General features: G+C 46.7%; 2 protein-coding genes and 1 pseudogene across 2 annotated transcripts; 1 reads left to right on the top strand and 2 right to left on the bottom strand.

Annotated features, from left to right (window-relative positions):
• Positions 1–3,141: 3,141 nt before the first annotated feature.
• On the bottom strand, positions 3,142–6,345 carry LOC121837823 (uncharacterized protein K02A2.6-like). Its single transcript, XM_042293649.1, has 2 exons — positions 5,914–6,345; positions 3,142–4,458 (listed from the first exon to the last, which is right to left on the bottom strand). Exons 1-2 carry the CDS (start codon positions 6,343–6,345, stop codon positions 3,142–3,144), a joined length of 1,749 nt encoding a protein of 582 aa, XP_042149583.1.
• A 26,164-nt stretch (positions 6,346–32,509) lies between these two features.
• LOC115322582 lies at positions 32,510–40,690 on the top strand (annotated as a pseudogene).
• An 8,821-nt stretch (positions 40,691–49,511) lies between these two features.
• Positions 49,512–51,319, bottom strand: LOC120849996 (protein ALP1-like). Its single transcript, XM_040505306.2, has 4 exons — positions 51,068–51,319; positions 50,844–50,980; positions 50,404–50,581; positions 49,512–50,349 (listed from the first exon to the last, which is right to left on the bottom strand). Exons 1-4 carry the CDS (start codon positions 51,284–51,286, stop codon positions 49,675–49,677), a joined length of 1,209 nt encoding a protein of 402 aa, XP_040361240.1. The 5' UTR covers positions 51,287–51,319; the 3' UTR covers positions 49,512–49,674.
• Between the last annotated feature and the right edge of the window lie 20,770 nt (positions 51,320–72,089).

The raw sequence follows: 72,089 nt of genomic DNA, 5'->3' as shown, positions 1-72,089 counted from the left end.
TAGGAAGCTTTGAAGTAGAAGAAAAAGGCACAGCATAAGACGCCTCAAACGCAGCTAAATCGGCTATTTTTTTTTCGCTCCTTATATACCCCAGAATGACCTCTTAGAAATGTCCACGGTCATTCTCGATACAATCATCATTTCATGACCAACTTGCCTCCAAGACACATGCTTTGCTCAAAACAATGCGATTGACCTTTGAAACACAATCATTAAAACCCTTCGTTCACACTGCACAAAAAAAAAAAAATTAAACACGCATTTAATTTTTTATGCCTCCAAAAATGTGTTTTTCTCTGGTCACACTTTTCTCTTGTCACACGATTCTCTTTGATATCATAGGCTCTTTGTGTAAAACTTTCGTCTTTGGCCAACATGCCGTGCAACTGTTACTTTCCCCCATATGTTATGCTATTTCTGACTTTTACGCGCTTATTTTTAGAGTTCTTTACTGTTTTAGTAACCAATCATTTACAGATCTTGACGTCTGCCACACGTACTTAAAACCACAAGCCAGCGGTATCTTATGGACGACCCTTTCTTGGCACGGAACTGACCGTTCCCGATATGTCTTCTGACATACTTTTTGACCTGACTAAAACGGAGTCAGACAATTTCGTTTATAGTCTGACCTAAAAACAACATCAATTTCAAACTTTTTGGCGCAGGCCTTTAAATTGTCAGAGGTTTCATGGAAAAACGGGTCCACTGCTACCTTTTTCTTACTGCTTTATCTACTTTACGTTCATCTGTAAAAAAAGGTTATAGTTGTCTTTTTAGGAAATTTTCTTCATACCCAGCACTCTTCAGTTTCTTCCATTGTCATTTTACAGAGTGATTCATCCAATGAGTGCACGAATTCCGCATGGCTTTCGTCAATAAAGACTTGATAACTCCAGCTTTAAGAGAGTTTGCGTTTCGCATTTTTTCCCCCGTATTCTCAACAAAGACCTTTTTTCGACATGCACACGTAAATCTAGAAACTGTAGGATCCCATCCTTTGGTTATTCTACGGTGAACCTTAGTTCTGGAGCGGCTGTTCTTACCAATTTTTCCAAAGCGTGAAATTTACTATCCCGAAATTAACAAATCAAAATTACTTATACATATCGCCTAAGCAACCATTGGAGGCAATTTCGTCTAGGCTGTTAGTTATTGTACTGATAAATTTATGCCAGCAGAGGTACCAGCTTGGTTTATTATTAGCCAAATTCGGCTACTTTGTAAAGTATTTGGCATCGAAATGTGGCGGTGTAAGCGGCTATTTTTGAGCTATTTTGAGACCTAATGCGGCGATTTTTTTTTATTGTTTTGCTTGGTTTAGAGCAGAGAGGAAAAAAAGACACTCCATCATGGGCACGAAGCTGCAGCCCACCCTTTTCGGATTTCCGCTTTCAGGAAGCTTCTGTCTGAAGATGCGTGGGCGTGGCGCCAGATCCTATTAGCTCTAGTGAGCTGCCGTCCTAGATTCAACCCCAAAGACATCGCTTTCGTATTCACTGTGGCTTATCTTATGCTCCCAAGTTCTTTCTCATTCCTACTGGCGTCTCCTATTTCCAGGAGTTTTCCGCCATCCTCCTACAGGAGGCACCTTTTCCGAGGAAAAAAGACACTAAAGGCAACTAAAGGCATCCAGCAAAATTTGACGCCGTAACGGGCATTTGGTGTCTCAGCTGTAGATGCGAAATTTAGCCAATGCAGTACAACCGCTAGCCTGGGGTCTTTAACATGCATCACGCAGTAGTGATACACGACCGCACTCCGGTACGATGCTCATCCAGATCGAAACGGGCAGGAGTGAGGAAAAGACCCAGGATCCCCGGGTTTTTTCAGCGCGAGCTTTCGCTTGTTTAAAATGAGCGAATTAAGGCTGATTAAGGCTCATTCACACTGCCCTATTTTCTTACGTTAAGTTACGTTACGAAATGTTACGTTGAAGTCACCGGGAAGCATGACACGCGACATTCGAGACACGAATGTTTCGGTGACTTATACGTAACGTAACTTAACGTAAGAAAATGGGGCAGTGTGATTGAGTCTTTAGCGTATTTTACTGGGCTCTTTTAAGTGTGTTGACATGACCCATGTGCACGCAAGTTTTTTTTTTTAGCGCTTGCGTTGCATTCAGGGGACAGAAAACAAGCTGTACCAAACCTAAAACCGAATTTGCGAAAAGGTCAAACATTATGAACTGTGAAAACTTAATTCAGTTATCGCAAATAACAATAAAAATAGCTTTCCCCTGGAGCATTTTGTTCCTAAGTAAATACCAGAGTTTATTAGCTGCCTTTTTTGTGTGTGTCAGTTATCGCAATAACAATAAAAATAGCTTTCCCCTGGAGCATTCCGTTCCTAAGTAAATACCGGTTTATTAAGCTTCCTATTTGTGTGTGTGTACACACACACACAAAAGTAAATACCAGAGTTTATTAAGCTGCCTTTTGTTTGTGTGTGTACACACACACACAAAAAAGGCAGCTTAATAAACTCTGGTATTTACTTAGGAACGAAATGCTCCAGGGGAAAGCTATTTTTATTGTTATTTGCGATAACTGAATTAAGTTTTCACCGTTTATAATGCTTGATCTTCTTTTCGCAAATTCGGTGTTAGCTTTGATACAGCTTGTTTTCTGTGCTCACATGTTGATTCCATTTAAGATAGCTCGGAATAATCACACCCAGGTACTTACACGGCTAGAGATTGAGAAAGAGAGGCGGGGAGGAGGAGATGAGAGGGGGCGCCAGAACGCTGAGCTCTGACTGGAATGATTCGTGAGTAGACGCAACGCTAGCAGCTTTTGTCTCCACTCACTCTTCAGGCGCCTAACGCCAGCGTTCGTGTTCAAACGGGTTCGTATAGTGAGTAGAGACAAGGGCCTTTGCGCCTGTTTCACCTTATCATGTACCGCAGAAAAGCCTGTAAGCGCGAGCTCCTTGCTCTGGGGCACATCTCGGCGGCACAAGCTCTCGTGACTTATGTTGTGTATTTAATCTTTACATAATATATACATTACAGCATACAGCGGGCACAACCGACCGGGTTGGGGCCAGAGCAGCCGAACGTCTCGTGCCTGCGCGCGTGCACCAGTTCACCGGCATCCCTGGATATCCTCGGTTGCCAACACACAACATCCCTCCCCCCTAGGTCACATAGTCCTTTAGGTAGTCGGGACGTCGCCGTTGTCGCTGGGGACGATTTGACTGTTCTTGCGCAGGCGCTGAAGTTGGCAACACTGTTTGGTGCCTCGGTTCATCGGGTGAAGCAGGTGAACGTTGTGGGGAAGCTGGAGGTGTTGCCACTGGGGTTGACTCCTCAGGGAAGTCCGCTTGACTCGTAGATGGTGGGCACTCTTCCACCGATTCATTCCTAAGCGATGGCTCGCTTGGTAAGGAGAGCTGCTGAGGTGACAGCTCTGTCGTAGGCTCCTCCTCGTCTAGGTATGTGCTCCACTCCCGTCTCCGGATTTGGTCCACGTGCCGCTTCCAGAAACGACCGTCGATGGTGCGAACCTTGTAAGACACCGGACCGGTGATCTCAGTGATGATACCGGGAAGCCACTTGGGGCCTGCTAAATAATTGCGGATGAAGACTGGTGCTCGCGGCTCGAATTCGCGTACACCTTGTCTTCCCCGCAGCGCTTGTTCCTCTTGCTTGTCCACCATCTCTGCTTGTAGGCCTGGGTGAAGCCGGTCCAGTGCAGTACGGAGTCTCCGACCCATCAACAATTCCGCCGGACTCTTTCCGGTCGTTGAGTGCGGGAGAATATGCTGACTCAAAAGAAATCGGGCCAACTTGGTGGCCATGTCTCCTCCTTCCATGCGCCTGAGGACTTGTTTAGTTTCTTGGACCATGCGCTCCACTTGGCCATTTGACGATGGATGATATGGCGCCACCTTAACGTGCCGGATCTGGTTTCTCTGCAAAAATTCTTCAAATTCTTGTGAGACGAACGCTGTCCCATTGTCCGAGACTATAGTGTCGGGAACACCGTATGTTGCGAACAGCACTCGCAGCCTTTGACACACTGCTGCTGACGACATGGATGCTATCTGGATGACTTCCAGCCATTTCGAATGCGCATCCACCACCAGAAGAAAAACCTTTCCTTGGAAGGGTCCTGCAAAATCGATGTGGATTCGGGACCATGGGTTTCTGGCAAATTCCCACGGATGCAGTCTTGCACGTGCAGGTTGCGGCCTTGTCTCCTGGCAGGGCAGGCAGGTTCGGACCTTCCTTTCGATATCTTGGTCGATACCCGGCCACCAAACTGTGCTTCTGGCAAGCGCCTTCATGCGGACGATCCCGGGATGCGTGGTGTGCAGCAGCTTCAATACCTGGTCTCTCGCTTGCTCTGGAATGATGACTCTACATCCCCACAGCAGGCATCCCCGATACTCCGACAACTCGTGCTGCCGTCGAACAAATGGCTTGAACTCGTCCGGCAGCCTGCCTTGAGGCCATCCAACCCCCGTCCAATGTTGAACTCTGGACAAGGTTGGGTCGTTCCGGGTGCATCGGGCAATCTTCTGGGCATCCCACGGAATCTCCGGCGCAGTCTCCAGCATCCGGACTTCAAAAAGTTTCTCGTCAGTTGAGCTGTCTTCCACAGTTAGAGGCAGTCGACTCAGTGCATCCGCGTTCCTGAGCTGATGAGCAGGCCTGTACTCCAGCTCGTAGTCGTAAGCCGACAACATCAACGACCATCGCAACATCCTCGGCGACAGCACTTGAGGCATCGGTTTTGCGTGATGCAAGAGTCCCAGTAGAGGTTTGTGATCGGTCACGATCCGAAAATGCCGACCGTAGATGAACTTGTGGAACTTTCGTATTCCAAAACCTATCGCCAGAGCTTCCCGGTCTGTCTGTGCGTAGCTCCTTTCGGCAGCTGTCATAGTTCGAGAGCCATAGGCTACCGGTACCTCCCGGCCTTCGCTATCAACGTGGCTGAGTACCACCCCAAGTCCGTACGGAGAGGCATCACATGCCATGACTAGTGGCTGGTGGACACTGTAATGGGCAAGGACGTCCGAAGACTGCAGTAGCTGCTTGGCCTGCAGAAAAGCCTTTGCTTCCTGCGTAGTCCATCTCCACTTATGGCCGTTGTCGAGCAGCCTGTACAAGGGCTCCAAAGTGTGTGCCGCTCCCCGTAGGAACCTGTTGTAGAAGTTGAGTGCCCCTAGGAACGCTTGCAACTCCTTCTTGCATTTTGGCTCGGGTGCCCCATGGATAGCCTTGACCTTGTCGTCTGTCGGCTGTATTCCTGCCTTGCTGACCTTGTATCCTAGGAATACAACTTCATCCACTCCAAAAACCCACTTGTCCCTTTTTAGCCGGACACCGTCGTCTTGAATTCTTTGAAGCACAGCTTGCAGACGGGTGTTGTGCTCGGCTTCATCTTTACCGCCTACCAGGATGTCATCGAGAAAAACTTGCACCCCTTCCAGCCCTTGCAGCAGCTCTTCCATGTACCTCTGAAAAATAGCGACTGCAACAGCTACTCCGAACTGTAGGCGCGTGACACGAAAAAGTCCACGGTGTGTGGTGAAGGTGAGAAGGTCAGCTGTCTCACTGTCAACTGTCAGCTGCAGGTACGCTTGGTCTAAATCAAGCTTGGAAAACCTTGCACAGCCTGCCAGCTTCGCGAAAAGTTCCTCAGGTGTGGGTAGGGGGTAGCTTTCCCAACGGACCACAGGGTTTACCGTACTCTTGTAGTCGCCACAGATTCGCACTGTGCCATCCTTTTTTACCACAGGTACTATTGGAGTCGCCCAACTGGAATGTCGGACCGGTTCCAAAATGCCTTGCCTGATGAGCTTGTCCAAGGCTTCATCCACTTTTGGTAGTAAGGCAAAGGGAACTGGACGCGGTTTGAAAAACTTGGGCTGGGCAGTCGGTTCCACTTCGACTCGAACTGGTGGTCCCTTGCTCTTGCCTAGACCTGGTTGGAAAACGTCGGCGTGACGACTCAGCACTGCTGCGCTGGACGGGCTCTGATTGTTCGTTGCTTCTTCCAGCTGATTGACTCTCAGCTCAAGCCCAAGAGCCTTGAACCAGTCTCGGCCAAGCAAGCCTACGCCTGCTCCCTTGATCACGACGAGCCGCAGTCGTTTTTGACGCCCTTTATAGGTGACTTGGAGCATCACGGAGCCTAGCACCTTCAATTCCTGCTGGTTGTACGTGCGAAGACGTAGTTCACACGGTCGCAGCTTGTGCTTGGACAACCGCAGCTGACGCATAGTTCTCTCGTTGATCACGGAGCACACCGCTCCTGAGTCGACTTCCATCTCGAGAGGGTTCCCGTTCACTTCTACGACCACGCGGATAGCAGGTTCCTCGGCAGTCATTTTGAAGATGCCGAAAACATCCGCTGTTTCACTGTCGCGCCGCCGGCCGTTCTGGCGGCTGCCACCTGTAGGCCTAGGCGTCGGTGAGAACTGTTTCGCTTTTCGTCGACAAACTTTCACGATATGGCTCCGCTGCTTGCAAAAGTGGCACTGTGCGTGTCGAAAACGACACTCGTCTGGTGCGTGTGACCCTCCACAGCGAAAACACTTGCCAGCGTCTTGCTGTGACTTCGACGCAGTCCTTCCTCTTGCTGCCTCGGCATTAGGCTTAGCTCTCGGAGCCATTTGCTTACCAACACGACACACATCGCTGCTCTCTGCGGACGCCCCCCTGATCTTTTCTGTCTGGTGGTGGGCGTACTCTGCTGCTATCGCCTTCTCTTTGGCCACCGCGAAGGTTAGTTCCGGCTCGGAGAGAAGCCGTCGCTGAAGGGACTCTTCCCGGAGGCCGCAGACTAACCTGTCTCGGAGCATGTCGTCCAACGTTGGCCCGAAAGCGCAGTGCTCCGACAGGCGACGAAGCTCGGCGATGTAGTCGGCGATACTTTCTCCTTGACGCTGGTCGCACTTCCCGAACTGGAAACGCTGAACAATGGCGGACGGCCTCGGGTTGAAGTGGGCCGCCAGTCGCGAGACGATGTCGTCGTAGCTCGTCTCGGAAGGTAGAGCCGGTGAGCAGAGTGAACGAATGATGGCGTACGTTGCCGCCCCGCAGACCGTGCACAGGATTGCACGCTTCTTCTCGGCTGACTTGATCTCATTTGCGATAAAGTAGAACTCAAGTCTTTCGTGGTACAGTGGCCATGTTGCACCGGTGCTCGGTGCGAACTCTTCGATGCCGCCGAATGCCGGCGCCGCTGATGCCCTTGCTTCTGCCATGGCGCCGTGAACGGCGCTCTAGAAGGTCTTCCGCCGCAGGTTGACTCCACTTCGTCGCCAATGTTGTGTATTTAATCTTTACATAATATATACATTACAGCATACAGCGGGCACAACCGACCGGGTTGGGGCCAGAGCAGTCGAACGTCTCGTGCCTGCGCGCGTGCACCAGTTCACCGGCATCCCTGGATATCCTCGGTTGCCAACACACAACAACTTAAGAGCGTCTGCCAACGCTATGAGCTCGCGCTTCTAGCCTTGTTTGCGGTACAGCATAAGATAAAACGTAGTATTGGTGACGTGCGCGATCGAAAGCGTTGCTGTGGTCGGCCTTCCACGATTGGCCGAATGCTGACTATGACGTCAGGAAAGGATTTATCATCGACGGAAATAAGAGGATTGTAAAAACTTTAATCTTGACGGTGTTGGAAGTGTTGCTTTGAGAGCGCAATGATTTCAATCTTTCACCATGCTATTTACAAACACCATTGAACTTGTTGTTCGCAAGGTAATGACGTCACGAGAGGGAACCATAGGAGGGCGCCACCAAAACATCTCGCCGCTAATAGCACTATTAGCACTATGTATTTCCTTCGGGAATCCGAGGGGAGCCGCGCAAGCTTGGCGGTTAGTTGGCGCCTTGGCAGCTGCGAAGGTCCCTTGTCACCCAATTGCAGCACTCGCCATCAGGAACGACAAAACCATGACTGAAACGGCAGAACTGCTAGCTGATGAATTTGCGTGCCCCCTTCCTCCACCAGCCGTGGCTTTACCCCAAGAGCTGATAGGCCCTTCCATTTCTGAAGCATCCACAGCAGATGACGACTTCACCATCTTTGAACTGCAATATGTGCTCCGACACTGCAAACGCCGAAGTGCACCCGGGCCAGATGGAATCACGTATCAAGCATTGAAAAACATAGACCAAGCTTATCATCCACACCTTTTAGAGACACTCAACTCGATATGGAGAACAGGCATTCTGCCTATGACCTGGCTAGAATCAATCGTAATTCCGGTATTGAAATGCGGTAAGACGAGCCACTCCTCCTCATCCTATAGACCTGTGTCCCTGACAAGCTGCCTGGGAAAGATACTTGAGCGCCTGGTCTTGAGACGCCTGACATGGCACCTAGAGCAATCACATGCGCTGCCACACCAGCTGTCAGGATTTCGTGCGAAGAGGTGTACAGCAGACGCAATGGGCGACTTGGCATCTGCACTCGAAGAGGCAAAAGCACGCCGCAACATGCTTCACTGTGTGTTCTTAGACATAAAGCGGGCATTTGATACACTTCCGCATATTGTTATCCTCCAGCGCCTCAGACATCTCGGAGTAAAAGGGAAAATGCTTGAATATATTAAGGCATTTCTCTCTAATAGAACGATTCGGGTCAGGGTCCCGGGAGCGCTTAGCAGTCCACGTACTGTGACTCAGGGCGTTCCACAGGGAAGTGTCCTTAGTCCTTTACTTTTCAATGTGGCCATGGCAACGCTACCAAGCTCACTTCGCCAGCAGGGACCGTTCCTTGTACAGATATCCATCTATGCGGATGATGTGGCTCTTTGGTGCGCTGGCCCAACTCGAAGGGCAAGGAAGATTCGTTGTCAACTCCAAGAAGCACTCGATACAATCTGCATTGCCATCGAAAAACTCGGACTGACACTTTCCCCTGAGAAAACAGCAGCGCTGCTTTACCGTCCGAGAGGACGCCCCCCCGAACGAGCGCTGCAGCTCAAGATGGCTGGGATGCCAGTCAAGAGAGTGAGGACACATAGATATCTTGGATTGTTGTTGGATGATCGGGTAACCTGGAGACCGGAAGTCCGCAAAGTTCTCTCCAAGTGCCGCAGCCTTCTCGGAGTTCTACGGTGCCTCCGCGGCCATGCCTGGGGAACACCACAACACGCCCTCCTTCAGTTATATAAAGGTTTAATCCTTTCCCGCCTACATTATACTTTGCCACTTCTCAACATCGGACCAGCACAACAACGTGATGTTGAAACATTTCACCGTGTGGCACTAAGGATGTGCGTCGGACTGCCGCGATACGCGGGAAACGTTGCCACACTCGTTGCTGCCGAGGAATGGCCTGTTTTTCTCCGGGCTGATGAGCGCGCCTGCCGTCACCTTGCGAGAATTCATGGTGTGTCCTCTGGGAGTTCACTACTCTCACACATCCTTGACCGCCCCAACTCCCGCTTTGGCTATTTGGCTAGACAGTTCGAAGATCTTATAGGACCGCCCGGACATATCCCTCCACCCCCGCAGCCCCATCTAGAAGTGCCACTGACGATAAGTGAAACTCTCCCTTACATGCATAGCAAGGCGAGTGTTTCTGGGACAATTTCTCGCCTTTTGACCCAGGAACTACTTTACACAGAGTATATTGGATGGCTGCAAGTATACACCGACGGCTCCACTAGTCCGGCGACAGGAACTACCACGACAGCAGTCTTCATCCCAACTCACAACGTCTGCATTGCAGACAGACTAAACTTCGCCACAACCTCTACTACTGCGGAGCTGGTGGCTATTTGGCGGGCTTTGGAGCTCCTAGTGCGAAGTGGAACGCCAGGGAGAGCAGTCATCCTCACAGATTCGAAATCTGCTCTTCATCTTCTCCGGAACCCCGAGACAGGCACTCCATTAACTGCAACAACTGTAGCATCTGCCAGGTCGGCTGAAAGAAAGGGTTGGCAACTTGCTTTTCAGTGGTGTCCTGCGCACACTGGAATTGCGGGAAATGAGAAGGCGGATGCCCTCGCTACTGAGGCCCATGGACTTGAGACCCCAACCATTTCCCTTCGCCGGTACAACGAAGCATGGCGATTTATACGAAATTTCTACCAGAAGCGCCACCCACACCGAGAGACGGCTGAAGGACGGCCCCCTCCAGCAATCCCCCGCAAGCTGTCAAGAGAACAAGCGTCAATGTTACATCGGCTGAGGGCAAACTGCGCAAACACAAGGTCAACTCTGCACAAACTTAAACGAGTCAATAGTCCTGATTGCCTACACTGTGGAGCCCTAGAGGACATTGAACACGTGCTACTAGTATGCACAGAATACGAAGAAGAGCGTAAAACCTTGTTTCAACGCTACACTTTCAATGGACTTCCTTCCTCCAACACTCGGGAACTCCTCATCCCAGAAGCCCCACGTCGGCTTGTCCAGAGGGCTTACAAAGACCTCTTGGATTTTTTGAGTGAGACTGGTTTGGCAGACCGTCTTTGATCAAATACCAGACACCGCAAACAGCAAGGTTGTTAAATTGAAACCCACACTTGTGCCAAACCCCCATCACATTATTGGACTGGTTTCCAAATTTCCACACTATCTCTTTTAGCCACCTACGGCTCCTCCCCCTTCCCCAAGCCGGGTAGCGACTCGCCCCGTACAGGAGGCCAACATCTCTCCCGGCTTTCCCTTTCCTTCTCTGGACCTCACAACAAGAAGAAGAAGAAGAAGAAGATAGCCTCCGCTATTAGCGGCGAGATATTACGGTGGCGCCCTCTCTTGGTTTCCTCTCGTGACGTCATGACTTAGTGAACAACGAGTTCGATGGTGTTTGTAATGATCATGTTGGAAGCTTAAAATCATAGCGCTCTGAAACCAACTTTGCCAACACCGTCAAAATTGAAGTTCATACATTCCTCTTATTTCCGTCGATCAGAAAATCTTTGCTGACGTCATAGTCAGCATTCGGCCAACCATGGCATGCCGACCACAGCGACGCTTTCGATCGCGCACGTCGCAAATACTCACCAAGCACTCAGTTCGACGACGGAGCCATAGAGTGCCCGGTCGCCGATTTGGAGCAGCGCGAGGATCTGGTAGCACAGAGCACCAAAGAACCATTTCTCGGGGAACCCAGAACCGTTTATTGAGAGAGTTTGGACATACATTGGTTTGAATAGGCGAGCATCTCGGGGCCAACCACAGGCCGCGAAACAGCCCCTAGCGGTGGTCGTGTGCTCTAAATATGTGACACGACTAATTTGAGCCGTTTTAGCGTTGCTAGAGTGAAAAAGTTTAGCTTTCGGTGACTGAAAACTTTGTGCATGTGCAATTTTAGTCACGCCAATATTCAAGTGTAGAATAAACAAGCGTACGCTCGAAACCAGGGCCGACTTTCTAGAAACAGCGTCTCAGCTACGGTGTTCTAGAGAGTTGTAGTGGTAAGAGCGGCGGCCACCGCGTGAAGATTTTGCGCATAGACGACACCGTAGCGCTGCTGTTCTGAGCCCTAGGAACTGTGGCAAGAAGCATGAATAAAGAAGAGCGAAGCGCCGGTGACACACGCGCTTCATGTCTAGGGTCCAGCGGACATGGCCTCGTCTCGTCTTTCCTAGATATTAGGAACGTGCCCCCGTCAGCCTCGTCGTCGGCGCTGCTCGGCGTGTACGACTGTGGTTCGACTGGAGCTTTTAGCGACGCAGAACAAGTGCTAATGTGAAAAATTATAGGTTTTTCTTTGCACTAATGCCTCTAGAGTGTGTGCTATCCTCTACTTTTATTATTTGCGTGTTTTTGATGGAAATAATTTGGTTAATATCGACCCCCCCCCCCCCCCCCTTCCCAATACTGACAGGTCGTTCAGCAACGCGATCACTTGGGCTGCACTTAATAGCTGCGAAAGAAACCACGCGATACTGATATAACAAGGAAAAATAGACGAATAAATCTCAATAAGTTTCTCACTTTTTTAATGGTGAGAGGAACAATAAACTGGTGTATTCTTTTTTTGTCATCGTGTTGCCGATGCAGGGACCAGCGTTGTGTAAGGTGCAAGGCGGAGCGCGTTTGGGAACGGCCAAGGTGCCACAGCAACTGGCGAACATATAGCAAATTGTCTTTTGTGGGCAGTTTATGATGAAAAAATACCTCGATTGGGAGTATTAAAAATGAGCATTAAAATACGATATGAACACAAAATTCAACAACCCCTAATATGAAAAAGAAAACAATTTATTCTCAACTCACTGCTTTATGGATTCTCAAAAGTGGTAATACACTTACTTCATCGACACACACAGCAAGCACATGACAGATATCCATCAACGTACGCAAAAATACTACAAAATAGTCACAATATATTGCGACATAGAATCCTAACCTCTTCGCCACTGACGATGTGCACATAGTCCCGAAGGATAAGGCGCGGTTCAAAATGTCTCTCGCACACTGCTGATGTCTCGGCGAGGCGTTTATCTTCTCGATTAAGATCCCCCCCCCCCCCCCCCCCCCCCCCCCTGTAGTCTGCGCGACTCCTCCTTCGGCGCACGAAACAGCGACGGCTTACGATCGCTGGTGGCTGCCCTTGTTGACCGGATAGCCCGACTTGCATCCCGACGCGAAGCAGTGTGTACGTCCGTCTTTTCCCTTGCATTTATGACCGAGACGGCAACGGAACGAGGAAGACTCTTCACCACTACACCGCAAAGAAAAGTGCTACGGTGCTACGTTTGGGAGAAGCGTACCGCCTCAGCTTCGTCGTCTTCTTCACTCATCGCACATCTGCCATCTGCCACAAATTCTCCTATAGGGCACTAGGGTGCCTAGATGTCTGTCTGTCTCAGGGTGAAGACATCCATTGTTGCACTGAATGTGCCAGCGCGTGACACTCTCGCGCACTCGGTGCGTGACTTGGGCGATAAAATGGCGACTATGCATTAGCCAAAGCTGCGCGCTCGAGCTGAGGAACACCATATTGCGCGCACTTTAATATGCATAAAAAAACGATTGGGCGTGAAAATGGCTGAGATGTCACCACTCAAGCAAAAGCGCGCGTGTGTATGAAGGCACTCTATAGGGCACGGAACTCCAGCGCCACTCGCGGCATCTACGTTGACCGTCTTCACGTGGCCCATTGAAAGCGGGCGCCGCTCGTGCCACTACACCCTCTAGAAGACGCTCGCGCGTCCCTCCCTTTGCACTGTTTTCTTTCAGCCAGTCTCGGGAGGCTGTTCTAGCAAGCCAACATCAGCAGTGCAGACAAAGGCATGGGCACGAGCGCGTGACTTTGGAAAGTGCCTCCTATGCACGAGTTCTTGTACAAACAAAAGCGTTTTGCTGAGCTAGGCTCACGCGCCTGCGCCTTTGTCTTTACTGCAGACATTTGTGAGATGGAGCAGAGAGGCCGAGATTGAACGCTTCTATTTCACACTTTAAATGTCGTTTGCAATATTGTGACGTCGCGGTCTCCTGATTGGTCGACGCTGTGTCACAAATTTAGTTTACGCTCTAAGGCGGGGAGAATATTCGGCGCTGGCGGCGGCCTTTGCTCCGCCTATTCGCCGAACTCTCCCAATACACGGCTCTGGAGGAACCTGGACGTCAGCGCGCAGCTTTCGCAGCGGCGAGGACCCGAAACACACTTCCTCGGAAAAAGTGTGTTTCGGCCTCTCGCCGCAGCGGGGCGGCAGTCACGTGGCTCTCCTCTCATCCGTTGTCTGCCGCTCTGTTGTAATAAAAGCGGTCACCCGAGAAAATAAAGAAGAGCAGTGCCTGCGTCGGCCTGCGGAAAAACGAGGGGTCTCTCATGCCGAAGTGGTGACCGGCGAGCCAGGGCGCGGGAGCCCCGGAAGGAAGGAGACGCACTCTAAGAAAAAATGGGTGAAAAAGTTAGCAACGGCACGTCTGCCCTTCTACTGACGGGCCCCCAAGCGGACACGAGAAGAAGGGAGGAACGAGACGTTTTCCTCCTTCTCCAGGCAGACGGGAAAAAGCTTTCGCCCTCTCGACTCATCTTCTTTCGGTTTCGTTTTTCGAGCACGTTGCGCACGTTGTTAAATAAATGTTGTTGAGTCGATTGAGCTTCAGTGGCAGCGAAGGCCGCCTGTAATTCCGTCTTCTAGTCGAAACGTGGAGAACATTTTGGTTGCATTGACGTTTTTAGCACTAATTTTATCAAACAAGCACACGAAGCCGCTAGAGACAGCGAAGTTCCGGAGCAGTGCCAGGAGCGCTACGTACACTCAGGGGCGGATGCAGGAATTTCCTGAGGAGGGGGGGGGGGGGGGGTCAACTGTTGGTCAGCGTGCCATATGTTTAGGAACCCTCTCCCCCTCTTTCTCGTTTTACGCCCTAATTTTTACACATGCAGAAATCAAGACGGGGGTCAGGACATCCGGACCCCCCCTCTAAATCCGCCCCTGCGTACACTGGGTAAGACGGCCGTCTCTTGATTGCGGGGCCCACGCGGAACTACAGTAGCGGAACCACGCGGAACTGTTTCGATGTTTTTGACGTTATGGAAATCGCAGGAACTGCGTCCAAGGCAGGCAGGTTTTCCTTCCGGCTGCCTGGGTGCCTTCCGTGCTGAGTTCGGTTCTGTTTTCCCGTGCCGAGAGCCAACCGGCGTTCAACGTGGTTCTGTATTTCTGCGTGTCAGCAACATAGCAGCAACATCGTGATGGCAGTGTTGTGCGTAGTGAACAGTAGAGCACTATATAGCTCCTTCGGAGCAGAGTACCGCAATCTAGAACGCCGTCTCTCGGCGACTAGCGGCGAACGCTCGGGGGTTCCAACTCCGGCCACAAATGCATGGGGAACGGGAGTAAATCGCTGCTTCCTGATTATTTTGGCGATCTATGGAACGACAATAGTTTTTGATACAATAAGGGAATAGTTTACAATAATTTGCGCTAAGTTGTGCGCCATGAAATAACTTAATTTTTTTTTTAAACATTGCCTGAACAGCATCATGCAGCAGACGACGCGGCGACGTCACACCGTTCACGTGACCCGCTCCGGCCAATCCATAAAGTCCATCTCCGCTGCGTCAAACAATCGTCTGCTTCAAACGCCATTGCTTGGAAATTGCCTTCGCAAAATTTTCACACGCATCCAATAATATTACAACTTTGATAAAGTGTTTATTGTTTTACCAACTTCACGACAGACTAGTTTTGAAAAGTGTGAACTTGGCGTTTATTTTTTAATCAGCCGTGTTGAGTCGATCTACATGTGTTCTCCCATAGGGCGGGCCGCCTCCTGGAACCCTGAGTACCACGTGACTCGCGCCGAGCTGCTCTGTCGGTCATGTTGTCGGCGAAACACGCGGATTAAAGGATTGCGCTACTCTGCTTTGTAGGAGCTATATAGTGCTCGAGTGAACAGAAGACTGGAATTATCGCCGATGTGACCGTGTGTTCGCGTATCAGTGGTGATACAAGGTACCTTGGGTGATACGCGAACACATCAGATGAGATGACGTAAACTGTCGGGCATTGATGCCGCTGGTCGGGCCGTGATCGGAGGGGGCGGGGTGTCGCAGGTTGATATTCCGCTTCACATTAAAGAGTTCAAGACCGCTTGAGGAATTAAGTGCAGTCGATCGAGGTGCGAATAGTCATGTTGCAACGTTGGTCTGAACGGTAAGCTCCTATCGTACAGCGGCCAGTGTGACTGTCGGTCCCCGAGAGCGATTGCGCTTTGGGGGAAAGACCTAGCAGTTCGAGATTATGACGGAAAGTACGTATATTTACAGTAAAATTTTACCACACAAAAAAAAAAAAAAAGACGGGTAAAATCGAAAAAAAAGAAACTATCCTTTATTTTGCTGTTTAAATATACTACGGTTTCTGGAGAAACTGCCCTCTAAGTGGTGCGCTGGGATGAGCGCAAGAAGTTTTCGAGCTCGCCACGGCGTAGCTCCGTACGCTTAACACCTGCCGCAAATCGTGGCTTTGACTGCATTCAAGTTGATCGAAAAGCGATTTCTCTGCCTGTGAAGCATCACTTCCAGCTGAGTGAATATCCGTTATACATAGATTAATTCAAGACGGCAATTGCAGCCGTGCGCGAACAACACAAATAGAAAAACAAACACTACAATATAAATACTGGCCGTGAAGGGTCGTGCGGGGAAACAAACTCATGGCTTGGAATCGCATTGGAGCGGCTCGATTTATTGGCTTTAAAATAATTACGGTATGATCGAGCGTTTTGTTTTTAATAAGAGATTCATCCCCTGAGCCATTATAAATAATCTCAGATGTATGACATTGCTGGAATAAAATCAACATGTTGGGAATATTTTTTATTGCTTAGGGAGTCACCGAGAAATTCCGTACGTTCAAACGACCAGTATAAAAGACGGAAACGCCGAGTTCGGGAGTAGTGATCGGGTTAGTGTGCTGTTGTATTGATGTTTGTATGTGCGATGCATGTGCACGCTCAATTTATGCTCAGCTGATGCTTGTAGTATGCGTAATGTGTCTACATGTGTGTATAATAGAACGAGGTAGGGGGCTTAGAGCGATAAACCGAGGGTCCGGTCTGCACTCGAAAGTGACCCCCATAAGGCAGCTGCCATCGTACGCAAATTTGACCACTCGTCACATGACCAAACCAAATACGTGACGTCACAGGAAAGATGGCAGCGCCCATGCAGGGGCTGGCCCCAGCTGGGCCGGGGCTTGTTGGATGCTTTGTTGGTTGTCGTTTGTCTCGGCGAGTTGATTTCAAAACGCGGAAACCGTCATATGAGGCCGGTCGAAAGCGACTTCAGAGTTCAGCGTGGTGTCTGTCGTAGGTATAAGGTGAAAATACGGAGGAACGGTGTGCATTTCGCTGGTGACCGACGCGGATATGGCCACGGAAGAGACAATCTGCCCTACGTTGCTCGGACCTCGGATTGATTCGGATACCGGTAGGATAAAATTTAAGGCTACGTTTCTGTGCTCTCGTTGACCATCGGAATATTCGAGGTCTGCAGTGAAGCGTGTGCAATATAAACAGCGACGGAAATTGCGTGAGTCGAGCTTGGCAGTGTGCAATCGTGGTGCAGCTTCGTTCAAATGACCGAAGGCTCACTTTGGTTTTGCGGCGCACCTTAAAGCTGGTAGTTCCCGTGCCGTGTTAAATGATGCTGTGCTGCTTCCAAAATTTTTCCGGCGTAGACGAGCACTTTCACGGAGCACAGGTGTTGCAGTTCGTATTGATTCCGCTGGTCTTGCGCACGCTTCGTCGACACAAAGGTTTCATCATCACTCGTTACGCGAATTGCAAGCCGTATGGACATTTCATTGCGCGTGTTACTTACCCAAGTCAACCGTTCACGTTACTTTGCGACGACAGTCCGTAGCGGCTCGTGACCAGAAAAGTGGTCCCACATCCATTTCAGTTCAGCTCGTCCACGGCAGTCGCCGAACCCCGAAGGAGAGGATTTATTCGGACAGAAGGCCACTAAAAGCTTCTTTAGTGGTCAGGGTAGTCTCTCTTCTGTCAGTTTTGTTATATTGTCACGGATGCTTGTTCCAGTCCTGTCTTTTCTTATTATTTATTATTCTCGAAAGTTCCAGGCCATGCTCAGCTGTCATTGTATGTTCTGGTGGAGGTGCTGGGTACTTTACCCATAGCCCTTCACTCAGTGTGCACCATGCATATAAGTCCGGTAAATGGAAATATGAATTGTTGCAACTAAGACTAGCATAAAAATCTTAGCGTGGAGGGGTTCTTGCACTTTGGCCAAAACGAGATATTGTTTATATATTCTCATGGACCGCTCTTGTTGGCCGTGAGAAGCGAGGGATCGCTGCACCTCTCTTTCCTAGTTCGCCATTCCAGACTCATCAGAGTCCTGCTGTTTTTGTATGCTTAGGTTCTGAGAAAGCGCTTGGCTACGGAACAATGCATCACTGTCGTCAACATTATAAGCGCGGGGAGTTATATTTCTTATGCACAAAAGCTCTTAATGACTAATGTCTACCGAATAAAGTGTGAAAATCATCAGGGAAGTTTCTCAAGTTCACAATATTTTACCAGTATTAAGCGCACCATGCAAGAGACACACTATCTATAAGTCGAGATATAGTGTTGGCGAAACCGATTGCTATTGATAATCTTGGGTATATCGCAGTTCGCGTTTTTCCATGGTTGCCTAAGAAATGTCCGAAACACATTACCGTCTCGTGACTACATAAAATTATCAAAGCATTTGCTTTTAGGTCTTTGTTCTTTCCATTCAACTTGAGGATATCCTTTAAGTAGTATATTTTTCTCGAAAAAAAAATAAAAATAAAACAACAACAACAACAACAGCTACGCATCCTTTAATGGGCGAATAAAACACAGCAATCTAATTTCCCTGCTAAATTTAGCGTGGAAATACGCGGACGGACGGGAGAAGTCTGAGGTTATGGGGTTCCGTAAGAAACAGTTAATGACTTTTAAATACCAATGTTATTTTTCCCAGACGCCATGCAGGCACTTTTGTATTAGCTGATTATTGCTTTTGTTCGCAACGGAGAGTAATGAACGTGGAGGAAAACATTGGCATTTGCAAATTTTTATCCTTCATAATTAGTGTACATTGAGTGACGGTTTATAGATGCCAATTTTTAAAATTTTTTTTATTTTTTTTTTAAGATGGGAATTGTTTTATGGCCATATTTCACACTAAAAGCGTTAAGCGCCGCCGTTCACACTCTTGTGACCGAGTAACACTGAAAGAGACCGGACCGGTTTTTAAGCCTTTTGCGACTTCTAAGGACCGGATGCGATGCAGCGGAGCTAGTCCTAAAAGATCGCAAGAGGCTTAAAAACCGGTCTTGTTTCTCTAGGTCGTACTCGGTTGCAAGAGTGTGAATGGGCCTTTACGCTTCAGGGTAAAGGCCTGTTCACACTCCTGCAACCGAGTACGACCGAAAGAGACCAGACCGGTTTTTAAGCCTTTTGCGCCCTCTTAGGACCAGCTCCGCTGCTGTGCATCCGGTCCTAAGAGGTCGCAAGAGGCTTGAAAACCGGTCTGGTCTCTGTCGGTCGTACTCGGTTGCAAGAGTGTGAACGGGCCTTGACAAAAAGCCGTGACACAATGTCCCGGACAACATAGTTCAAACATGTCCCGACACAGGGAAGGCGAAAGCATACAGAGCGTTTAAAATCATACACACACCCATAATAGGGCCTATATGGCACTATGCTTTTTTTTAAAAGATGGACGCCGAGCAAGATTTACCAAGTAGCACAGCAAGTATCAAAACCCAGATCATTCGGTCAGCAATCTTATACCTTTGCTCGGCGCCACAAGTGAAAGTCGAACGTCAAAAAAAAAATAATAAAAGCATGCGGACTATTTATGACTCAAGGTATCTGAGGTAGTAGGAGACTTCAGCCGCAAGCAACTGGATTCCGCATGACTATGCGTAGCTCCTCTCATGAGCCCGCGAAGTCACAAGTCCTAAAACAGTTACGTAGACTTAAACGTTGTGACAACCAAAGGCAGAAGATGAGTGTGACGCACGTGCAACTTATCTGAAACCAATCAAAATATTCCGTAACCAATCATAAAAGTTCATAACGCGCGCTCAACACGTGTGCAACAGAGTTTGTGTTCTCCGGGTTTATCAGAATGATCGGGACAAGTTTGTTGTTTTACTCCAAACACTACCATAAGCATAGGTCGGCATTTTAAGCTGTCCTCACTCAAACTCACGATCACTATTTTTTCCTCAATCAGAACTCACACCCACTCACGATCACGATTTATTCAAAATAGGATCATCACCCGGACTCACCCTCACGGCTCAACGCAAAACCAAAACTCACTCGCCGTCATCATCACGGTCGTCACGCTCACAGATCATCACGGTCATCACGCTCACAGGTCATCACGAATCATCAGACTCACAGGACATCACACTCACAGTTCTTCACGGTCCTCACACTCACAGGTCATCACACTCACAGATAGGTCCTCACGGTCCTCATACTCACAGGTCATCACGGTCCTCACGGCACTCACACTCTCAGCTCCTCACGGTCCTCACTGTTACAGGTCATCATGCTCATTACACTCACAGGTCCTCACTCTCACAGCTCCTCACGGTCCTCACACAGTTCTTCACGCTCATCACACTCACAGGTCCTCACACTCACAGGTCATCACGCTTGCCGGTTGCTTTCTTTGTGCTTTTCTTTTGTTTCTCTCAAGCCTTTGGTTTGTCTTCGCGTGAGTCGTGCGGCGGGGAAACTTCTGAGCCACTAATCCAATTTGAAAGAAATGTACTATGTTAATGTTTCTGCTCCGCAAATTTCTACCAAATTTCGTAAACCTGGATGAATTACGAAAGAAACTAAATGCAAGCTGACTAAAGTGGGTGTGTTTAACTTTCGCCTGCTGACAAGGGCGGCGGGAAAACAGAAACGCGCCTTCCGACAGGTTACACAGACAATGTCGCAGTGATTAGAACATCGCCTCGCTGTGCATACCTCGCTCATTTGTACACAGATAAACAATTACTACATATATCACCTCCGTTTCTTTTTTTGTGCCACCCACAGGTACTTCTACGGAAGTTTATGCAGAATGTATATACAGTAAACATATGGGCATCGACCCATATTTTTTTTTTGTGTGTGGGAGGGGGGGGGGGGGAACGGTTATATTAGGTAGGGTGGTTGCACGTGACGACGGTTTGAAATCTCACCATAATTCCTGTTGACAGTGGTGTCTGTCAGTCGTATGCTATTCTATGAACAGAGGCCGCGGTGGCCGAGTTTTCTTCTCCAAATCTCACTTTAGTTGCTTCTGATTTTGTTGATCGACCGTGCTTGCCGGAGTAGGCTGCGATTTAAGGAGAATCATCGGCTGGCATTGTTTTTCAGTCACCTCGGCCTTTATAAAATACTGTCAGCATTCATTATCTTGATACATGCAGCCGTCCTTGAATTGATTTCGTTTGGATTGGTTTGACTTTGGCATGACTTTGCTTGGTTTGGTTTGGAGTGGTTTGGGGGTTTGCGGCCGTCCCCATGTGGCTCTTTGTCGCGCTCTCGATCATGTAGGGCGCGCCACTTTTCATGTGGCAAGCCGCGTCATTCTTGACACGCAGTTTTATAATGGGCAATCAGTTCGTCGAACAAGGTTTCATAGACAGATTGTTTCATCGACACTGCGATGTTTCATCAGCAGATCGTTTCTTCAACATTCGTTTCATCGATGTGTCATCCGAAAATCGTTTCTTCGACATTCGATGCTCGACAGAGCTTCTTACTCAGCCACCATATTACATTTCGTCGCCACTTTTTTCGTTCGTTTTGTTTTACTCGTACGTCTAACGACATTTCTCTTTCTCTCTCTTTCATCGACGCGGCGTTGGCTCCTTGACGTCATGCGTTCTTCGCGTGTTCGCAGCGCACTACGGTGTCCGCTTCGGATAGGGCGCAGGTGGCGCAAGCGCAAATGCTCCTCACTCTTTGTACGCATGCAGTGCAGTGTGCTGTGCGTGGTGTTGGCTGTGCGCTTACGTCGCTTACGTTGCTGGAGGGGTGCGTGCGGCGCGGCGGCCTTTTGCACACGTATGACCGTTTGGCCGCGTGCTCGGCCTGTCTAGCGGATATTGGTTTACGAAAAGAGCGTGCCCTATAGGGGGGGGGGGGGGGGGAAACTGAGGCTCGGAGCTCGGCAGCCAGACGGTTGGACGTAATTGTTGCTTTCTGTCGTGCTTTTGGCCGCGTCCACACTTGACGCTCGCGAGATGCTGAATCATTCCAAACTTTTTCTAAAAGGAGTTTTTCTCGACGCAGTGGTGGCTTAGTATACCGCTCATTTTTTGTAGCGTCATGTGAGGCTTATTTTGTGCCCAGTAATGCACGCGAAATTCCAAAACTGACGTTTTGCAAGTGTTCCGAAATAGGTAGTGACGTAGAGGTTAATCTGTCGGTTTCGGTAGTCTTTAAAAGTCCAATGAACGAGGTGTTTGCATTGTTATAGAGTCGGAGCATAAGGAGTTTGAGCGAATATAGGGGGCACTCCGATCGATCCAACATGGCGGAAAAGAGGGGGATAGATTTGCGGTGCCCGTAGATCGGTAGCGTATAAATTAAACAAAGCGTGCTGTTCTGTTTGTTTACGTGTGCGAGACGATCATCGCTTCAACCAAGACCTACCGTGATGCTACAAATGAAGTGTTCAAGCCAGTCGAAGGCAAGCAATCTTGCCATAGTCAAGATATGTGTGCAAGTATTCGATGTGAGCTCTCACGCTGGTGCAGCTGTCATCAAGTTGAACCGAATGTACTTGGGTCCAAAGAAAGGTGCACATCAACAATGTTGGCGCGTTGAAACTATGACGCGTACTTTATCTAAAACTAAACTTATCGGTCTGCGGCTACAAACATATTCGTTGACGTTGCTTAGATGAAGTAACCATTCAGGCCTCGCATTAAACGGTTTTGCGAACTCTTCGGTTGTTCTAGTCAATAGTGCTAAGAAGCGGTTGGATGGAAAGTATGACAGCTACAGCATACAAGGGACGACTGAGGTCTTTATCCTGCGTTTTATGTATGGAAACATCGGTATCCTTGGTGTTATATTGCGATCAGCTGGTCGCCGATCGTCCTGTTTTTATGCATAATGTAAACAAGCCCCGGAAGCGCCAATCTCATTTCGATGTGCTTGCGCACCCCTACAAGCCTCCTTTTGGCTCTTGTGGAAAGCTTTATTGTAATAGCAATAGTCTCATCGGCCGTTCGAGTTGTATGTACCACGGTGATATCTGCTGTGTGCGATCTGCAAAATAAACAAATCTGTATTAAATGCCAGAAAGAGAACAAAGGTAAAGCTTTTTTAACTTTTTTTTTCTTTTTGCAAAAGAGGGCAAAGCTTCTGAAACAAGATCAACCTAAGCTGATATTTGAGTGTGCTCAAGAATGAATGGCAAAAGGTGCTTATGCTAAGTGGTAGATGTACACAGTTAATTTTCTTTTGCCTCTGCATTGTAAATTGAAAGATATGCATCAGCAGAAGGCACGTGCCCTTTTGAAAATGTATTTTATTAGGGCAAAAATAGGTTTTCATACACAACCGAAGAGTTCGCAACACCATTTAATGCGAGGCCTGAATGGTTACATCATCTAAGCAACGTCAACGAAAATGTTTGTAGCCGCAGACCGATAAATTTAGGTTTAGATAAAGTATGCGTCATAGTTTCAGCCTCAAACGCCAAACATTGTTGATATGTACCTTTCTTGATGACAACTGCACCAACGTGAGAGAGCCCACGTCGTCGAACACTTGCACCCATATCATGACTAGGGTATGGCAAGATTTCTTGCTTGAAGTGAAGATCATCTCGCTACGACTAGTTACGACCACACACCGCAGCGATGCAGGCGTCGAAGGGGTGCATCGCAGTCAGTCGCCGTCACCCGACGCTGCTCGTTTGACATTCACGGCTTTCCGCCCAGGTGCTTCGTTTGTACTTGGAACCAAGTGTTATTTTCTGTGCTTGTGTCTGCGCTCAGTGGCTGGATATGGGCCTCAAGAGCAGTTCTTCAGGCTCAATAGCATTCGCCGAAGAACTTGCGAAGAAAATGCCACCCAGGAAAAAAAGCACGAAGACACAACGCACCAGCTTGGTGGACTATGCACTGGTCACCGAAACCAGGCCCTGCGGAGTATACACCAAATGCAACTATCTAAAAAAAATCATTTTAGGTTCAAATTGGCTTCTGCGGACTAAACGCCTCGACACTGCCTGTTATAATGCATTGTATATTCACCACTGTTTGTTGCGGCTTGAGACTGCCTTCCTGTAATGATGCAGAGGGGTCAACTGAACCTTGAAATAAACATATTTAAGCACATCTAGACACGATGTTCCTTAAAGCCAGATGGTCAGGGAAAAGGTCTGCCATTACCTAATTTGCCAACAGCACACCAATGGTCACAATCAAAACTCACCGAGTCAATGGGCAGTTTTCCACCGCATTATCGCCGTGTAACCACCCATTTGGTCCATTAAAAACCTTGAGGCTGTAGCCACCAGCACATCCATTCTAGATCTGGAAAGCTTATGCTGTAGACGAAATTCCCATATCATCACATTTTTAACAAACTGAATGGTCCCACCTGTTACACTTTTAGCTTTGGAAGTAAACCAGTTCACAATACCACCAGTGGCATACATCGTGCCAAGAATTAGTGCCGCGAGTAGCAGCAAAATGTCCTAACTAGGAAAGCAAACTTAATCGATCGTGTTGATTAAGGCACCTAGATACGGGAGAAATTATCAATCAATCAAAGGAGGATCCTCGAAAGGGAAGTTTTCTCGCCGAACGAACATTACTTTTTATTGGGCGTTCCGCAATGTAAGGCCGAAGACATTCACTCCGTGATCGGTACAGAAGCATTTGCTCAGTAGTCGGTCGTGCGTGATAAAAACAACAACAAAAACAAAGGTGGATTAGAAACGCGATAGATTCGCCTTTGCACGGAGTACTTAAACTTAATATCGTGTCAACATAAAGCGACTATGGCCCGCCATGCTAGCAGCTATCTTAAATTTTACCCGTGTATCGCCACACCCGTGCACCAAACGAAAGCGTTGCTGCAAGCCTCTCCGCCGTCAACTTTGAGTCGCTGTTGAGTCTGAAGAACTGCTCTATGAGGTCCATATCCAACCACTGAGCACATACACAAGCACAGGAAATAAAACTTGGTTCCAAGTACAAGCGAAGAATCATGGGCGGAAAGCCCTGAATGCCAAACGATCTGCGTCGGGCGACGGCGACTGACTGCGGTTGCGCTCCTTTGACGCCTGCATCGCTGCGGCGGGTGGTCGTAGCTAGTCGTAACAGATCGTGTCAGCTCTGTTGCTCGTACCGGAACACTAGAGCCGCGTAATATTCTTGCTGCTGAAGTTTATAAGCCTACGCTCGTGGCCAACGCATTTACACAAAGCCAACGCCCAGCTAACCTATCCCCCTCTTTCTCTTTCGGCGACCGGCCGCCAGGGCGGTGACATCGTCGCTGAAACTCCTCAATCGCCTACGTCGTCTTCTTTGCCATAGGGCAGCTGACCGCTTCTACGTGCGCGAGCTCTCGCTGGAAGCGTAATCCTATTTATATAGTGCTTATCCGTGTGTACTGTAGCGAATATTTCAGGCCCAACATATCAATAGTTTATTGTTATCAACCAGGAAAACGCAATACCTGTAAACACCCCCCGACAAAGAAAGAAAACGAGAGCTCGCCGTTCGCTTTGACCAACGTTGGGCTTGACCAATTGGCGACGTGCGCGACCGAAAGCGTCGCTGTGGTCGGCCTTCCACGATTGGTCCAAAAGCTGACTATGACGTCGGAAAGGGTATACCATCGACGTAAATAAGAGGAATGAAAGAACTTTAATTTCGACGGTGTTGGCAGTGTTGCTTTGAGAGCGCAATGATTTCAGGCTTCCACCATGCCATTTACAAACACCATCGAACTTGTTGTTCGCAAGGTGATGACGTCACAAGGGGGAACCATAGGAGGGCGCCACCAAAACATCTCGCCGCTAATAGACCGATCTCACCAACCGTCAAGAGCGTGCGTGACGCAGCCATAGTTGTACTTCACAGGAGGCAGCGGTAGTCCACGAGACGGCTCGTCTCGTGCACCACCGTGGCGTTTACCCTCGTGCGGAAAGATCACAGTTCCCGCAATTCATTGCGACAGAGGAGGCATTGCGAAACTGGCGATGAGGTCGGTCTATTATCCCAAGCCCGGTTCACAAATCTGCGTTTCGAGCGACAGAAACGACAAAAACAACACGAACGACATGACAAAGGGGACGATTATGTTCGTATTACAGAGCGTGGCAGATAATGCAATGAGCAGCTTTGTCAAGCAATCATGTGTCACGGTTGTCCCGGTGTCATGTCGCTCGTGTCGTTTCTGTCTTTCCTGTAGCTCGGAAGGCAGATGTGTGAACCGGCCTTTACGAGCCTACTCTGATGGTACGCTTGAACGTCACGGAAAATCGGTCTCCTCGCCTTTTCGAGGTGTCGCCACGGGTACGAATACTGGCGGGGTATTAAGTGATTTGTTCGGCACACAAGCGTCACTACAGGTTATGACTCTGTCAACATTGCCTGAATCCTATTCTAATTGTAAAATAAAATATCGAAGGTGTCTTCCCGGGCACAATGTCCGCCCCATATCAAAATCGAACTTGGCGGTTTTTTTAAATGCAATATTTAGCATTATTTCGCGCATTAAGTTCCCGGAAATTAGCAGCACATTCGGGAAATTGAAGTTGAGTGTTTTTTTTTTTCATAACTCGCGGAAATGATGACAAACGGTTTCTCCGGACATTTAGTTGCAAATTCACAAGATATATTATAATTTATGTTGCATAATTATCAAATTCGCGGCCTTTCTGTAACCATCGGTTCGAGACAGATTCTCTGTCGCTCGGTTAACAAGTGTTCATTCAACGCAGTAGCGCACTTCAACGAACCGCTGATCAATCTTGCCGTCCGCTACACCATTGTAAAAATTCATTACGGGCTTGAATCATCGCGATATGTGTCATATCCCTTCCAACGATAAGAAGTGTTTCAGAATTGAATTGTAAAAAGTTGGTTATCAGATATATTATTTTTGTTTTACAAGAAATTCTTGCCTCACTCTGAGCACCTATGCATTAGACCATAACAACGTAAAACAGAAACATGAATAAACAACGGCCAAGGGGAGCACAGCGTCACGCACGAAGCCCGAGAAGCCCGGGCAATTGGCGCCTCGGAGTCGCGTCCAGCCGGCGCGCCGGCAACCCGGCCGTGGGGCAGGCGCCGCGACGTTGCGGCCACTGCGGGCCTCCGTCAGCTAAGGCACACGGCACACGGCGAATTCTGCGAATCCCGATGAGCCAGTAGATTTATTGGAGTAAGACACATGGCAGCGTCTCACAGGCGTCCATTCTAGATGCCACCTGTCTCAATTCGACGCTCTAATTGGCCCACTGAGTCGTAGCTTCCACAGTTTGCTAAGTGTGCCCATAGGCAACCAGCAATGCAGCTTGGAAGTTGGCACGACACGTTGCGCCATCTAGCGACTGAAAAATAAAACAACTTGAATAGTCCAGGACGGCCTGGGTCGCGAGGACTGTGGGCGGGCGCATTTAGAAACCACGTGTGAACGTGGCATTTTGGATCGGCGTGAGCCTTTTTGGAACTGTTTTTTCATAAAATTAAGTCTCAACTTCACGTCTCTATGACCTTTCCGGGTTCCTGTGACATCTCCCCTAAGCCTAGAGTTTTCCCCAAAAATAAACGCCGCTACTGCTGCGTGAAAGACTGCCACGGTCGTGCAGGTGACCCAAGCGCCAGACTTTACCGCTTCCCTTTAAGATCTTGGGAAGCGACATGGCGACAAAGTGGATTACTGGAGTGCGATGCATCAAGTAAGTGAATTTTACATTAATTGTTGAAGTGAACGAAAATAGATGTGCAGGCTTGGAAAGTGGTCTGACAGACTCCTTTTGCAAAATAACGTATTTATACTAGTTTTTTTACGAGTCTCTGAGACAACCATTTAGAGAAATACAGTAGGAAAAATTGGGCCGATTGTTGCTTCGCTTTGACGTCGAGAATCAGGCGATCAGGTCTTCAAGCGAGATGCCCTTCGACCTGTTCCGGTACTCGTAGTTGTAGGCGTGCATTTGGTTGCGACCGCGCGCGCCGTTCGGCACGCGCGGTTGCAACCAAAACCTTTTAAGCATGCAAGTTTTTAAATAGTGGATTTTCGTAGAACAAATTTTTGTTTGTTTTGGCTACCAAATTTAATGCTGAGTCTGGTAACAAATGTGACGGCATGTGGAAAACAGGATGCTCACTTTTTTCTGGGAAAAGCTCATGCGAAGCGTAAATATCCTTCTCATATCCTGTCGCCAGACTTGTCCACTGTTCTCTAGCACGGAGAGTTTGGTTCTAATTACCCACATTTTATTCTAGTGTCGTGGGGGCGCCGGGAGAAGAAGAGGACGGTCGAGCGAGGCGCGAGCGGGGGCCAGCCGGCGAGGAAAGAGGAAGAGCGTTCTGCACGAGGCTGGGGCCGGGCAGGAACGATAGAGCCGTTCTGGCTGGTCCGGCCCATGTCGGTCCCAGGAGCGTTCCACCAGCGAGCTTCGGATCAGGACCGGCGGAAACGGCGAGCCTGGCCTTAACGGCCTAGTCCATGGCGGTCCAGGAGTGGTTCTCCAGCGAAACTCTAGCTGTGATAGCCCGGAACAGCTAGCGTACGCAGTGCGTGGGAAGGACGATCCGCAGGCGTGGACACGGACTCCGACTGTCAGCTATAAACGACGGGCGACAACTAGGGTCGGCGGGTCCGGGCTGCGGGCTCTCGAAGACGGGCAACCGGGAAGTACAGTGAACCTACTCGCTGCCTTCTCTTTGCGTTGTGTCACTTCCTGGGAGACGAGCGAATCACAGACCGATCGGGCGGCGATTAATAGGGAGTTTTCGTAGATCGTTTTCGCCGTCCCGCAAGGCCCTCCGCAACCCGCTACGATAGCGGGAACTCCACAGTCAAGGCTATCGGCGCGCAGGCGCAGTGGCAACTTCTTCGTTGCGGAACGCTTAGCGGAGGGGGCAACGCGGTCTACGAAAACTCCCTAATATAGAGCGACGCCGCAAGCGCACGAAGACAGTTCAAACAGGTGTCCAAATGACAGCTTCAGATTATGCTTTCAACACTTGGACCTATCAAGGCTCCCGATGGTCTTAAAAAACCGCATAAAATAAAAAGGGACATGGTGCACACGGGGACTGCTGAAATCGGGTTCGCCGCCGCTTGCCACGGCCCGACGGGCAGACTAGCCACTGGCCGACCCATTAAGAGAGACCCCTCCGCTTGTGGCGCCGAATGCAGCACTCTCGTGGCGCCGCCTGGCCATTGCCGGCTGGCTGTCCTGCACTTGCGCCATCTTGCCCCAAACAACACTTAAAAGCACGATATCGCACATTGTGAAAGACCTCACTCAAAGCTTCGATCGATCATGACACCGCCTTTGTCGTACTTCCTGAGTGATGACTCATTGCGAAAGGTACGTTGAGGTGCGCGGAGAAATGAAATTCCGGGTGCTGATGAGGATCATGCGAGTCATTTAATTTTATTGCAGCTGTGCGAACGTTATAGTTGACGCAATCATAAAATTCTGTGCCCACTGACACCAACTTGACAACAAGAACCGAAATACACACGAACCTTTCTATGCCACAGAGAGAGGAGCGCTAGCCGTTTGGAGCGCCTCCCCAACTCCGACGTTACCGCGCCGCCTCGAGGCGCCGTCAGTCCGTTGGCGTCTCGCAGTCTGCCGTGAAGCGAAGAGCGAACGCCGAGGAGAGACGAAAGCGACCCCCCCCCCCCCCCCCCCCCCCCCCCCCCCCCTTTCCTCATACCCCCTCTGCCCTCTAAAGCTGGTTGAGACATTGCGGAGGGCGCTGGCAAGGAGGAGCCTGCAAGAACAAGCACCCCCCCCCCCCCCCCCTCCTCCGCCCTCCACAGGAACCGGCGCGTTCACATGGCGAAGGAGCAGGCGAGCGACACCCAAACCAACTCTGAAGGCCCGAACCCCACACAGTACTTGCGAAGCGAGAGTCTCCTCGCCCACTAAGACGGCCCGGGAGCTCACGTGACCAACCCAGCTAAGAATATACCAGCGCTCACCGGGACTCATTTTGGCCATGGTCCTCAGGCTCACGCCATCACGCAGACTAATGCGATCACCGGACTCATATCCACCCAAAGACTCACGTCTTGATTCAGGCTCATGCTCATGAGCCTCGAAACTCACAATCACACTCAAGAGACCTCAAAACTCACACTCATGAGTACTTCACTTGGCGCTCAAGCTCACACTCACACTCAAGAGTTTTAAGAACTAACAATCACACTCACGGTCAAACTCACGTTCATGAGTTCGTAGGGCTCACACTCTCACTCACACTCATTAGTTCTCAGAACTCGCGATCACACTCGCGATCAGACTCACGCTCATCAGTTCTCAGGACTCACGCTCACACTCACACTCATAAGTTCACGTACCTCACGATCACACTCACACTCACAATCACAATTTTTCGAGACTCGCGGCCTCACTCACGATCACCCCAAATCTGATGGTGAGCGTGAGTGATCGTGAGTGATCGCACTCATGAGTGAGAATGCCGAGGTATGACCATAAGTAACGACAGATTTAGTCGCGAACATGCTGAAGATCAGAAAAAAACTTGTTTAACCTATCTGCGTACCTGGGAATATCGCGCTACTGGTCGTTTGCTCCTGCCGAAACGTTTGTTTCTATTGTTCTTTTTGTTACATACACTGAAATAAGGAAATGCGGTGACGACACCTTTCGTAAGATATGAAATTGTTGACGAATATTAAAAATAAAATTGGTGCTGTCGCTCATAGCTTAAGAACGCAGGCCAAGACCATAGAGGTATTAAAATAAACGCTAGAGGCTCAGCTGGCGCTAGTGTCTACGGGACTTCCGGTTGCAAATCGAAGCAGAGAGCTAGCAGTCTACTTTTCCAGTATTTTTCTCTTCGCCAGGGAATAATATAAATCAGCGTAGTCTCTTTAATCGTAACGGGTACTATGTAGTGTTACTCAGATTATATAAGTGTATGCTATTTAGTTAATGAGTTCTTTTTTATTAATGAGCGATGTTTAAATTAGCAATAATTGAATCCCGGGCCTGTGTTGTACAGCATGGTATGTCAATACAAGCTATCAAATGTCGATACAAGCTTTCAGTCGACCAATAAAGCTATCAATACAAGCTATGAGTGATCATTCATGCACAGTTCGTTACTAATCCTGTACGTGTTCTTCGTTCTATAAATCCATGCTTCGCTCTTGTCGTCTGTTTTGATTGTTTGATTTGGCATATAGTGGCATCCTTTTGGTGTTTTGTCAAGCTGATTCACTCTGCGTGCTTCATAGCATTGACTATACGCGTAAATGCGTGCCCTATAATAGCACCCTGCAGCGTCAACACGTATTATACATGTGCATTGAGCTATTTTAGCGCAGTGTTTGACGCCATAAATTCTAAAGAAAAACACTCTATCTGACACATTTTTTGTACATCCGATTGTAAAACGTTCCCAACTTTTTATTCTGTCGCACCACGAAGCAATATTTACACATATAATCGAGCAAGAAGAAAAAACGCATTTGCGTTTTCCCAAAGGAATGCATTACCGGGAGACAAATTTCGACTGGTTGCCAGGGCCGACCTTTGGTGTGGGCGACCTGTGCAGCCGCACAGGGCGCCATTCACAGGGGGGCGCCGAAAGGGCCGCCAGGTCATGGAGGACTCATATCTCGAGGGGATAAAAACAAAAACAAAAAACGATCGGATCGCTGAGGGTGCCCCCCCCCCCCCCCCCCCCCCCTACATGTAGAAAAAGTTGATGGCGCTCGCTCTTTGGCATTTTGGGCGCAAAACCAGCGACTTTACTTTGGTTCACCTTAGGACCGAGCGTGGCCGATGTTACGAGCCGAAGGGCCAATCTAACGGCGAAAAAGGCACACCGTTATGGCGTGCTCTCCGCAGTTGGAATCGTTGGTGTTCGCGGTCTTTCAGATCGTGCTCCTCCGCCGGCTCGTCGTATCAAGAGCGGAGAACGCCATGGCGTTGCACTTTTTGCGCAGTTTGATTGGACTTTCGGCTCATAACAACGGCCACGCTCGGACCTATAGCTAAAGCTGAAACCAAGTATGGGCCAGTGGCGTACACAGGGGGGGGGGGGGGGGGGGGGGGGGCGAAGAGGCCGCGCCCCCCCCCCCCCCCCCCCCCCCCCCCCCCCCCCCCGAAATTTCCGACTTTACAACTTCGTGGAGAAGTTGTAAAAAAAAAAAAAGGAAATAAAAAAGGAAGCTTAAGGAATGCAATATGCCATTTATGACATAGTAAAATAATAAAAAAAAGTGTGTAGTTTTAACGTCTTTTATCTAATATGACTGGAAAATAATCAATTAACGAATATCTTTCTTTACTCGTGTCCCCGTTGCGCCCGAGATGTCCACAACAACACTACTGCCCTACAGTGTGACAAGTGTGACCGTTGGGTCCATCGGAAGTGCGAGCTCCTTTCTCTGCCGGCTTACCGTCGCCTTTCCGCGTCTCTTGAGAAGTAGTATTGTGGTGCGTGTCAGCTTCCCCCCATCGACGACGAGCTATTCCTGACAGCGGCTCCGCAGTCACCCGGGACCCCGCCATGTACATGGTGACCCAGGACCGCGACCGAGGACTTACGAGAACCTCCGACTAACCCCGGCTCCTCACGAAGGAAGAACCCTGCGATTTGGTTCTCGAACGCCCGTTCGATTCGGAACAAGTTACCGGAGCTCCAGACCACCATGGCGTCAATGCCCAGCAGCATCTTCGCGCTCTGTGAGACATGGCTGGATCCGTAAATTCTTGACAGCCACATCATCCCCCTGGACCTATACACTGTGTTTCGCAGGGATCGTTCTTCGTCCCGTGGTGGGGGCGTCATGCTTGCCATACCAAGCTCGTTCCCGTGCCACCGGCTCTGTGATCTCGAATCGGACGAGCTTGAAGCTCTATTTGTGGAAATTACTTTCAACAAGAAGAAACACCTTGTGGCTTGCGTTTACTGCCCAACGGCAGTGCGTTCAGAGTCTTACGAACAGCTCTGTCGCTCTGTAGAGCGTATGGTCTCTGCGGTCGGCAAGTACCACAACATTCTTGTCCTTGGCGATTTCAATGCCCACATTGATTGGCACGACCCCCTGTCCCCTACGCCCCAAGACTTGACATCGGACTCTCTCCTCGACATCATGGATACTAACGGGTTCACCCAACTCTGTACCGAGCCGACATACACTTCCCCCGCTGGTAGCACATCTTACCTTGACCTCTGCTTCGTTTCCAACCCCACCCTTGTCCGTGGATGTGTCGTGACGCCTGGCCTTAGTTCCTCTGACCATCGAGCCATCCTTCTAGACATGTTTGCATCATTCCCAACACGTGGTCCACACAGCAGGCTGGTTCGATCTTACGCCAAACGTGACATGCAGCACCTCCAACGACTTGTGTCTCTCACTCCTTGGGACATTGTGCTTTCTGAACCCACCATCAATGATATGTATGACCTCTACACTTCCCTAATGTGTGCCCTCACCTCCGACACTGTCCCTGAGAAGCGCTCCCGCCGCCGACACCACGCTCCTTGGATTACACGTGAGCTCATAACCCTGTCCCGACAGAAAGACAAGCTATTCCGCCGAGCGAAAAGAACCTGCCACGCCGACGACCTTCTGGCTGCCAAACAACTCCAGCGCAGTCTCAAAAACAGATTCGCGTGGCTCACCGGTTGTTTGTTGAGGACATTGCCGCAAGAGCGATTAGAGAAACAAAACTGTTCTGGGGCTACATGAACTCTCAACGCAAGCAGTCGCAGTGCCCACGTTTTCTCATTGATGACACCATGGTTTCCTCACCGTCCTGCATCTCGGAAGCCTTCAACTGCCATTTTTCGTCGGTCTGGTCGACATACACAGTGTCGCCTGAGCCTATCCTGAGCCCCACTACCGCAATTCCCTCGGCTCCCAGCCTCTCCACTTTAACCATGAGTACTGAGGACGTCCTTGAGGCTGTCTCCCTCATACATCCCTCCCAAGGCCCTGGCCCCGATGGCATCCACCCACTGATTCTCAAGTGCACAATACAGAGTATGGCTCCTCTTCTGTGCCGCATGTTTCAGCGCATTATTGACACGGGCACGGCCCCCTGATGCCTGGAAGCTTGCCCACGTCACACCCGTTTACAAAGGCCATGGCGCCCAAGCGAGTCTACTGTCTTCCTACCGTCCTATTGCGTCTACATCCATTGTCTGTCGCACTGATGAGCGTATCCTTAATAAGAAGATCCGTTCCCATTTCGACGACAACAACCTTTTGTCGCCTGCTCAACACGGCTTTCGCCAAAACCGCAGCTGTGAAACTGCACTGGGTGTCTTAGTGCACACACTGAGTGCCCACCTAGATAACCGCACACCTTGTGAGCTTGTACAGCTCGACCTTTCTCGAGCCTTCGATCGTCTTCCACACCCCTCTCTCCTGGCCAGCGTTAACGCCAAGGGTATATCAGGCACTGTGCTCGCCTGGCTAGCATCTTTCCTGGATAACAGAATGCAGCGTGTTGTCTACTGTGGCGCCAAATCTGCTTCCAGTGTTGTCCGTGCTGGTGTACCCCAGGGGAGTGTGCTTGGGCCCATACTCTTTACCATGTTCATAGACAGCCTCACTGATTCTTTACACTGCACCCCCATACTCCACGCAGATGACATCTCACTCTTGCAGCCAATCTGCAATCCTTCCGACTATGCATCCCTCCAATCTGATCTCGACCAGTGCTACCAGTGGACGCAGCAGCACCAGCTGCCCATCAACACTCAAAAATCAACGACTATGACTGTAATTGGGTTGTGTCGCCCTCGACAACCTCCTCCTCGGCTCACTGTTGGCCAAGTGGAGATCCGCAGGGTGTCCTCAAGTGTCATCCTGGGTGTAGAGTTTGATGGGCGCCTGTCATTCTCTCCTCACGTCCAACGCACTCTCGCCAAGTCTCGCCGTATGCTGGGCTTCATTACCCGCACCTCGCTCAACATGCCTCCAAATGCATTCCGTAGCCTCTACACATCCCTCGTTCTCCCCATACTCGAGTACTGTTCGGAAATCTGGTTCCCCCATTCGGTACGCCTACAGTCGTGCCTCGCCAGTGTCCAGCGACGTGCAGCATACACATTTTATAGCCGCAGCACTCCTAGAGCCCGCCGCCTGCCCTATCGTCAGATTAGGACTGCTGTTCTTCTTCACCATGCGTTTTGGCAACCGCTTGCCTCCCGGATGCATGGCGCTTCCGTGCGCCTCCTTTGCAGACTTCTCAGCCCTAGCCACCAGCTGCTTATTGATGCGCCCCGCCTCTGTCACCGCACTGGCCGCCTGCAGCCGCTGCATACGCGGACTGAGCGTCACAAGTCTTCATGGCTACCACGTGCTGCTGCTTTGTGGCAACAGTTACCGCCGGACCTCACACGATTTCTCCCCCCTGAAGACGACAATATCTTGTCCCTGGTAAAGGCTGCCCAGCGCCTGCACTAGCCTTCAACTTGAACTCTATAACCTTGCGCATGTGTGCGCAGTTCCTGGGTCCTCAGGTTGGGTTGCAAGCCTCCCCGGCATGGGCAGCTATGCCCCCAGCATGCCTGGGATACCCTATCCAATCAAGGCGAATAAAGTATTATAATTATTATAAGTATTATTATTTACTTTTACTTTTATTGTTTCGCGAGTGCCCCATATGTCCCTCTCGCGGAGCCGCCAGGGCTGGTTTGTCGTCGACATGGAGCGGCCGCCGTGTCCCCTGTCTTAATTGTTCCTCGAGGACCCCGTTTCTTGGTGCGCACTAGGGATGCCGCGAACCACCCGAGGTTCGATTCGAAAGGTTTCGACATTTCCGAACCGAACTGATATTCAAATTCGAAAGGCTTCGATATTCTCGACCGTACGGAGATTCGAATTCGAAAAATTCGCAACTTTCAAAAATCGTGGAGTTTCGAAATCGAAAAGGTCGAAGCTTTCACGGTTTCTAAAAGTTGGGGTTTGATTATTTCGAATATTTTTTTACTTGAGGTTGGAGAAATTCGAAGATTTCGAACTCTCCCTAACTTGAAATTCGAGAGATTCGAATGTTTCGAATTTCTTTGGATCTGAAAATTGAAAAATTCGAACGTTTCGAATTCTTATAGACATAAAGGTCGATAAATTCGACGATTTCGAATTTCTTTCTACATAAAGTCGAAAAGTTCGAAGGTTTCGATTATCTTTTAGCGCGGGCGCTAACTCACAACTGATTTTGAGACGTTGTCCTGCCCCCTTTTCTCTTTCTTCTTACACTATTTCTCTCGAATTTCATTCCCAGTCTCGGTATTTTGCATCATGATCAACATACACCAGCTCGCCTGCACCTTGACAATTCTTTAGTTTGTGATTGCTTTGGAGGTTTATTTTCCGAGACGGAAGAAACGCCGAGCAAAAAGCACAGAAGCTGACAGAACTTGAGGTTGAGGAGCGTTCTACCATACCAATAGCGTCGGAAGAGGAAAAACGGGGGGAAGGGGGGGGGGGGGGGGGGGGGGGGGGAGGGCTCCAGCCTCTCTCTTTCTCTCTCCCCCCCTCCACCCCCAGATATTTCGGACTGTTAAAGAAAACAATGCGGGGAAAGAGGGCATGGTCGAGCTTATTTTAATCTGAAATGATTTATGCATATGTATAGCTATGTCGCTCTTCACTGAATAAAAGGTCGCATAGATGGTCATTGTTAGAAAACGCGTTGTCAGAAGGCGCCACTCGTCACATGCTCGGTGGTTCGGAAGTTCAAAGCTATGTCTTTTCGACCTAAATAACTGTGCCTTTGGTAGGAACTAATAAATAAATAAACATGACAATAAATGCAAAAAATAAAAAGCTGGAGAAAAAAACAAAAAAACTCAAGAATCTACCGGAAGTGTTGTATTCTCGCATATTCACAGGCCCAGAACCACGAAACAAGTTTCTTCTACAAAAATGTGTACAGGCTAAAAGAAACATGACCCAAAAACGTGAAATGAAAAAATAAAAAAATAATATATATATATATATTTTATGACGTGCCGAGTTTGAACAATATTAGAAATCTTTTTCCCTGAGTTAATTTATTCCTCAACATGAAAATAACAATATATACATTAATTTTTATTCTGCAGATGGTAATTATATGTACTGTCTTTGGTGTTAATTTAAATGCGATAGCTCAAACGACGTAGGCCAAAAAAATTACCAAGTTTAGGGCATAATTGCCCATAGATAAATGTTTGGATATTTCTTCGAAACTCGTCTTGAAGAATAGTAATCATATCTTAAGACTGCACTTACCTAGGCTATACATAGATCATTCTTAAAAAGTTTAACATCTTTACCATAAACATCTTCGGCTATAGCGCGCTTCAAATATGGCACAAACGACAATTGTCAAAAACCCGTCGTCCTTCCTCGCTCCTTCGGGAATCTATTTCTTTAAAGGGATACTACAACGAATGTTCGGCGCTCATTTTTTGGTCTATATGTGTTCAAAAGAGCAGTATCACATGGAACATACCAATATCTTGTTAAAAAAGTCTCGAAAAGGAATTTTAAAACGAATTAAACGATTAGCAAAGAGCACCTGGTGGATGTCGCTAACGCCTCGTTTGTAATGCTCGTTTAGGAACCTTGACAGCTAGTGACGGAGGTTGTCTCGTCTCCGGCCACGACGAGAGAAGGGGGGAAGGAGGAACTCCCCTCTTCCCGAGAATCCCTTTTGTGTGTCGCAGAAGTCGCTATTGTCCCCCTAGAAGATTATAGAAGATTAACCCGTCACTCAAAATTCATACAAAAGCAGCCGCTTGATTCGATCATCGAACTTTCGATTCGAGAAAAGTTCGCGGCATCCCTAGTGCGTACCATGCGCTGTGCCTCGCTCGAGCGCAGCGGGGCCCCTCGATGTTTTGTAGCCTTTTTTTTTTATTTTGAGAAGAAGCGTCGGTACTGCTCTTGCACCCCGACGAGGGGTTTTTAGTTGAAGCGGTGTCCGGCTGACGGTCGACAGTTAGGGCGAAGGTTTTTAGTTTTCGGGGGTCTATGCAAGTGTCCTTTCTTAATTGGATTTTGTATTGTAGGTGTTTTTTTTTTGTACCGCGTGGCTCCCTATGGTCTAAAAAGAGCGATATCTGATTGGCTCCTCGGATGGCGGGAAAAGTCTTAGAAAAGTGAATATAGGCACGAGTCCTAATCGAGTGGCCGTGATATAGACCATTCCATTTAGCGCTCTCTGGGCGGCATCATTTTGTTCGCCCGCAGCGCCCTCTCCACACATCCGGGAAGTTCAGCGGGTTCGGCGGGGTAAAACGAGAGAGAGGGCACGCGCCAGACTCCGCTAGCAGACGACAAACCGGGAGGTTGCCGTTCTCCATCTTTGGGCTGTATCGGCGGGCTCTACCCAGCATCGAACTCTCGCTCGTGGCTGCCGTTGTGAAGTGGTTCGCGTTCTTAGAATAGTTGTGGCTACTCCAAAATCAGCCTAGAGCTCTCTGTTGTTCTATTTTGCTCAATGATCAACTAGCATATCTTTTTTCCGTTACTTAAATAGCAGTTGAGTCAGCCGGCAGTACTACCCTCAACTACTGCTTGTATTGCAGCAGGAGAGCACGTTTTATTTATTATTTCAGACTTCCACTCATGATCGCTAAAGGCCTACACCAGTACGAACTTTTGTATAGTAAAAAAGGTACAGCAACCGGATTTTCTTTTCGCCAAAGAGACCGGCCAATCTGACACAGTTTTCCCTATTTTTGTTTTTTTATTTGCACGCAGGTAACAGCGAAATTGGACCCTGTGAGTCTTTTTATCTAGCATAGTATTACACAATAACTGGCATACCAAAATCTGCGCATCTGCGCTTGAAAGTTCCAAAATGACGCGATTTTAAACAGAGTTTGCACGCCAGCCGGACGCTAGCTACAGCCCACTCGGCGGAGCGGAGGGAACGCGGGGTGAGAGGGGGAGTGCATTTTTTTCTCTTTTACCCTCTCTGCTATGACCCTAATGGAACGGTCTATAGGCGCCTAAAGACGCGGGATTTGCGGTTCAAGGTTCGAGTACGGAAGTTGTCATCGGCAGTTTGAGAACCGCGCGAGATAGGGGCGCGAGTGTGCGACCTGCTGCCTCAGGACGAGAGCCAAGTGCAATATGTGAATGTGTAAACCATTTTAGATCGTCCCTTTGTTGCGTTGTGTGACTTCCTTGACTTTCTTTCGTGAGCGGACTTCGGAAACCTTAGAAATCAACACCAGCGAACAAATCACGTGAGATTTTTGTTGGTTAGATCAGGTTAACATAGGGGAGTAATTTATGGTGGAGAAGCTTTCCAGTGCTTATCGTTTATCCATCAAGATGTTCCGCGTTTCTACTTATGCATCATTGTTTTATCAGCCCCGATGACTGGAGGCTTTCTGCATTGGAGTCGTGCTTCATTAAATATTTGTTTTTATGATTCTTGTTTTCTGCTTACTCTGGTGCCTTCTTTTGACGTGGCTTGTAAATAAAAAAAGTAAAATGACAATGCCTTCCTGGTGGGGAATTTCCGGGGCATCATTTCTATGTATCATAATCATCCCAAAACCAATGTGACAACTTTATTTGAATTACTTAATAGAAGAATGCATAGTTATTAGAAAAAAATGAACATGCTTTTATTTTCTCTTGGACTTTCTTTTCTTTTTACCTTGTCGCCCTTTACTCTCGTTGGTCCGGACCCCGCGAAATGAAATCCTGCGTACGCCACTGGTACAGGCTATTGTTATAACTGGCGTCCATCGACTGACAGCCACCTGCGGATGTTTTACTATAGAGAACCTCTCCTCCGTGAGATTCGAAGCGTCATGGAATGAATCATGAACGACTAGGCAAGCGATCACCTCCGCACAGCACTCAAATTACGAGCGGAGCAAAACCTGACTCGCAAAAAGCGATGGAGTCAGCATGCCGCACTCTTAGCGATACTTACCAAGCGGTGGCGCCTAGCTACTCGGCGAGCAAATCAGTGTGTCGGAGCGAGTCACGTGACAAAATACTCAATTTCTAAGAGAGAGCTAAAAAAAAAGGAAATAAATTGTTTCTCTTTACCTGCACCACCTGACGCTATAACAAGTTTAATCCACTTTAAAATATAAAAAAATGAGGGCCGTAATTGGCCCTCATTTTCGAGGGCGAATTACGTCACGTGTCACGTGACAAAATACTATTGGAATGGATTTTTGCTCTTAGTTTTCACGTGCTCAGCTCAGAGGCTCTGATTGGCTCGCAAAAAATACAAGCTTTGCCCTTTTGCCAAGTTATTCTGAGCTGAAGCATGCCTTCGCTCAGGAGGTCTGACCGAGGATCAATGGAACCCAATTTTTCCCGGCATTCGAGCTGCGCTTTGGGTAACGCTCGCCCTGGAACCTCTAGAAGTAGGCGAAACGAACCAATGCCTCCTCGGCATCCGGTGAGCCTCTGTGCCCAGAGGCTTCAACGCGACTGAAAATAATACGTGTAGAGAACTTTGGATCCGCAGCTCTTTCTTTTTTGTGTGTGAGCGACCAGTGACGACTCCGGACTCGCAATGCCGATTAACGTTGCCAACTCAAAATTCAGAAACACGCCGCAAGAATCCCGAAAACCGCTAAATTTATAATGTTGCGCAGGAGTGGCCTAATCAGCGCAGGCATACCCTGGCGTCCGACATGAAGCTCGAACTCTTGCAGAGCAGCTCACGGACCTTACGTAGCAACCACCCAGCTGCTGAAAGCATGCAGTGATTACATCGACAATTATTGCAAAGTCGGGTACGAAACTGCACTGGCAACTGCGAACGGCCTTGCCGAGGGCATGGGTGGTGACAGAGTGATGGAATCGGCCCCTCGACTGCGGCGTAAAAAGCGCCAATTCAGTTATGAGTGCCAATACGAGGTTGATGACGTCGAGACAAAATTCAAGCGAGAGTTCTTCTACCAGATGATTGGCACCGTAAAGATATCGATTGAAGAACGCTTCACGCAGATGGAGCAGCACGTGAGCCTCTGGAGGTCCCTTTAGGACCTCACCCGACTTCCCGACAAAGCAGAACTTCTTAAACTGTGCCAAGGCTTTGACCACGCACTGAGACACCTAAGAAGTGCAGCCATCGACGGTACAGATCTCTGCGAAGAGCTGATCTACCCATGCAGCCTGTTGCCTACTGGATGCAGTGATCCCCAGGACATCCTCCTGTTCATTCTGCACAACCATCTACGTGAAAACTTCCCTTACACGTGGGTGTCATTGAGGATCCTCCTCACTTTGCCAGTGTCAGTGGCCACCTTAATTACAAAACGCTCTTGTAATTAAAATGTGTAACCAACTAGCCCAACAGTTAATTTTAATTCAGTGGCCATCGCTGAGAGCAATTTTTCAAAATTAAAGCTTATTAAGACATACCTAAGATCAACTATGGAAGATGACAGGTTATCGTCACTGGCAATTTTGTCCATTGAAAACAGGATAGCGTCTAGCCTGGATATCTCGCAAGCCGGAGCCATATGTTGAAGGCTCGGAAGGTTGCCTGCTAGGGTATTCGACATGGTTAATTTGTGCTTTTGTTTTCTCTTTCTATCAGACGATTTCTATGGGAGACCCACAGCTGAAATTTGGTTAATCTGAGAAATAAGCGTATTTTGAATCATTTGATCACGGTGCCGACAAAACTCTCAATACTTGCGAACGTCGTTTGTTTTTAGGATGTGGTTCTCGACTGACAACGAAAAAATCGCGACCCTACGCGCTGGGTCACTCTGGCATATTTACTAACAATGTGCTGTTGGGTGCGAAAATAGGAGAGGGGAGGGCGCCACGGCCGCAGTTTGCTTAGGGCGCTTGCTGCTCTATGGCCGGCCCTGCTGGTTGCTGTCTGCTTCAAAATGCAACAGCACACTAGCGCCACCTGAACCCCTACACTCTAAGAAAAAAGGGAGGAGAAAGGTAGTAAAAGCGACTGTTGCTCCTTGTTGCGGACAAGTTGCCCAGTGAAGGGAGGAACGGCAGTTCAGATGAAAGGAGGAGGTCGAGTTCCTCCTTGTTCAGTTGGCGCAGGGGTAGAACATCGCGCTACTGACCAAGCGGTCAACGGTTCGATCCCCAGGAAAGTGGGTTTTTTTTTTTTTTTTGTGAAGTTTTTTTTTTTTTTAGTTTTTGTTTACCAAAACACACATAAACAAACACAGACCGATGAAAGGAAAATTAAAGTCCTTATTATTCTCCGAGACGTTTTCCTCCTCCAGGCAGACCGGAGAAAGCTTTCGCCCTCTCGACCCATCTTCTTTCGGTATCGTTTTTCGAGCACATCGCGCACGTTGTTTAATAAATTAATGTTGAGTTGATTGAGCTTCAGCGGCAGCGAAGGCCGCCTGTAATTCCGTCTTCTAGTCCAAACGTGCAGAACATTTCGGTTGCATTGACGTTTTTACCACTAATTTTATCAAACGAACTAACGAAGCCGCTAGAAACAGCGAAGTTCCGGAGCAGTGCCAGCAGCGCTACATACACTGGGTAAGACGGCCGTCTCCAATTTGCGGGACACACGCGGAACTACAGCTGCTACAGCAGCGAAACCACGAGGAACTGTGTGGACGTTTTCGACGTTATGGAAATCGCGGGAACTGCGTCCAAGGAAGGCAGGTTTTCCTGCCGGCTGCCTGGGTGCCTTCCATGCTGAGTTCGGTTCCGTTGTCCCGTGCCGAGTGCCAACCGGCGTTCAACGTGATTCTTCTGCGTGTCAGCAACATCGTCAACGTGGTTCTGTATTTCTTCGTGTCAGCGACATCGTGATAGCAGTGTTGTGGGTTGTGAACAGAAGACTGGAATTATCGCCGATGTGACCGTGTGTTCGCGTATCAGTGGTGTAACAACAAGATGAGATGACGTAAACTGTCGGGCATTGATGCCGCTGGTCGGGCCGTTATCGGAGGGGCCGGGGTGTCGCAGGATGACATTCCGCTTTACATTAAAAGAGTTTAAAACCACTTGAGGGATTAGGTGCAGTCGATCGACGTGTGGATAGTCATGTTGGAACGCTGGTCTGAACGGTAAGCTCCTATCGTACAGTGGCCAATGTGACTGTCGGTCCCCGAGAGCGATTGCGCTCTGGGGAAAAGATAACACTACGAAAGTATGACGGAAAGTACGTATATTTATAATGGAAGTTTAGCATAAAAAAAAAAAAGACAGGCAAAATCGAAAAAAAAAACAAAAAACGCTATCCTTTATTTTACTGTTTAAATATATTACGGTTCCTGTAGAAACTGCCCTCTAGGTGGCGCGCTGGGATGAGCGCTAATAGGGTGCCTACATGTCTGTCTGTCTCAGGGTGAAGACATCCATTGTTGCCCTGAATGTGCCAGCGCGTGACGCTCTCGCGCACTTGGTGCGTGACTTGGGCGGTAAAATGGCGTCTATGCATTAGCCAAAGCTACGCGCTCGAGCTGAGCGACACCGGATTGCGCGCACTTCAACGTGCATAAAACAACGATTGGGCGGAAAAATGGCTGAGATGTCACCACTCAAGCAAAAGAGCGCGTGTGTATGAAGGCACTCTAAGCGCTAAAAGTTTTCGAGCTCGCAACGGCTAGAGCACTATATATATAGCTCCTTCGGAGCAGAGTAGCGCAATCTAGAACGCCGTCTCTCGGCGACTAGCGGCGAACGCCCGGAGGTTCCAACTGCGGTCAGAAATGCATGGAGAACGTGAGAAAATCGTTGTTTCTCCAGTATTGCAGGGATGTACGAAATGGCAATCATTTTTGACATAATAATGAAACATTTTAGAATAATATGCGATAAGTTTTGTGCCATACAAGGACGTAACTTTTTTTTTTTTTTAAATTGCCTGAGCGGCATCATGCAGCAGACGACACGGTGATGTCACTCCATTCACGTGACCCGCTCCGGCCAACCCGAAAAGCCCATCTCCGCTGCGAGCAAAAATCGTCTGCTTCAAACGCCATTGCCTTGGAAATTGCCTTCTCAAAATTTGCACACGCATCCGATATTATTAAAACTTTGATAAAGTGTTTAGCGCTTTACTAACTTCACGACAGGCTAGTTTTGAAAAATGTGAACTCGCCTTTAGTTTTTTAATCAGCCGTGTTATGTCGATCTCCATGTATTCTCCCATAGGGCGGGCCGCCTCCTGGAACCCTGAGTACCACGTGACTCGCGCCGAGCCGCTCTGTCGGCCATGTTGTCGGCAAAACACGGGGTTCAAAGGATTGCGCTACTCTGCTCCGTAGGAGCTATATAGTGCTCTAGCAACGGCGCAGCTCCGTACACTTAACAGTTGTCGGAAGTCGCGGCTTTGACTGCATTCAAGTTGATCGAAAAGCGATTTCTGTGCCCGTGAAGCATCACTTCCATCTGAGTGGATATCCGCTCTACAGAGATTAATTCAAGACGGCAATTGCAGCTTTGCGCGAACAGCACAAATAGAAAAACGAACACTACAATATAAATACTGGCTACGAAGGGCCATGCGGGAAAACAAACTCATGGCTTGGAACCACATTGGAGCGGCTCGATTTATTGGCTTTCAAATAATTATGGCATGATCGAGCGTCTTCTTTTTAATAAGAGATTCATCCCCTGAGCCATTAAAAATAGCCTCAGATGTATGACATTGCTGGAAAAGAATGAACGTGTTCGGAATATTTGTTTTTGCTTAGGGAGTCCCCGAAAAATTCCGTACGTTCAAAACGACCACTATAAAAGACGGAAACGCAGGGCTCGGTAGTAGTGATCGGGGTAGTATGCTGTTGTATTGATGTTTGTATGTGCGATGCCTGTGTATGCGTTCAATATATGTTATAGCATCTTCGATCAACTCGCACTGGAGCCGCCCCGAAACCAGCACGGTGCACAGTGCCCCTCGGTGGTGGAGCACGAAGTCGGTGCAACATCGAAGACAAACTGCACCGCGCCTGTGTCGGCGGTAGCGCCACCATGCGTCACCTGGATTTTGGCGCGCATTGCAATTGAGCAGACGCTTTTCTCTTTTTGACAGCTGTCAGCGGGCTTGGCCTTCCTTTTTGTTTGCGTGTTCTTTTTGCAGTGGTAAAAGATGAACACGGTTGAGGTTTTTGTGAATGGTGCCAGACATCGCGTGACGTTATCCAAGGCGGACCTCGACGATCTGATGGCCGGCGAGTTGTTTTTTTTCTAAAAAAAATAAGAGTTGGCGTACAGTTTTGCTTGATACATGACTTATGTCCTTTTATGCATCACTGACGAGGGATCAGATTATTTCATTTAAAGTTTTGTATCAAACAGATTCGTCGAGGTTGCAAGCCTGGGCATCCTCGTTTGCCGGCGGCGCAGGACCTCCGACGGTCGGCGACGCAGGACCTTCGACGATCGGCGGCGCAGGACCTTCGACGATCGGCGGCGCAGGACCTTCGACGATCGGCGGCGCAGGACCTTCGACGATCGGCGGCGCAGGACCTTCGACGATCGGCGGCGCAGGACCTTCGACGATCGTCGGCGCAGGACCTTCGACGATCGGCGGCGCAGGACCTTCGACGGACGGCAGTGCAGTACAACCTTCGACGGCCATCAGCGGTGCGTATTTGTCTATGACTTTTTTTTTTTTTTATGTGCATACTTCAAGTTTCCAGAGCAAGGGCATACAAACCTGCCGTCCAACTTTTCACTCAGCAACAGGAGAAGCGCCTTCTGTGTTGCTCCATGAACGGATACATCCCGTGTGAGCCAAATGCATCGCTGGCCTGAAGGGACCGCACGACTACGAGTTTGTACAGGGGGACGAAGGTGGTAAATTTTGTGTATAAAATTTCCAAAGAATGAGCTTACCAGAGTGTGAATTAGCTACCTATGGCGGCCGTCTTTAAGTGAAAGACAGGTGATACAAGAGCCAAGAGATGGCAGCAGTTTGACATATGTTGGCAAGGTGATTGGACTTCATATCTTATTTTCACACTGGTGATTTAATTAGTTATTTGAAATTTCGATGCACTAAATGCACTATTTTTGGCCACCTCTGTACAAAATATTAGCGTGATGCATTAAGAAACCAATTTATGCGGTTCCTTCAAAGGGACAAAGATTTAGTTGACTCGCACGGTAGGTTCAATTGAGATTTTCAGAGGATGTTGTAGTGTGCTATTAACAATCTCAAGAAGTTCATGGTGTGTGCTGCTGCGACGAGATGGCACCACTTGTCCGGCAGTGGCATATCTGCCCGTGTGAACGGCAGTGCTGATCCCCGTGGATCTGAATGTCTGTATGCTGGTCACGAGGAAAGAAGTCTTCATGGAAACTCCGAGCTGGCTTGACGTCTTTCCGTTCACCGGGATTCGCACATGGATCCCGGGACACCGGCATCTCGCGCCCCACAATTTAAGCCTTTCAGCATTTTTACAAGCCTTTTGAGGCACTCTTTATCGTCGCTTTTCCTGTCTCTTTCTACGCATTCATAGTGGCCATCCACGACCACTACAGATGTCATCCTCAAAAGCTCCAAACAATTTTTCAGGTCAACCTGATTTATGTGGGCAGGTGCACCTTTAGTCATATTTCGAATGGTCAACGGCTACGGTTCTTCACTGATCAAGCCGTTCACATTTTTCAACCACGAAGCAAGGACAAGTTACATTGGAAATTCGCTACACCCCAAATCCAGCAACGTACAAGTTTCCGGACGGTCAAACGTGCAATGCCTCCAAGTTAACAATGACATCCACTCTTTCAGAACAACACAATACAAATTCCTACTGGGATGACGATGGTGATCCTCTGGGAATCCTGTTCAATGTGGTCATGTGTACCTGCTTATTTCACGAGTTACCCAGTTGCAGCTGGGCACCTGCTGTGCCAAGTCCATTTCAGGTGACAGTGCTTGCCTGTGCTCCTGATCCAAACTTCTGCTGTCCGAGGGTCCCAACGTTCATGATCCTGTCCAGCCTTTTTCACCGGTGACTACGAGCGCCCTCATTGTGTCTTGTCCAGGCATGCCTTCGTCAGTGCCTCCTCTTCCAGGCAGCACAGGTGTGAGTGATGGTGATAATAATGTGCATGTCAATCAGCAACTTCTGAGCCGACCACATTGCAAGGCCGGCCAGTTCATCAAGAAAGAAACTTCCGACACCTCTCAAGAGCTATGTACTCTCCTGCCACAAGACATCACCTTTTCTTTATGAGTCTATTGATCATATTTAATTTTAGCTGAATGTTTTTGATTTCCAGTACCGGAGTGTTCAGTGTTTTCTTTTTCTTCTCCAAGCCAAATGCTTATATGACATGACATGTGCATTTCCTATATGGATATCAACTCACTCTTTCGTTAGGATGGACAAGGGTGTGTGCTTTGCCTGGTGTGGTGACATCATTCCATTTTTGTTGCAATGAATTTGTTAATTTTTTGCTCTGAAGCATGTGAAAGTGTGTTCCAGACAAGCTTTTAGTATTGACTGTGCTATGGCAGCATTTTATTCCTATCTATTTCTTTGCACTTTCCTTACGATGCAGCTGTTGGCATCAGGTACTACACAGAGTAGAATCACCCTTCGTAAAACGCATGTGAAAGCGTTCTAAGATGAACTGATGTGGCAGTGCAACTAGCACCATATCATAATCTGCACACAGTACATAGTGCATAGGATGGTGAAGAAAGCGAAACAACTCAGGCAAGCTGATGAATGACATCCATAGCAAAACCGAGACAAGCTGTGTTTAGCACTTTGTTTTTCTGTCTTTTTTTATTATTCCTGTCTCAGGTTTACTATGGAGGCCATAAAAGGGTACAGCAGTTGCTGCAGGTCCCTTGACTGCTCAACCTGTTTGGAGCCTCCTGGGCTGGGTTATATCCATAACAAACACCTACAACTTGGGTTGTGAATTTACACAGTGTATTTTTTATATGCTTACACTTTCTCTGGTGACCTGGTAGTTTTGTTTTGTTATTGAAGGGGGAAAAGTTATATTGTGTCTTGAATTGCTTCCCAAAAGGCAATTGAAAAGGATTTCAATTGCCTTTTGGGAAGCAATGACTTTGTGCTGGAGATTAAAGGAACAGTGCTGCTACTTAACCACTTGAAGTGATTTTCAAGATTTGTGTATAGTGAGATTTTAACCTGCCACATTCTTCCTTCTAGCTGTTATTGTATAAGGGAGGGACACTGTTGTATTTGTAAATAATATTTTTATTCACTAAAATCATTACTTCGATTATGCCATTTGTATGTGTATGTTTCGTGTTTGTTTCATTTCACGCTTGGCATCACAATTGAACTGGTACATATTAAACATTCTAAGGCAACCACCTTAGACCCATTGTTCATCAGCACCAGTGAGTCTTGTCTCATTCTTCACAATGGGTTCCACCTCGGAGCTGCCAAGCCTTCATCGGCATCAAGGAAGCACCGTCTCTTCTGTCGGGGCTAGTCTAGGTCCTACTCCTGCTCCAGACTATGGTCACAGCACGCTCGTTCGATTTACTTGCACCTCCTGCGCCGGTGCCGAAAGTCTAGGGTAGTGTACTTCCGGGTGTAGCTTAATACACATACCGGAAGTACACTGCCCTACACTTTTCTGTACCGGTGCAGGAGGTGCAAGTAAATTGAACGAGCCTTGTGATGACCGTCCTTCATAAGAGACAAGGGATTGTACTGCTTCGGGACGCATGATGTGTATCAGTCAACACAAGCATATACATTAGCACAGCCCTATAATTTGTAGTGCAATGTAGGTTGCCGAGAGTCCTTGTTGGGTTTTGCCAGGATGTTCTATATTCTATTTCAGCATGAGCTGAAAAAGGGAGAAAGTTTGAACCTCGTGAGCCAGTCGGGGCAACAGAGCAAAGTATGTCAAGAGCTCGGTTAACACTGTCGGTATACATTGTCATGTGCTTCCCTCAAACACTCCAATGGGCTCACTGGGACCCTACTGTTTGCCAAGTTATGCTGAAACAGCAGTCCCTAGACTCCCTACTCGCTTTTTAAAATTAAAATACACCATGGACAACTTAAATAATGCAAACGGCTTCTCTGTTGCAATAAATTTTAAACTTATTTTATATTAAACAAGATTTAGCTACTATTATTAGTTCTAAAACATTTCAGTGTGTTGATCTAAGCTTATTTTTTGCTTCCAGAGTCTGAAGAGACAACAGGTAACCGTTTTTTTCAAGGAAAGGACTGCATCCTGCCTGATGGTGCTCCAACCCAGAGTGAATGGAGTGAAGGAGAAACCAGGCTGCTTCTTGATAAATATCAGAGTTACCTGAGCCGAGTGGGGCCCATGAAAACCTTTAAAAACAAAAAAGCCATGTGGGCAGCCATCTCGGAGGACATTGCTAATGACCTTGGCTCCCACAAAACAGCAGATCAATGTCAGAACCGCTTTAAAACCATAAAGAAACGCCGGACAGAACGAAAACAACACAACGCCTCATCAGGTGCAAATCCCGTTTCTGTTCCCTACGATGAGGAATTTCAAAAAATCAAGTCCATTGACGACAGCGTAGAACCGGAGCTTCTTAGAGGACCTGGGCGAGTCGAGTTTAAGTCCTCGGCCACTCCACACAGTTTGGATAGCTCTAAGCCAGAATATGCCAAAGAAGCAGAAGGTGAACCCTGTGTGCGAAATGATGTGGAAGATACACATGCACAGAGAAGAGCAGCGGGAACGTCGCCACAAAGAGAAGCTGGAGGTTTTGCGCAGTCTTCTGGCGCCTGAAAAGGATCTTGAAGCCTAATGGTAGACGTGTAGATGTAAGGATTATCAGCCAAGACGTGCTTTTATATGGACAGACTTCCATTCCTTTTTTGTATTTATAAATATTAAATTTAATGTAGTTATTTTTCTAGTTGGTTTCTGAGGCTGTAGAAACTATGTATGCTATTGCTTTGCAGAACACAGGATCAGGTCAAATGCATAATTACTTTATTATGTTATTTCCTTACAACAGAGTGCACAAAAAAGTTGGCAGGTGCCGCACACTTTCCTACAACATAGTGGTGCACAGGAACGTTGACAAGTTACTGGACTGTGCGAAGGTAGCATGCAATTTTTTTTCTCTTTTCTTCACCCAGTTGTTTTAGTAGCTTCTCCTTCTTGGGGTTTTCTTTAGCCCAAGCGTCGCCCGGGCCTGGCTTGCGACCCTTGCTTGCATTTTTTACTTCTTCCTCATCTATATCTGTGTCTCCTGCGTCGATACACAAATTGTGCAAGACGCAACACGCAAGAATAAACTGTGTGGCCTTGTTGACACTCCAGAACTCAAGGTATAAAAGCTGCCTGAAGCGTCCCTTCAGTAGCCCAAAGGCATTTTCTATTCGGACACGTGTCTGGCTCAGCTTTAAGTTGTAGTTCAGCTCGTCCGGCACGAGTTTGCCGTAGTTCCTAAATGGAGTTAGGAGGTACTCTCTTATGGGGTACGCTGCATCTCCTAGTATATGATACTTGTCACCCTCACAGATTTGTGGCAAGTCATCCAAGACAAAGGACCGCCTGAATGCCTGTGCGTCGTGTGTTTTCCCCGTGTGCCCGAGAAAGACATCTAGGAACTTTCGATCAGAATCGCAAATTGCTTGCATGCTGTAGGACTTCTTATCGCGTCTGTTCGTATACGTGGATGGAATTTTATGTGCAGGGCATCTGGTGTCCACATAGGTGCCATCCACACAGCCCAAAACACGAGGGAAGCCTGAAATCTGAAGTTAATTTGTGATCAGTACTTTTTCAAGCAGGTGCAAAACTAACTTTACCTTTTCGAATTTCGCACTAGCCGCAACCTTAGCTTGTGCAGATATGGGAAAATGAATGACGTCGGTACTGATGCTTTCCAAGAAGCTTGCCACCCGCTCGACGATGTCATGAAGAGTGCTTTCTGCCATGCCAAATATCACTGCGACAGCTCGCTCACTTAGTTTGTTTCCAGCAAACCTGAAAAAAAAAAAAAAAGTACTTTTATTTATTTATTTGTACATACTGCTAGCCCGTAGGGCCGTGGCAGGGAGGAAAAAAAAACAACAAAAAACACACACACACAAAAAAAGAATATGACTCATACCTCCAACAGAGCTACGAACAATAAAGTGGTAACAAGATTAAATACAAAACGCGCCGAGAGCGCAAAATAGAAAACAAGAGCACTGTCATATTCAAAGCTCAGATTGAGAGTAATCTTCCGACCTAACTTACTCACCAAAGGAAGGAAAGTACATGTTCTTCAGCAGTCTTCCGGGAGTAGGGACCATGGCCACGAGGATAGAACTCCGACTTCTCATAGTCAGCTATCACTTTGTAGCACACGTCTCGGGCTACCCGGAAATGCTTTCGGAACTGAAAAAAAACAAAACAACAACAACAAAATATATCTTTCCCATTATCACTGGTTTAAGAAAGAGTACCACCAGATAATAGCCGTACCTCGGTGTTATCGAAGCGCCTCACAACGCTCTCCACGAAGTTCATGACTTTCGGGCGCTCTTTGCCACCGCAGCAATCACCGGTAATCGCGGCGATGGTAAAAAACTCGTCGTCCTCGCTGTCCGAAGAGCTAAGGAACTCATCGAGTGCCGCTGCGAGGAGTGCTCGTTTTCGTAAGGTCGCCATCTCGACAAACTGCGCGTCTGCTACTCCCGCCATCTTCTCGATTCCCGCTCCAGGCCGCAATGCCTGATGGGACTGCACCCCGGCGCACCGTCGATTTTCTTGGTGCACGTTGGGGCAACGAAAAGCCGCACCGGGAGGGTGCGCACCGTTGATCGAGGACGTCGGATGCGCACCGGTGCAGTTGGTCGAAGACGACGGGGCGCTACTCAGTGCACCGGTGCGCACCGGTGCGGATGATCGAGGATGCTATTAACCTGATGTTTGTAGTGTGCGCAACGTGTCTACATGTGTGAGAGATTCCGAAGAAAAGGAAACGTAATTGTGGCGTAAGAAAATAATATTTTTTTGTAAAACATGAATTGGGCGGTACCTAGCGCCACCTAGCCTAGCTACGTGCGATTACTCTGCTTGACCCTGCCATCTGGTGGCAAGCGATTTAACATCCTTTTACGCTACGCGGCTACGCCATAATTTCGTGTTACCGTGCTGAGGTAAGCCAAGAGGTTGCTTCGGATTTGCTTTTTTTTGAGAGCGGCTTTTGGTTTTGCGGGCGAATGATTTTCGCTCCTCCGTGATGTGCGGTTGACGCTACGGTTGACGAAGGAATTGTGGCTCGAGGAATAGCAAAGGTAGGACATAAAGTGCGCGAACTGAGTGCCGGTTGTCTCCGTTGAACATCGCAGTGCTGACGATGAGAAGACTGAGTGACTGCATGCTTTCGAAACGTAAGTTTCTTTACCTGCAGGGGTAAAGAAACTTCGGTAATAAATACAGTTCGCGGAAAGCTCGTGTTACGTTTTTATTTCCTGCTCCTCTCGCTTCGTGCAATAGACTTCGTGTTCTCGTTAAGCCTTACCGAGCTCGATTTGCTCGATTCGTGGCCGCCATAATGAGATGCAGTCGACGGAGAAACTTTTCCTCCCCTGCTTAAGGGACGAAAGTTTCTCCCTTTCTGAAGGAACATATGTGTCAAGAGCGTTCCTCCATTTAGGGAGGACTATACTGACCCTTTTTTCTAAGAGTGTAGCGTTTATTGTACTGTATGGCCAAGACGAGTCCCGAGCAATCCAGGCGGGCATAGAGCACTATGTAGCTCCTTCGGAGCAGAGTAGCGCAATCTAGAACGCCGCCTTTCGGCGACTAGCGGCGAACGCCCGGAGGTTCCAACTGCGGTCAGAAATGCATGGAGAACGTGAGAAAATCGTTGTTTCTTCAGTATTGTGGGAATATACGGAATGGCAATCATTTGTGACATAATAATGGAACATTTTTGAATAATTTGCGATAAGTTTTGTGACCCGCAAGAACCTGACTTTTTTTTAAAAAATTGCTTGAGCGGCATCATGCAGCAGACGACACGGCGACGTCACACCATTCACGTGACCCGCACCGGCCAACCCGAAAAGCCCAAATCCGCTGCGAGCAAAAAGCGTCTGCTTCAAACGCCATTGCCTTGGAAATTGCCTTCTCAAAATTTGCACAGGCATCCAATATTATTAAAACTTTGACAAAGTGTTTAGTGCTTTACTAACTTCACGGCAGACTAGTTTTGAAAAGTGTGAACTCGCCGTTCATTTTTTAATCAGCCGTGTTGTATCGATCTCCGTGTATTCTCCCATAGGGCGGGCCGCCTCCTGGAACCCTGAGTACCACGTGACTCGCGCCGAGCCGCTCTGTCGGCCATCTTGTCGGCAAAACACGAGGTTCAAAGGATTGCGCTACTCTGCTCCGTAGGAGCTATATAGTGCTCTAGGCGGGCAGAAACTGAGAAAAAGGAGGAGACAAGAGCGCGCGGGGATGTCAGAACGCGAAGCTCTGGTTGAAATGATTAGTGGCTGGACGCAGAGCTAGCAGCCTTCGCCTTCACTGCACTCATCGAACGCCTTTGAACGCGAACACCAGAAGCTGAACGCAGGCGTTCCGCGTTCTGCGTTCTAACGCTCGAACAGTATAGTGGAAGCAAAAGATGCCCTTTCCTCCGTTCGAACGCAGAAAGCAGGCGTCCGGAATTCGGCGAATGTAATGCAGACAAAGGCGTCTTTAAGCCTACCCACTAATCGTTCCAATCAGAGCTCCAAGCTTTGACGTCCCCAAGCGATCTCGTCTCCTCCTGTTCTTGGAATACATTTCAGCGCTCAAAAAACAAGGACAAAGAGACGAGAAACAGACAGCGCAGTGCGCTACTAACAACTGATTTTATTACATGGAGCGACACTTTTATACCATCCGAGTTTCTGATTTCGCTCCACCACTAGCCAACCCGATGCCAGGCCGCGTCATTGAGGAATGCACGCTCATTGTCCAATAGATCAATTGAAGCCACGCTGAAACATGCTGCACCACCCTTCTTAATCTCATCTGCCTCGACCATCTCCCTCACGGTTTTTTCCTTGTGCCGTGCCAGAATCTTGCTCTCGGAAAAAAACGGCACACAGTTGCAGCTTTGACATCCATCCGACAGATGACCGTCCCGATAATTTCATACTTTAAGTTTGTGTTCCCTCAACCTATCATTAGCACACCCACCGGTCTGACCTATATACTTGTTTCCGCATGATAAGGGGATCTGATATACTATACTCCCTCCGCACATTCAACGAAGGGATCCCTGTGTTTCACCGCGCATCCCGAAGGCGCCTTACGAAAAGGATCTGTCATCCTACATAATCTACTAAGTTTGTTTGGTGCGGAAAACACTACTTGCACGTTTGATCTATTGGCCACCTTTTTCAAGCCATGCGCCGTTTTGTGAATGCACGGTATCACCGCGACCTTTTGTTTATCTCTGAGAGCCATTGGGCGAAGGCAATCTTCACTACACACTCTTTTTAATACGATCTCTGCAACTGACACCACTACATTCTTCGGGAAGCCAGGTGCCAACAACCGCCTATACTGCGTGCCCAGGCCTTCTGACATCACATGGTGGCATGATTTTTTGAGGGCGTTCAATACGCACATATTGGCGATACTCCTTTTTACCAGTTTAGAATGAGCTGAATTGTACGGCAACAGCGGTTTCTGGGCTCTAGGGTGGTACATCCAACACACGTCTTTCAAAAAAGATTAGTCTGATATCAAGGAACTGCAACACACCATCTACCGGTAGTTCCCGGGTTAGTATGAGGGGGTGTAAGACATTTTTAAAAACAGTAAAGAGGTCATCCACTCTCGACTAGAATTCTGCAGGCCCATGGTTGAACAGAACTAAAAAAATCATCCACAAATCTAAAAACTTTGATTTCATTAAAATCGTTGCCTTCATTAAAGTGCTCAAAATAAAACTTTGTCCTGATGGGCTAAAAATATGTTACTGAGAATGGGTGCCAAAAATGAGCCAATGCATACCCCTTGTTTTTGTATATAGACCCCGTCATTCCATTCCACAAACGTCGATTTAAGATAAAACGAGAGCATTTCAATGAAACTCTCTTCTGTCATGCCGATTTGATTCTGGAAGGACCAAAGCGATCGATACAATGTTCCACGGATGTTATTAACTTGTCGTGCGGCAAAGAGTAGTATAAATTTTTAATGTCAAATGAACAGGCTTAAAATCCTTTGTCGGAGTTATCTTTTAAAAAATCTAAAATATCGTCAGAATTTCTTACCGAAAATGGATCGTTAAAGCCTAAAACTTCCAATTTGACTTGGAGAAGAAGCGCGACCGGCTTCTGCCATGAGCCCCTCTCTGATACTGTGACCCTCAGCGGACATTGTTCTTTGTGGGTCTTGGCGCTAAACATGATTTGCAAGCTTCCAATTTTGTTCTCAGAGCAGCTCAGAGCATCAGTAAGAACAAAGATGGAAGCTTGCAAATCATGTTTAGCGCCAAGACCCACAAAGAACAATGTCCCCTGAGGGTCATAGTATCAGAAAGGGGCTCAAGGCAGAATCTGGTCGAGCTTTTCTCCAGGACAAATTGAAAGTTTTAGGCTTTAACGATCCATTTTCGGTAAGAAATTCTGACGATATTTTAGATTTTTTAAAAGATAACTCCAACAAAGGATTTTCAGCCTGTTCATTTGACATTAAAGATTTATACTACTCTTTGCCGCACGACAAGTTAATAACATCCGTGGAACATTGTATCGATCGCTTTGGTACAGTGGCCTTCCAGAATCAAATCGGCATGACGGAAGAGAGTTTCATTGAAATGCTCTCGTTTTATCTTAAATCGACGTTTGTAAAATAGAATGACGGAGTCTATATACAAAAACAAGGAGTATGCATTGGCTCATGTTTGGCACCTATCCTCAGAAACACATTTTTAGCCCATCAGGACAAAGTTCTTTTTGAGCACTTTAATGGAGGCAACGATTTTAATGAAATCAAAGTTTTTAGATTTGTGGATGATTTTTTAGTTCTGTTCAACCATGGGCCTGCAGAATTCCAGTCGAGAGTGGATGACCTCTTTATTGTTTTTAAAAATGTCTTACACCCCCTCATACTAACCCGGGAACTACCGGTAGATGGTGTGTTGCAGTTCCTTGATATCAGACTAATCTTTTCTGAATGACATGTGTGTTGGATGTACCACCCTAGAGCCCAGAAACCCCTGTTGCCGTACAATTCAGCTCATTCTAAACTGGTAAAAAGGAGTATTGCCAATATGTGCGTATTGAACGCCCTCAAAAAATCATGCCACCATGTGATGCCAGAAGGCCTGGGCACGCAGTATAGGCGGTTGTTGGCACCTGACTTACCGAAGAATGTAGTGGCGTCAGTTGCAGAGATCGTATTAAAAAGAGTGTGTAGTGAAGATTGCCCTAGCCCAATGGCTCTCAGAGACAAACAAAAGGTCGCGGTGATACCGTACATTCACAAAACGGCGCATGGCTTGAAAAATGTGGCCAATAGATCAAACGTGAAAGTAGTGTTTTCCGCACCAAACAAACTTAATAGATTATGGAGGACGACAGATCCTTTTCGTAAGGCCCCTTCGGGATGCGTGGTGAAACACAGGGATCTCTTCGTTGAATGTGCGGAGGGAGTAGTATATCAGATCCCCTTATCATGCGGAAACAAGTATATAGGTCAGACCGGTAGGTGTGTTAATCATAGGCTGAGGGAACACAAACTTAAAGTAGGAAATTATCGGGACGGTCATCTGTCGGATCATTGTCAAAGCTGGAAGTGTGTGCCGTTGTTTTCCGAGAGCAAGATTCTGGCACGGCACAAGGAAAAAAAATGTGAGGGAAATAGTTGAGGCAGATGAGATTAAGAAGGGTGGTGCAGCATGTGTCAGCGTGGCCTGAATTGATCTACTGGACAAGGAGCGTGCGTTCCTCAATGACGCGGCCTGGCATCGGGTTGGCTGTTGGTGGAGCGAAGTCAAAAACTCGGATGGTATAAAAGTGTCGTTTCATGTAATAAAATCAGTTGTTAGTAGCGCACTGTGCTGTCTGTTCCTTCTCTTTGTCCTTGTTGTTTGAGCGCTATAATGTATTCTAAGGCCCAAAACTTACTAGCCCAACAATCTGATCTACTGATCGTCCTGTTCCTCAGTTTCTGCCCACAACATCGTCTCGCGGCCAATAAATGAGATGAGCTGCACTGGCCATTGAAAACGCCGGATAACGTATCCACACCAAGACGCGTAAACAAAATAATCCAGGCCATTCGTTCGTTTCATACGCTCTCAGTGAGTGCAACATGAGTACGTGTTATTTTCCAACCCGTTACTGCACGCCTGATTTGACAGCACGCAAAATGACAGCATACGCAGTGGATACTGATATCATTGCTTTCGAGTTGATTTGAGCATGCTGCAAGTTTTGAGGCGGAGGCATGTTTAAATGTGAAACACCTTTATGTATTTAAAACAATACAGGTAAAAGCACTGCAATTTGCAGTATTTCTAGTATTCGCTAATAAACAGCTTTATTCGTTGGTACATTTTAGGACAAAGTTTCCAATAGGCATTGCCGTTTTATACGTTGTTTTCTCAGGTAAACCACAGGTTTCTTTCTAGCGATTTGTTTGATACGAAATGAAACGAAAGAGAAATATCGATCTGTACCAGTGTCGCAAAAACTGTTCAGGCTTCCTCTGACGATTTCGTTTCAAATATAACATATTGCTTGAACTTCGTAAATATAAATCCAGAATGTTAATGTCACATTCAACAACGGCTTTGTAATATCTCAAAATATGGTCTTAGCTTATAATTGCGAGTTTTCACCGTCTAGTTGGCACTTAAATAATACAATGTCATCGTCTGATATGCTATCTGATCCTTTGCCTTAAAAGTTCTGCTGCGCAAGTTGCTCACTTATAAAAAATAAGTCAAGCACTGATCCTGATTCATCATGTCTTTAGTAGCGTTAACTATAACTTGTGTGAGGCTTTAAGAAAATATTACATTGAGGAGGTCACGGGATGCAGCTGTGTCACCATTGTTTTCGCGCATATTTTCCAGTCTCTTGAGCGTAAAATTTCCGTAATTAACCAAAGTTTTTCGCGTTTTGCACATGTACACAGGTAATCATTGTCATGAGCCAAATATTTCAATAATGATTGAGGCATGTGAAATATAGCACAAACTATAAGAACAAAATTGCAAATGCTTTGAATAAAACGCCTTCAATGGGAGACATCGGCTTTTTTCGGTCGCGCACCAGTCACCCATCTGTGTTTCGAGATTTGTCTTTGTCCTTTGTACCTCTTGTTCTCCTTCTCCATGGATTATTTACGTCATCGGAATGCACTCGATACCTTCTTACTGTAGTTAAAGGGGCCCTGCAAGGATTTTTTTACTGGTTTTTAATTTGCACCGAACCTAAGCGCACTGAACGTAGTAACTTAGTGAAACTTTTTTTTTCTCGAAATTCGCTTTATTTTGAAAGTTATGGGCAAATTAAAATTACAAAAACAAGCAAAAAATAACCTCCCTCATGACGTCCTTGGTTGCTTGAGTGGCCGTGAACTAGAGGGGTAGTGGGCTCATTGCGAGCGCTCACGGCTGCCGCACTCCGTGTCGATGGCGCGAGAGGGCGCCACTAAAACATGTTCTGGATAGGCTGCATGCAGCGGGCAGCCATAGTGGCTCTCATGGCATTTGCTTCGCGATTAAACACTAATTCGGCATGACACTTCATTGGCCACAAACGAAAGCAAACACGGGGTAAAGATCAGTTCAGAATGGGAGCCACTTCGCGCTGCCATACCGCGAAACGGCTAAACCGCAAGACAAAGCTTCCCGCCGAATGTACCCAAGGCCTTCGGAACGCTTGGAGCCGGTCGGATCCCCCTGTCCATACGACCACAGCGCCGCCGCGCACATCCGGGATTTTTCCGTGTCGGCGCCCGATCCCACTACTCTTTTCTAGTATGCGCCGCCTTTTCCACCGCTTGGGGGGGTGTATGTCGACGGGTCATTTCTTGTTTCCGTACTTTATAAACTGCATTCGTTTCTTTTCTGATCTAAAAAAAACGAACAAAAACTACTTTTATAGATAATTGAAACGGTTCGGCGCCACTTATATATTGTATTTCGACTAAAAAGAAGCCTTTAGCGGCTCTGACCAGTGGTAAGCCAACGACCAAAGACGTCACATTTTGCGCGCTTTCGGTACTCCGGGTCGCCCTCGTCGGTGGAGGAAGTTTCCGCGTCGTCCGGTAAAAATATGACGCACTGATATTAAGTTACTCTCTCCGTGCCCGCTGACTTGCCCGAACCCCAAGAGACGTGAAAACCCCAAAAAAGCTAGACGCTTAAATATGATTGCAGGGCCCCTTTAAGATGGGTATGGTGGGAATATCAATGTCGCCTTTCCCCGTGACTCACAATCATTTTTTTAATATAAACGTTTGGTGTAACTATAATGCACAATTTTAACTATATATCGTTAGTAAGGTTTCAGTAATTCAAATGTCAGGATCGCGTATCAGTAAAAGGACTTTTACCTCAAAAGTTACGTTTATCACACCGCGAGCATTCACATTCAGTAAGCGCAGATGTTGAGTGTTATTCTGTCCGTGCGAGAAAAATAGTTGGTCACGATAGTTTGTCGTTGACCTAGCAAACAAAAACACATCGACTTTGTTAGTAAACAGGATAACTGGGCGAGTTGCTATGGATTCATAATGGAACAGCGCGAATTTTTGGGAGGACGGAGGAAGAAACTGGACAGGACGAGCGCTGACTAACAACTGAAAGGTTTATTCTCAGGAAACCACGAAGAAAAACATACGACAACACGACTCCCTAATCACGATGGAAATGCGCATGCGCCTCACAAAATTGGGTGCTATCAGTTACACAATGTTATATGCGTCATCCCCGATCTAAAAATTCGACCTCATTGTCCAGCAAAATCTCGAGCACTTTCCCATAGTTTCCAAAAACCTAAACACGCTTTTTGAAGTATTGATTTACCGATATTTTGCCTTATTATATATATATATATATATATTTTGCGGTTACCAATAATTGTATGCTTTTTTTTTTTTTTAAAGTCGGAGAGTTTCAAAACGACTGGTGGAGCGGCTGTCTGCTTCCTGCCAATTTTATGGACAAGTCCGATGGTATTCGGTTAAACTTCTGTTCTATGAAATGCACTCCTTTCACAAAAGAATCTACAAATCACCAGGCGTTTCAGTTTTTCTCCCTTGAGTTCAAAAATAGGAGTGTTCTTCCTGTAGACCGGTGTTTAAGGTAGTCCAGTTTTTAAGGCACGTCTGAGATAGGTTTGGGGAGGTGTGTGACATTAGTTTAGGTTTTGTTTAAGCCGTAGGTAGCGCTTTAAAGTGTTAGATTTTGGCATGTAGGTTCAGACGTTGCCCTGTACTTGCGACAAAATTTTGTTGCTAGAATCAAAATGCTTGCTTCCTGTTTCGATTCTTTTCACGCGTTCTGTATATTTCATTTGTGAAACGAGCGGAGGTCAAGTTTAATGTCCTTATAATTTTGTTTGCTTTTTTGTCCGCCAAGAACCCTGTTCACTTTCACCTTTGATGCGGGGTTTGGGCAGGGGTTTTGCGAAAGGTTGCCTCCGAGAGTTAAGAAGGACATCAGTATCGCTGAAAATTTTTTCAAGGCAATCGAGAGCATAACCCAAAGGCCCAATACATCTATATGGGCAAATTACAGCTCATAGATAAGCATTTCCATCTTACCTGAAGGCGGGCAAACAAAAAAATTAATTGAGCCTTCCTGTTGTACTGTCTCCAAAAGTGGTGCAGTGTGGTATTCGGCGAGATCGCCGTCGTCGACCGTGATGTGATGCAGTGGCTCCCGTAGTATGCACACTCCCGTAGTGTGCAAAGTCCCGGAATGATGCTTTTGTCAATATGTCAATATTAATAGGGCAAGACAACAAAGGATGATAGAGGAGAGATGGTTCTAAGCTTTCCAATAAGTATTACGGAAAAGGGGCCCTTTCAGTTTTGACTAGGCGATATGGCACAGAGGTCACCGCAACTCCTTGGGTTGTTTCTAGAAGGTGCCTTAAAACGTTTTGAGAGAAACAAAGCTGGGAATCTTTTCCAGCACGTTTTCTTTCGGAACCCTGACTTTGTTTAATTCTAAAGTAAATTAATAAAGTAAAGTAAAAAAGTAAACACACAAACGATATGTGTTGAATTCCTGCTCCCACTAGTTTACATACCAGTTGAGTTGTAGGGGTCTCTGAGGCCACTACAGCGGTCTGGGCGTTAAAGGTAGCAGCCATAATGAGGACAGAAGCCTTCTTGTGCTTGAGAAAAATTTTCGCTTTCGAGCAGTTCCACAAGACGTTGTTCTAAGCCAAAGTGTTCTTCAATTGAAACAACATTTATGTAGTCAATGTGACCCTTATTTCACACCACCACCTTGGCTTGTCCCCCCCCCCCCATATTAAATTCCATATAAAAACTAGGTATTTTAGTGATGATAAATTTATCATCCATCATCTATGTTCGCTATAGATGATAAATCATGTTATAGGCACCTACAGCCTAAGGAATGCAAGGCCGGTGAGTTCCATACACGTTTTTTATTGCTCCACAGCCAAGGAAATTGCGGATTTAGTTAATAATAGCGCCGAAGCAGGAATCATAAAGTAAGGCGTGTGAACTTGATAAACCGCGTGCCGTTTTTCTGAGGCTCTCGGTGACTGTACCTCTCGATTAAGTAGGCTTTTGACACAATAAAATAGAGTCAACAATTTAGTGTACACGGAAAGAAGCATGCGGTTACAGCAAAATGTGTTTCTGCTGCGCAAGTCTGTAGTAAACCGACCGCCTCCATCAGCTCTGTCTTGAAATGCTCGGGTGACAGCCGATGTAATGTCAGTTCTAGTAGTTTGTTTCTTTAAACAGTAGAGTAGATTATGCTGCAATACATGAGATGTTAAGAGAGTGCCCTACCGAAAAATCCGGTATAACTTTTCACTATCCGGATTATGGAACCGGAAATTTGTTACTGGAAACCCGAAATCCAGATTGCAGACAAAGGAATAATTTCTGAAAACCTAAATTCCAGATAGAGTCCAGATAGAATCCAGATAGATTTCCGGTTCCATAATCCGGATAGCGAAAAGTTATACCGGATTTTTTGGTAGGGTGACGATGATGGTGATGATGATAATGATGGTGATGTTATTCATATCAGTTCTATATTAGATTAACTTTACCATGTATACAACCAACATTGCCTGAGAACAAAATAAAACGATACTGCAAATATTGTTTCCAAGAAATTCTGCCATCGTAATTCCTGTAAAATGAGGAAATCTTTGCTTTAAATATATATATTATATTAAGGGTTTCTTTATGTAAGCTAATTAATTTTTAAGCAACGGCATAAGTAAAACTCTAGGCATAGCCACACAGCTATATATCTTTGGTCGCCTCTTTAATACATCAACTTGATGAGTGTCTATGATATAAAGAGAGGCGTTCCTCCCGCAAGGAAACTTTTGAGGTTCTGGGGAAACACGGCGCATTAACCTGAATGTACCTATCTTAAATGGCAGTTACTATGGCTTGGGCTGAACCTATAAATAGGAGATCCGCAGTCCGGCACTTCGCCTCGGGCCACCGAGGTTGCTACGACTGTTACCGAGGTAACAAGCTCACGAAAAATAGGAATGAGTATATTTGGTTCTAATATTATATTCACAAGAACCTTCATAAAATGCAATTATATATTTATATTTTTTTTATTTAAAGAGTAACTTATCACAAACCTGTGATGCCACAAGCATATATCTATCCCTATTGGAAAAATGTACAAGAAACAAACTTGCTGCTTGTACAGTTCTGGTATGATACCATCATAATTTCTTGTTATTATACATGCAGCTAGTTTGGTTTGGCGTTCTCTATAACTGGAGATACCGGCACCGCTATGGCTCCGGGTCCGTCTATATTGGCAGCCAGTTTGCTCGCCGATATGATTCGGTATGGCTGGTATGATTTTGCGTCCGATGACGTAGGCGACCGCCATCTTTCCAACAAAAACGCTTATACCACAACACCACCGGTATAACCAAACCATACATGCAGAAAGACGACCGCAATCTTCCAACAAAAACGTCTATCGTTTACCACCGGTATCGTTACATACACCATACATGTCGAAAAAGAACATAAGCCGCGTTTACATAAATGCGACTTAGTCGCATTGAATCCAGTTGCCGCAGTCAATATGCGGTCATGTAAATGGCATAATGCGCAAAGCGCATCGCATTAAAGTCGATAGACAGAGGTGGATCGAGATGGCGAGTGCGCATTCATTCAGCCCATGTAAACGGAGGTCGCATCGCATTTTGGAACGGGGAGGATTATCGGAAGGCGCTCGCTGCGGGAGCGAGTGAACAGCTGAGAACATCCCACTGGACAATAGATATCCAAGGAACATCCGGTGGACATCCTGCAATGAACATTGGGACGTCCATAGGATATCCGCAGAAATCCCAGGGACGTACTGGGGACGTCCGTAGGATGGGCCTGTGCAAAGAAATTGTTCATCCAGGTGACATCCCACGTACATCCAAGTCGGACTTTCGGACGTCCCTCGGATGATCAGAAAGAGACATATTCCATGTTAAAATATCCACCGGATGTCCAAAGAATAACCTTTTATGGATAACGGACATCCACGGGACATCCTTTTTTTTATCCTAACTGGAGCTCACCTGGACCGTACCGGTCAGGATGCTCCCTTCAAAATGCCTTTCCCTACGCATGCCAGAACTTTCGTTAGCCATATTTTCTCATGTTTTCCCATTTATTTCTTAAAAATGTCTGTTCATCCAGTTTTCTGCAGTTGATGCAGCAACTAGTTATAGTGGCTTTAAAAGGGCATTGAAAAGAAAAAGCTTTTTTGTACGCAGCCTGATTACAATCTATACCCCAAGAAGCAATATCGGAGACATCAGACTCATTTGAGTTCTCCCGAAAATGGACTTAAATGTGTCTCAGTGCCAGTTTCGGGAAAACTCCAAATCAGTACCATGCAATTAATATTTCTTTTTTTTTTGGGGGGGGGGGCCCTGTAGGAAAATATCGATGATGGAAAGATGATGGAAAAGGCTCATACAAGCGTAACCGTAATATGGGACATCCTATACAGGCGAAAAGGCAGCTCCAGTATAGTGGAGTACGGCGGAACGATACAGGTAGGCGGAACCATACAAGCGTGTCGTATTATGGGACATCCTATACCGGCGTAGTGGATTATGGCGGAACCACGTAGGCGGACGGAACCATACATGGATAACGTAATATGGGACATCCTATACCAGCGAAAAGGCGATACCGGCATGTTGGAGCAATATGGCTCCAACATGGTGGTTTCGCCTTTTCACTGTTGTACACGGCAATTTAGTTTTAAGCTTTACATATATGTTTAGAAAGGTCGTGAAAGCTAAATTAATGCGATTTGTGCAGGCGAGTTATATGGCCAGGCGTACGTAGTATAGGGACCTAGTCGTAACAATCAGTCAGATAATTAAATACAATTTGTTAATTAACTTTTTAATTAGTGAAAATGAAACTGGTTTTTATTGGAAACTTGCTGAGTCACTGAAAACCACAAAATCAACTCTTTTTAGAAGGATATAATGCAGGGGTAGCATTTTACGCGTTCTGTAAAAATGCTTTATTTGGACGAGTTTCTAGGTTTCAGTTTCTTATCAGAGCTCATCTTTGCGCCCACGGTCCTGTTCCCCAGGGGCTTAGACGCGCAACACACGTGCGCCTTGCTTCCCTCCATCCTACGAGGGAGGCGAGGGGGCGGCTTCGCACTGCGGCCACCGGGCAGCAGGACCGTAGGTGCAAAGATGCGCTCTGGTAAGAAACCGAAGTCTGGAAACGCGTCCAAATTGACCATTTTTTTAGAACACCATACAATGCTGCTCTTGTCTTATATCTTCACAAAGAAAATTGATTTAGTGTGTTTTGATGATGCTTAGAAGTTTCTAATTGGAACCATGGGTCTATTTTCACTGATTAAAAATTTCAGGAACATACTATACTTAGAGAGAGGCTGAAGCGGTTTTGTATTTGAGAAAACACTTTTAAATCTTCTTCATTTGACCTCCAGAATCTCAAATATCAAAATTATTTGCTAATTTAATTAATCAAGGCTGCATAGAGTCATTTTTAAAGCGCTTTGAAAGCACTTCCCTAGAGAGCGACGTCACAAGAGCAGCTTTCAAAATCTTTGTTCACGCATCTTCAGCGCCTATGAAAGCTATGCACGCACATGCTATTTTTTAAAGGGGCAGAAAAATGTGTCACGACTGGTGCGAATGCGGGAGAATATACCTAGAAAACTTGCGACTGGACGCGCGGCCCTTAAGCGACACACACTTGGCGGCTGAAAGGTCTTACGATGTCACTATTGGTAGGATGTTTTTTTTGTGTTTTCTCACGTTTAGTTATATCTTTGTGGAAAACGAACGGGATATTCAGATTCGCGGGATAAAACCACGCGAGAATGAACCTCCATCTAGTTTTCTGAAAGAAGTCTGGCACATCTCTGTAATAAGCCGACTGATCATTACAAATTAGCCTTTTATACTATGCCGCCCTGGCCATATAACTCACGTGTACAGACTGCGTAAATGTAGCTTTTACGGCTTTTTTTAAAAAAATTTGTAAAATATACGAAAAAACACTCTGTAGAATGTCCCCCAATACAATATGATTGTATGGTTCCTTTCCCGCTTGCATTGTTCAAGAAAGACTTGTGGATATCCAGCGTTTCATTGGAATGCTGGATGTCAATGAATCTCTACATCAGTGAGTGGTTTCTAACAATTATGATGTTTGCACGCAAGTAAGCTCTTATCCGAGGCTCACCAGGAGCACTAAGAGCAGAGGCAAAATGTCGTGACCTGGTAAATTTGGTTGCAGGTATTTATTTTTAGAAGAACTGCATGCAGCAAAGCTTAACTTTGCTCAAAAGAAGATAATTAAAAATTCAATACTGAACAATGGTGTTTCTTGAGCTGTCAGACCAAACTCCCACTCTTGTCACTCAGGAGTTCCTAACTTGTGCGTAGAGGATCAGCACAACCCAGATTTGTGCTGCAAGCGCACCTGCAATATAAAAGTTGAAAAAACATGAGATGAAATATGAGACGTTTACAATTCTCTGTAATGAGAAAATACAGTACAGCTCTCGAAGAGGAAGATGGGAGGGTGTGCCCCTCCTTCCCCTCCCCTCCTCCTCTTCTGCTCCCTCCCATTTAGGGGGAAATTTCCCCACTAAATTTAGCGGGTTAAGTTTCCCAATAAATTTAGCGCGGAAATTGATGTCACATGACCTCAACACAAATGCAGTTTTTCCGCTAAAAGTAGCGGGGAAAATGACGTCGCATGACCGTGTCACGTCATCCATAAAAACATTCAGTTTCTCAGCTAGACTTAGCGGAAATATTAACGTCACATGACCACAACATTAATTCAATTTCCTGCCAAGCTTAGTTGGGCGGTTACGCCGACAGTGATGCCGCGAAACGCGGAAACGGGTGCTAACAGCTGCGCTAAAAACTAAATGCATCAGGTGAAATAAAGTGAACATTAGATATACTCTAAGAAAAAGAAGAGAATCTAAGATACCGTTCTCAGATCCTTCCTTTTGTCCGTTCTCAAATGTTTTGATATCAAAAAATGTTTATCTCTTTATTCATACCCAGAGAACCCCTCCCAGTTTCAGCATGAATGCAATAAATCAATGCAGACTAGACCTAGTAAATTATAATGCACATGAAAATGAATGTTTGCCACATAGTCATGTATCAGTCAGTGGCTCAGATCTCAAAATACATTTGTATTGAGGAACATTCTTGAATAAAACTTCTGGGCTTCGAATTCAACAGTTTGTACTTCCATAAGGAACACTGTATGGCACTGATTTTTTTTGTTTTTTGTGACACATCAGAAACAGCACAACACTGTCATCCTTGCATACCTAACAAGAATTTGTATTTTTTTTTTTAGCATGGCATGTGCTATTCTAATGCCCATACAGCCTCTTTTAACAAAATTTCCTTTGTAGAGCTTTTTATTGGTTCTTATTTAACTCGCACGACAGATTCGGTACCTTGAATTCTCACTCGGCATCAACAGTTTTATATATTAATGTAATAGCGAAAGACAAGATGTATGGACTTGAGTATGGTTCAACAAGCACAGATGTTGAGAAAAGTACTGAGGAAAACTCAAACGTCAAAATAAAAATAAGCTGGAATGTGGATACAATTATGGACATGGTCATGAATACAGTTAGCAGATTCAATATAAAGAATATGTGTTAGACGCACGCTCAAAGAAACCTGTTGCATCATTATTCATTCAAATTACTTTGCAGAACCCGGCGCTGCAGTCTCAGGTGGGAGTTCGCTGGATGAGTCTACTGAAAATGAGTGTAGACGGAAAAAGCAGTTTGATCTGCGATAATGAGCATTACATAAGTGACATGTCATTATTACTGTTACAGTGCCGAATGTTCCAAACTGTCAGTCGCATCATTCTGTGAATTCCCTCCGTACATTACAGGGTTTGGCTCTTTCGAATGCTTTGCGAGAAAAATGATGTACTGGAAATATCTCGAGTAGTTCTAGAAAAACTATTTCCAGAATCTTATCTCAGCATCGCAAAGAATATAAAAAGTTTCTAAAGACAAGGTTAGTGCAGGAGTTGAATAAACTAAATACTTTGTTTTTTGAAACCATCTTGCCGTAGTAAACGTATGAAGTTCCCCTAGGTAGAGCTAGTCATTACGGATGATTGTGCCCATTGCATACCATAAAAATTTAATTTGCGACCTACAATATTTACAAACTCAATTAACTCTGAATAAGTGGACCACTTGGCATTAAAGATTGGCCTCACCATGACTGTCTGCCAACATCTACATAATAATTTTCATGAACCTATGTATTTCAAGAAAATATTTGGTGCGAGCTGCTTAAAACACAATAGCACTTTTTAACAAGTGCTGATTGTTGGGCAAGTTGGTACGGTACGTTAGAAAACATAATTGCGCTTTGAAGATGGGAACATAGGAAGGACAGACACCACCGAGTGCTAACTTTCAACTGATTTAATTCAAAAACCTCAGCGTAAAAACACACTGCGTCACCGCACCACATCTCAACTAATCCGTGGCCCTGCCACGGATTGCAAGTACGCAAACTCCTTATCCACCAAGTCAATTGACGCCACACTGACACAACACGTGCCAGAACTATTTATAGCATCAGCCTCCATCATCTCTCTAACAGTCATATCTTTGTGCCTAGCAAGAACAGTAGACAAAGCAAATAATGGTTTGCACTCGCAGTGATGATCTGTCGTGTCACTGTCATGACTGCGGGTGCAAACAATTATTTGCTTCGTCTACTGTTCTTGAGAGGCACAAAGATAGGACTGTTAGCGAGATTATGGAGGCTGACACTATAAATAGTTCCGGCACAAGTTGTGTCAGTATGGCGTCAATTGACTTGGCGGATAAGGAGTTGGTGTACTTGCGGTCCGTGGCAGAACGGATTGGTTGAGATGTGGTGCGGTGACAAAGTCCGTTTCTATGCTGAGGTTCTTGAATTAAATCAGTTGAATGTTAGTGCTCTGTTGTGTCTGTCCTTCCTATGTCCCCATCTTCCAAGCGCAATCATGTTTTCTACCACACTTTTTAACACTAATAGAAAGCCTGTAGTGGGCCACAACTTAAGCAGTTTTCACTTCATTATGAAGAGCAATTACACATATGTGAACCATGAATATAGGCCTGCACTGAATTTTTTTTTTTAAGCTGAACGGCTATGCTCTGTTTACTATATAAATCTTTGCAGAGCTGACAATGTGCAAGTTCCTGTTTTTTTTATATTTCTCATGTCCCGACTGCTGGGTGTGGTAGGGACATAAGATTGATGACCCCAACGAAACACAATAATTATTTTAAGAATTTGTTTGGGTAAAGCACGAACAAGGCGATCTGCGGGAAGTTATTTCTGTGACACCGTCGAACCTACATCCGCGGGCTTCAAGTTCACATGTTAATCATGTCTGCAGACTCCTTTTGTAATTGGAACTCCATCCAACCCAAGATTTGAATATGTTTTTTTGCATTTTAGGCTTAGTAGTGCTTTCGCTGTTCTAGTAATAGGTAAGAAAAATGCTTATTTCAAGAGGCATACCTAACACCTGGTGGCACGAGGACTCCCCTGTCGTGACGCTGATCGAAAGTCGTAGGCAGGGAGATACTGCGATGCTCTTGTTGCTGGGATTATCTCCCCCATGGTCCTGGCCAGACCACAGAAAAAGATTGAGTCCAAGCTTGTGGCCACTAGGATCTCCAGATCTTGAGGCACCCAAGTAGCTAAAATAAAAACAAATCACAATCAAGTACTTGGCAGAGCTACATTAGAATGGCTAGCATATTCTTTCGTGATCAGCACATAGATCCTCTTATTTTAGTCATAGTCACCCCCCAGGACAAGGCCACGTAGGCGTTAAAATGATGGGTACCGAATTAAGGCGAATGATCAAATGCATTCATTTAACCCTCTTTCGCCCCAACCTGAGAGACTTCGGTCAAATATTCACATTCAACTGTAAAGACTACAAATAAAACTACTACTGCAATGCAGAGCCGTATAGTCTGTTCTCAAATGTTTTGATTTTAAGAAATGTTTATATCTTTATTCATACCCAGAGAACCCCTCCCAGTTTCAGCATGAATGCAATAAATCAATGCAGACTAGACCTTGTAAACTATAACGCACATGAAAATGAATGTTCGCCACATAGTCATGTATGAGTCAGTGGCTCAGATCTCTAAATACATTTGTATTGAGGAACATTCTTGAATAAAACTTCTGGGCTTTGAATTCGACAGTTTGTACTTCCATAAGGAACACTGTATGGCACTGATTTTCTTTGTGACACATCAGAAACAGCACAGCAGTGTCATCCTTGCATACCTAACAAGAATTTGTATTTTTTTTTTAGCATGGCATGTGCTATTCTAATGCTTATACAGCCTCCTTTAACAAAATTTCCTTTGTAGAGCTTTTTATTGGTTCTTATTTAACTCGCACGACAGATTCGGTACCTTGAATTCTCACTCCGCATTAACAGTTTTATATATTGATGTAATAGTGAAAGACAAGATGTATGGTCTTGAGTACGGCCCAACAAGCACAGATGTTGAGAAAAGTACTGAAGAAAACTCAAATGTCAAAATAAAAATAAGCTGGAATGTGGATACAATTAAGGACATGGTCATGAATACAGTAGCAGATTCAATATGAAGAATATGTGTTAGACGCACGCTCAAAGAAACCTGTTGCATCTATATTCATGCAAATTACTTCGCAGAACCCAGCGCTGCAGTCTCGGGTGCGAGTTCGCTGAATGAGTCCACTGAAAATGAGTGCAGACGGAAAAAGCAGTTTGATCTGCGACAATGAGCATTACATAGGCAAGTGACATGTCATTGTTACTGTTACAGTGCCGAATGTTTCAAACTGCCAGTCGCATCATTCTGGAATTCCATCCGTATATTACAGGGTTTGGCTCTCTCGAATGCTTTGCGAGAAAAATTATCAAGTGGAAATGTCTAGCGTAGTTCTAGAAAAACTACTTCCAGAATCCTAACTCAGTATCGTAAAGAATATAAAAAGTTTCTAGAGATAAGGTTAGTGCAGGAGTTGAATAAACTAAATACTTAGTTTTGCGAAACCATCTTGCCGTAGTAAACATATAAAGTTCCCCTAGGTAGAGCTAGTCATTACGGATGATTGTGCCCATTGCATACCATAAAAATTTAATTTGCAACCTACAATATTTACAGACTCAACCAACTCTGAATAAGTGGAACACTTGGTACTAAAGATTGGTCTCACCATGACTGTCTGCAAACATCCACATAATAATTTCCATAAACCTATGCATTTCAAGAAAATATTTGGAGCGAGCTGTTTAAACTGCCAGAACACATTTTAACACTAATAGAAAGCCTGTAGTGGGCCACAACTTAAGCAGTTTTTACTTCATTATGAAGGGCAATAACAAATATGTGAAGCTTAAAACTAGGCCTGCACTGAATTGCTTTCTTAAGTTGAACGTGCTATGCTCGGTTCAATATATTATCTTTGCAGAGCTGACAATGTGCAAGTTCCCATTTTTTTATATTTCACATCTCCCGACTGCTGGGTGGGGTAGGTACATAAGATTAATGACACCAACGTAACACAATGATTATTTTAAGAATTTGTTTGTGTATAGCACTAGCGAAGCCATCTGCGGGAAGTTATTTCTGTGACTCTGTCGAACCTACATCCGTGGGCTTTAAGTTCACATGTGAATCATGTCTGCAGACGCCTTTTTGTAATTGGAACTCCATCCAACCCGAGATTTGAATGTTTTTTGCATTTTAGGCTTAGTAGTGCTTTTGCTGTTTCACTTCAAGAAGAGGTAAGAATGCTTATTTCGAGTAGCATACCTAACACTTGGTGGCATGAGGACTCCCTTGTCGTGATGCTAATCGAAAGTCAAACGGCAGGGAGATACTTTGATGCTCTTGTTGCTGGCATTACCTCCCCCATGGTCCTGGCCGGACCACAGAAGAAGATTGAGTCCAAGCTTGTGGCCACTAGGATCTCCAGATCTTGAGGCAACCAAGTAGCTGGAAATAAAAACAAATCACAATCAAGTACTTGGCAGAGCTACATTAGAATGGCTAGCATATTCTTTCGTGATCAGCACATAGATCCTTTTGTTTTTATACTTTGTACGTGCACCTATTAAAAAACTGCTCCTTCACAGCCACAGTCATAGACACACCCCAGGACAAGGCCACACAGGCCTTGAAATGATGGGTACCGAATTAAGGCGAATGATCAAATGCATTCATTTAACCCTCTTTCACCCCAACCTGGGAGATTTCTGTCAAATATTCACATTTAACTCTAAAGACTATAAAAAAAAAACTACTACTGCAATGCAGAGCCGTACAGTGGGAGAGTTTAACCAGTGGCTGTGGTGACAAAGGTGCCGGAGAGGAGGAAAGGGAGGAGAGCGCCGAAGGAGGGAGAGAGAAGGCAGCAAAAAGGAGACGACCGCTATTTTGACGCAACGCTGTTGGCGCGGAGCACTGTTGAGGCTATGTGTCGTCTGCTACTGGCTTAATTGATTTTTGCCTTTATAAAACTTTGCGTTTAAACATGAAGAAACTTCTTTCTTTAGGTTTTTAAGCCACCGAGGAATAACACTATATTATTTTATTGCCAAAGCCTGCCAAATAAAAGCAAAGGGCAGGTGTCTGGATAGAAAGAGTTTAGTTGGCGCACCAAGAGGCTAACCAATAAAAATGGGTACCACTCTGTGCAAAGTGCCT

The sequence above is a fragment of the Ixodes scapularis genome, unplaced genomic scaffold (assembly GCF_016920785.2).
Source record: "Ixodes scapularis isolate PalLabHiFi unplaced genomic scaffold, ASM1692078v2 PGA_scaffold4__175_contigs__length_147842914, whole genome shotgun sequence".
Taxonomy (NCBI): domain Eukaryota; kingdom Metazoa; phylum Arthropoda; class Arachnida; order Ixodida; family Ixodidae; genus Ixodes; species Ixodes scapularis.
This window is presented reverse-complemented; position numbering and strand designations above follow the sequence as displayed.

What these genes read in the sequence shown, in the direction of transcription:
- LOC121837823 (XM_042293649.1), bottom strand. Translation starts at nt 6,345, where the DNA reads ATGACTGCCGAGGAACCTGCTATCCGCGTGGTCGTAGAAGTGAACGGG. An exon ending in GCAAGAGCAAGGGACCACCA is followed by an intron (nt 4,459 to 5,913) that starts GTTCGAGTCGAA and finishes GGGGTTGGATGG; the next exon opens with CCTCAAGGCAGGCTGCCGGA.
- LOC120849996 (XM_040505306.2), bottom strand. Translation starts at nt 51,286, where the DNA reads ATGGCGGGAGTAGCAGACGCGCAGTTTGTCGAGATGGCGACCTTACGA. An exon ending in GGCGCTTCGATAACACCGAG is followed by an intron (nt 50,981 to 51,067) that starts GTACGGCTATTA and finishes GTTTTTTTTCAG; the next exon opens with TTCCGAAAGCATTTCCGGGT. An exon ending in CTAGTGCGAAATTCGAAAAG is followed by an intron (nt 50,350 to 50,403) that starts GTAAAGTTAGTT and finishes AATTAACTTCAG; the next exon opens with ATTTCAGGCTTCCCTCGTGT.